Raw genomic sequence first — 71,838 nt, 5'->3', positions numbered from 1 at the left:
GAGCATGTACAATACTCAATACTTGGTTGGAGCTCCTTTTGCCTCAATTACTGCGTTAATGCGGCGTGGCATGGAGTGGATGAGTTTCTGGCACTGCTCAGGTGTTATGAGAGCCCAGGTTGCTCTGATAGTGGCCTTCAACTCTTCTGCGTTTTTGGGTCTGGCATTCTGCATCTTCCTTTTCACAATACCCCACAGATTTTCTATGGGGCTAAGGTCAGGGGAGTTGGCGGGCCAATTTAGAACAGAAATACCATGGTCCGTAAACCAGGCACGGGTAGATTTTGCGCTGTGTGCAGGCGCCAAGTCCTGTTGGAACTTGAAATCTCCATCTCCATAGAGCAGGTCAGCAGCAGGAAGCATGAAGTGCTCTAAAACTTGCTGGTAGACGGCTGCGTTGACCCTGGATCTCAGGAAACAGAGTGGACCGACACCAGCAGATGACATGGCACCCCAAACCATCACTGATGGTGGAAACTTTACACTAGACTTCAGACAACGTGGATCCTGTGCCTCTCCTGTCTTCCGCCAGACTCTGGGACCTCGATTTCCAAAGGAAATGCAAAATTTGCATGGTTGGGTGATGGTTTGGGGTGTCATGTCATCTGCTGGTGTCGGTCCACTCTGTTTCCTGAGATCCAGGGTCAACGCAGCCGTCTACCAGCAAGTTTTAGAGCACTTCATGCTTCCTGCTGCTGACCTGCTCTATGGAGATGGAGATTTCAAGTTCCAACAGGACTTGGCGCCTGCACACAGCGCAAAATCTACCCGTGCCTGGTTTACGGACCATGGTATTTCTGTTCTAAATTGGCCCGCCAACTCCCCTGACCTTAGCCCCATAGAAAATCTGTGGGGTATTGTGAAAAGGAAGATGCAGAATGCCAGACCCAAAAACGCAGAAGAGTTGAAGGCCACTATCAGAGCAACCTGGGCTCTCATAACACCTGAGCAGTGCCAGAAACTCATCGACTCCATGCCACGGCGCATTAACGCAGTAATTGAGGCAAAAGGAGCTCCAACCAAGTATTGAGTATTGTACATGCTCATATTTTTCATTTTCATACTTTTCAGTTGGCCAACATTTCTAAAAATCCCTTTTTTGTATTAGCCTTAAGTAATATTCTAATTTTGTGACACACGGAATTTTGGATTTTCATTTGTTGCCACTTCAAATCATCAAAATTAAATGAAATAAACATTTGAATGCATCAGTCTGTGTGCAATGAATAAATATAATGTACAAGTCACACCTTTTGAATGCAATTACTGAAATAAATCAAGTTTTTCCAAAATATTCTAATTTACTGGCTTTTACCTGTATATATATCCCCGCGACCCCGAAGGGAATAAGCGGTAGGAAATGGATGGATGGATGGATATATATATATATATATATATATATATATATATATATATATATATATATATATATATATATATATATAAATAAAAGAAATACTTGAATTTCAGTGTTCATTTATTTACACATATACACACACATAACACTCATCTACTCATTGTTGAGTTAAGGGTTGAATTGTCCATCCTTGTTCTATTCTCTGTCACTATCTTTCTAACCATGCTGAACACCCTCTCTGATGATGCATTGCTGTGTGGCACGCACAAAAGTGCTTTCATCAAATGCACTAGATGGCAGTATTGTCCTGTTTAAGAGTGTCACAACATTGCCGTTTACGGCAGACGGACTGCTTTACTGTAGACGTTCTTTATATTGTGGGAAAGCGGACTCGGGTCCGCATGGAGCTGGAGGGGGTGTCGCCTGAATTTCGGGAGATTTTCGGGAGAACATTTGTCCCGGGAGGTTTTCGGGAGAGGCGCTGAATTTCGGGAGTCTCCCGGAAAATCCGGGAGGGTTGGCAAGTATGCCAATATTACGTACAGGTAATATGTCATGAGACATGCAAATATACATTAAATACGCAGAGGACATAAGTAAAGCAAATTAAATGAACTCAAATATATCTACAAACAAGACATATTGATGCAATATGTACATAAAGCTAGCCTAAATAGCATGTCAGCATCGATTAGCTTGCAGTCGTGTATTGACCAAATATGCCTGATAAGCACTCCAGCAAATCAAAGCTCACCTGTGTGCGTTCACGCACAGCATAAAACGTTTGGTGGACAAAATGAGACAGAGGAGGAGTGGCATAAAACACGTCTTTCTGTGGCAGCGTCGGAGAAAGTCGTGCATGTAAACAAACTACGATGAGTTCAAGGATCGCTGAAATTAGTAGGACAAAACGGTGCTTGCCAAATACTCTCATCAGTGAAGCATGTTTAATATAAAGAGTGGGATTTCTAACAAGGTTTGTTTTCCTACAGAAAATATACTAAAACAAAAAATATTTTTTTTTCATTTTCACACATCTCTGAAAGAGGTCCAGGAGAGCCGCGGGTTGCTGACCCCCCGGACTAGCCCTAATTGAAGACATTCCAGATAAACTCTGTGCTTCACCTCCACTGGAAACGTTTGCAATTGATCCCACCTTTGTGTTGCAGATCAACCTGCTGCTGGTTCGAGTCCAGGACCACCAGAAGTAAAAGTCACAATCTTCGCTGCTTTCACGATTCCGACGTCTCATTTCCCTTCTTCTTTCAGCACCAAGGGCCGCGGCAAGGGAAAGATGGGAGCCCGGCTGAGGTAAAGTGGACCGCCTCCCAGGAGAAACCACGCCAATGTACCACCTGTAGGCGCCGCTGGCTGGCGAGTGGAGCGTCCATATTTCACATCAATAAACCACTCCACCAGCGGAATACAGCTTCCATTTTTCTTTCATCTGACATCGCATGGACAAAGATAAGACCTGCTGGAGGAAAGTTTTGTGGTCAAAATAGTCATCTCATGGAGATTCCTCAGCCATTTAGAGAGATCATGAACAGTAGGGACCGCAGATTCCTTCCCCATCAGCAACAATGCTAATCAAGCTTTGTAAGAGCCAACAATGATTACTTCGGGCAAAATTCTGATCCAGAACATTAAATTGTTGATCCTGGATATAAGGAAGGTGAGCTACAAGTTTTAGAAGCTTTGCTAAACAAATCCAGCCGTAGTGAAACACTATAGCATCACGTAGCAGTATTGCTAAGTGCTAAAACGAGAAATACAAACTACTAACATAATAAAATGATCACTTACTGTACAATGTCTGCTCCCACTTCCATGACGACTGATAGGATGTCCATATCTTCCCGTTGAGATGCACACGAAGGGTTTAACAAAGAAGTCTCCCTGCAGACAGTCTTCAGTTGTGTGTGTTTGTCTCTATCTCCGGTTATAAAATTGAATGTCACAGATGAACAACTTCTAGATTAAAGGCTAAATCCTCCAAGTATGCATATGAGGGGCGTGATTTATAATCTAGAATAACTTTGATTCGCCGAGATGCGATGATGTGAGCAGCAGGACATGGCTGCCCACTCTCAGGGCTACTTAGCTGTGTGTATCATTGCACTGCTAAGAAATAGTCTGTCTGCGTTAGCCATACTTGCCAACCTTGAGACCTCTGATTTCGGGAGGTGGGGGTCGGGGTGGGCGTGGTCGGGGTGGGACGGGGTCGTGGCTAAACGGGGAGGAGTATATTTACAGCTAGAATTCACCAAGTCAAGTATTTCCTATATATATATATATATATATATATATATATATATATATATATGTATGTGTGGGGAAAAAAATCACAAGGCTATTTCATCTCTACAGGCCTGTTTCATGAGGGGGGGGTACCCTCAATCATCAGGAGATTTTAATGGGAGCATTCGCATACCATGGTTTATATAGGGCACAGAGTGGGTGGGTACAGGCTGGCCTAGGGGCGTGGTGATTGGCTCATGTGTTACCTAGGAGGTGTTTCCGTCTATGGCGGCATGTTGTTACAATTTCGCTGCGCTTGTTGAGGGATGACAGGTCTGGACGGTAAATAATAAACAGTTTCTCTTTCAAGCATAGGTTGCATCTTTTGTTACCACTATTGTAAGGTGTGCTGGATGCAAGAATTTGCCATGTTATTGAATATTCAACATTATTGTCTTTGAGGTCCCAAATGTGTTTGCTGAGTTCTGTGGTATTTCGCAGGTTTTTGTTCCTGAAAGAAGCCTTGTGATTGTTCCATCTCAAACCACAACAAAACAATTGCAAATGAGCCGTCGACCCCCAGACAGAGCGACTCCAAAACCAACAAAGGATGTAACTGTCGAAAGAAACCTGATTGCCCTCTCAACGGGGGGTGCTTACAAACATCAGTTGTCTACCAATCTAAGGTAATACGCAAGGACATTAACACATCCGACACATATGTAGGATTAACCGAGGGAGAATTCAAAACCAGATGGAACAATCACAAGGCTTCTTTCAGGAACAAAAACCTGCGAAATACCACAGAACTCAGCAAACACATTTGGGACCTCAAAGACAATAATGTTGAATATTCAATAACATGGCAAATTCTTGCATCCAGCACACCTTACAATAGTGGTAATAAAAGATGCAACCTATGCTTGAAAGAGAAACTGTTTATTATTTACCGTCCAGACCTGTCATCCCTCAACAAGCGCAGCGAAATTGTAACAACATGCCGCCATAGACGGAAACACCTCCTAGGTAACACATGAGCCAATCACCACGCCCCTAGGCCAGCCTGTACCCACCCACTCTGTGCCCTACATAAACCATGGTATGCGAATGCTCCCATTAAAATCTCCTGATGATTGAGGGTACCCCCCCTCATGAAACAGGCCTGTAGAGATGAAATAGTCTTGTGATTTTTTTCCCAGACATACATATATATATATATATATATATATATATATATATATATATATATATATATATATATATATATATTTATGTCTTAATAAGGTTATCCAAAAAATAGTGCTCGATACCGTAGTAGAGCGCAATATATGTATGTGTGGGGAAAAAAATCACAAGACTATTTCATCTCTACGGGCCTGTTTCATGAGGGGGTTCCCTCAATCACTCCTGATGATTGAGGGAACCCCCTCATGAAACAGGCCCGTAGAGATGAAATAGTCTTGTGATTTTTTTCCCCACACATACATATATATATATATATATATATATATATATATATATATATATATACACACATTTATTATATATGTATATATATATATTTTTTTTTTTTTTAATTATATATATATATATATAAATAAAATAAATACTTGCATTTCAGTGTTCATTTATTTACACATATACACACACATAACACTCATCTACTCATTGTTGAGTTAAGGGTTGAATTGTCCATCCTTGTTCTATTCTCTGTCACTATTTTTCGAACCATGCTGAACACCCTCACTGATGATGCATTGCTGTGTGGCACGCCCAAAAGTGCTTTCATCAAATGCACTAGATGGCAGTATTGTCCTGTTTAAGAGTGTCACAACATTGCTGTTTACAGCAGACGAACTGCTTTACGGTATACAAAAAAGTGACTGCTGTTGTTGTGTGTTGTTGTCGCGCTGGGAGGACGTTAATGAAACTGCCTAACAATAAACCCACATAAGAAACCAAGAACTCGCCCTCCATCATTCTACAGTTATAACGTGATTGGGCAGGTACGCTTTTTTATATTGTGGAGGACCTGAGTCCGCCTGAATTTCGGGAGATTTTCGGGAGAAAATTTGTCCCGGGAGGTTTTCGGGAGAGGCGCTGAATTTCGGGAGTCTCCCTGAAAATCCGGGAGGGTTGGCAAGTATGGCGTTAGCACTCATAATAACAAAAAGGCTAATATTTGGTTAATATTCAGGTCAGGTTATGTATAAAGAGTATTGTTGGCGGGATTTGGATGGTTATTTAGAGTTTTGTGGGCAAAATAGAGAGCCCCCATTGACTACATTGTTAGCACAGGTTTCATGTATTTATTTACGACTTAAAATGCATAAAAAAGGAAAAACATACCGGTATGTGTTTATGTCTTATATAGAGATTGTGAACGATAAACAGCACGTCTCTGTCTAATGTTTGCGTATTTCCAGTATGACTGAACCATACTTGCCAACCCTCCCGGATTTTCCGGGAGACTCCCGAAATTCAGCGCCTCTCCCGAAAACCTCCCGGGACAAATTTTCTCCCGAAAATCTCCCGAAATTCAGGCGGAGCTGGAGGCCACGCCCCCTCCAGCTCCATGGGGACCTGAGTGACGTGTCGACAGCCTGTTCTCACGTCCGCTTTCCCACAATATAAACAGCGTGCCTGCCCAATCACGTTATAACTGTAGAATGATCGAGGGCGAGTTCTTGGTTTCTTATGTGGGTTTATTGTTAGGCAGTTTCATTAACGTCCTCCCAGCGCCGCAACAACACACAACAACAGCAGTCACGTTTTCGTCTACCGTAAAGCAGTTCGTCTGCCGTAAACAGCAATGTTGTGACACTTTTAAACAGGACAATACTGCCATCTAGTGTACATGCATATGTGACAATAAAATCTACGGCTTTTAGAGAATGCAGTGCACAACTGCTATACTATATATACATATATATATATATATATATATACAAATATATATATATAATAAAATAAATATATATATACATATATAGCTAGAATTCACTTAAAGTCAAGTATTTCATATATATATATATATATATATATATATATATATATATATATATATAAAAAATACTTGAGTATTTCGTATATATATATACAGGTAAAAGCCAGTAAATTAGAATATTTTGAAAAACTTGATTTATTTCAGTAATTGCATTCAAAAGGTGTAACTTGTACATTATATTTATTCATTGCACACAGACTGATGCATTCAAATGTTTATTTCATTTAATTTTGATGATTTGAAGTGGCAACAAATGAAAATCCAAAATTCCGTGTGTCACAAAATTAGAATATTACTTAAGGCTAATACAAAAAAGGGATTTTTAGAAATGTTGGCCAACTGAAAAGTATGAAAATGAAAAATATGAGCATGTACAATACTCAATACTTGGTTGGAGCTCCTTTTGCCTCAATTACTGCGTTAATGCGGCGTGGCATGGAGTCGATGAGTTTCTGGCACTGCTCAGGTGTTATGAGAGCCCAGGTTGCTCTGATAGTGGCCTTCAACTCTTCTGCGTTTTTGGGTCTGGCATTCTGCACCTTCCTTTTCACAATACCCCACAGATTTTCTATGGGGCTAAGGTCAGGGGAGTTGGCGGGCCAATTTAGAACAGAAATACCATGGTCCGTAAACCAGGCACGGGTAGATTTTGCGCTGTGTGCAGGCGCCAAGTCCTGTTGGAACTAGAAATCTCCATCTCCATAGAGCAGGTCAGCAGCAGGAAGCATGAAGTGCTCTAAAACTTGCTGGTAGACGGCTGCGTTGACCCTGGATCTCAGGAAACAGAGTGGACCGACACCAGCAGATGACATGGCACCCCAAACCATCACTGATGGTGGAAACTTTACACTAGACTTCAGGCAACGTGGATCCTGTGCCTCTCCTGTCTTCCTCCAGACTCTGGGACCTCGATTTCCAAAGGAAATGCAAAATTTGCATGGTTGGGTGATGGTTTGGGGTGCCATGTCATCTGCTGGTGTCGGTCCACTCTGTTTCCTGAGATCCACGGTCAACGCAGCCGTCTACCAGCAAGTTTTAGAGCACTTCATGCTTCCTGCTGCTGACCTGCTCTATGGAGATTTCAAGTTCCAACAGGACTTGGCGCCTGCACACAGCGCTACCCGTGCCTGGTTTACGGACCATGGTATTTCTGTTCTAAATTGGCCCGCCAACTCCCCTGACCTTAGCCCCATAGAAAATCTGTGGGGTATTGTGAAAAGGAAGATGCAGAATGCCAGACCCAAAAACGCAGAAGAGTTGAAGGCCACTATCAGAGCAACCTGGGCTCTCATAACACCTGAGCAGTGCCAGAAACTCATCGACTCCATGCCACGCCGCATTAACGCAGTAATTGAGGCAAAAGGAGCTCCAACCAAGTATTGAGTATTGTACATGCTCATATTTTTCATTTTCATACTTTTCAGTTGGCCAACATTTCTAAAAATCCCTTTTTTGTATTAGCCTTAAGTAATATTCTAATTTTGTGACACACGGAATTTTGGATTTTCATTTGTTGCCACTTCAAATCATCAAAATTAAATGAAATAAACATTTGAATGCATCAGTCTGTGTGCAATGAATAAATATAATGTACAAGTTACACCTTTTGAATGCAATTACTGAAATAAATCAAGTTTTTCAAAATATTCTAATTTACTGGCTTTTACCTGTATATATATATATATATATGAAATACTTGACTTGGTGAATTCTAGCTGTAATTGTGCAATTCTAGCTGTAATTGTGCAATTCTAGCTGTAAATTGTGCAATTCTAGCTGTAAATGTACTCCTCCCCTCTTAACCACGCCCCCCGCCCCGACCACGCCCCCTCCCCACTTCCCACATCCCGAAATCGGAGGTCTCAAGGTTGGCAAGTATGGACTGAACTGATAATATGGCCAGAGTGCAGAAGCCTCTCCACAACCCCCCGGAGATAGCCGAAAGGTTTTCGGAGCGAAATATTCAAAACGGCTGGCTGAATTTTTAGTATTTTGTGATGTTTAGACTGTGTTTTTACATACTTTGCAGATTGTAAAAACGATTGGATATGGTTTAATGCAGTGGTCCCCAACCTTTTTTGCACCACGGACCGGTTTAATGTAGGTATTATTTTTAGGGACCGGCTTCCCACTTGTGCCAGATAAATACAGCAAGAATAAGTGCATGAAAAATACAACTCACTATAACGCTGAATTAAGTGTTTCTTTGCGATGAGATGCAGATGGAAATCAGCCTTTGGCTCCAATCTTGTCACTTTTCTGTCTGATATGTTCATTAAAGTGCATTGTATCACGTCACAAACGTATAACCAATGGCGACTTCCTATGAGGAGTGTTATTGTACATTTATAAACAAGCTCATTGGTGTGTCTAGTGCACAGGTGTCCAACTCAAGGCCCGCGGGCCAAATCTGGCCCTCCACGTCATTTTATATGGCCCGCAAAAGCCTGGAAATAATATGTTTCAATAAAATACCTTAGATTGTCTTTCTTTACTTTCTTACTAAAGGTATTAGGTATTTTTTATTTTATTTTTTATCTAACTTTGTTGGTCAACATCCAAATAAATACTTAAATATCTGCTTAACTTATGATTTCAAAGCAAGTTATCCATCAAATTGTACACTATAAAGAATGACCAATAGATTTTACTGTAAAATTTAGAGAGTTTTCACAGCATGTTACTGTAAGTTGGAAGAAAAAAAAACCGACCAATGTGTGCTTTCCATCCATCCATCCATCTTCTTCCGCTTATCCGAGGTCGGGTCGCGGGGGCAGCAGCCTAAGCAGGGAAGCCCAGACTTCCCTCTCCCCAGCCACTTCGTCCAGCTCCTCCTGGGGGATCCCGAGGCGTTCCCAGGCCAGCCGGGAGACATAGTCTTCCCAACGTGTCCTGGGTCTTCCCCGTGGCCTCCTACCGGTCGGACGTGCCCTAAACACCTCCCGAGGGAGGCGATCGGGTGGCATCCTGACCAGATGCCCGAACCACCTCATCTGGCTCCTCTCCATGTGGAGGAGCAGCGGCTTTACTTTGAGCTCCTCCCGGATGACAGAGCTTCTCACCCTATCTCTAAGGGAGAGCCCCGCCACCCGGCGGAGGAAACTCATTTCGGCCGCTTGTACCCGTGATCTTGTCCTTTCGGTCATAACCCAAAGCTCATGACCATAGGTGAGGATGGGAACGTAGATCGACCGGTAAATTGAGAGCTTTGCCTTCCGGCTCAGCTCCTTCTTCACCACAATGGATCGATACAGCGTCCGCATTACTGAAGACGCCGCACCGATCCGCCTGTCGATCTCACGATCCACTCTTCCCTCACTCGTGAACAAGACTCCGAGGTACTTGAACTCCTCCACTTGGGGCAGGGTCTCCTCCCCAACCCGAAGATGGCATTCCACCCTTTTCCGGGCGAGAACCATGGACTCGGACTTGGAGGTGCTGATTCTCATCCCAGTCGCTTCACACTCGGCTGCGAACCGATCCAGCGAGAGCTGAAGATCCTGGCCAGTTGAAGCCATCAGGACCACATCATCTGCAAAAAGCAGAGACCTAATCCTGCAGCCACCAAACCAGATCCCCTCAACGCCTTGACTGCGCCTAGAAATTCTGTCCATAAAAGTTATGAACAGAATCGGTGACAAAGGGCAGCCTTGGCGGAGTCCAACCCTCACTGGAAACGTGTCCGACTTACTGCCGGCAATGCGGACCAAGCTCTGACACTGATCATACAGGGAGCGGACCGCCACAATCAGACAGTCCGATACCCCATACTCTCTGAGCACTCCCCACAGGACTTCCCGGGGTACACGGTCGAATGCCTTCTCCAAGTCCACAAAGCACATGTAGACTGGTTGGGAAAACTCCCATGCACCCTCAAGGACCCTGCCGAGAGTATAGAGCTGGTCCACAGTTCCACGACCAGGACGAAAACCACACTGTTCCTCCTGAATCCGAGGTTCGACTATCCCGGCGTAGCCTCCTCTCCAGTACACCTGAATAGACCTTACCGGGAAGGCTGAGGAGTGTGAATGTGTGCTTTTTTACAGTAAAATCAGTTTTTTGTTTTTTACTGTAAAATCCACGGTTGATGATTCTATGGTACCACATTTTATTATGGTAAAAAAAACTGGCAGCTAAGTTGCCAAAATAAAATTAAACAGTGGTACTGTATTTCTATTTACAATAACATCTTGTAAAAATAATAATAATAAAAATTAAAAAACACCATATATTTTACAGCAAGTCTGGCAACTTGTAAGAATTTAAAAAAATATATATTTAAACTCAATTATTTACTGTTACAAGCGGCCCTCTCATGGCAGCCGTGACCGCGGTGTGGCCCTCAATGAAAACAAGTTGACACCCCTGGTCTTAGTGGGACATGCCAAAGTTAAGTTGGAGAAAATGCAGTCTTTTATGCATTATTTAATGTTTCTCTGCAGCCCGGTAGCAAATGCGTCACGGACCGGTGCTTGGGGACCACTGGTTTCATGGACACAATGAAACACAATTAAGCATATAAAGCATACTTGCCAACCTTGAGACCTCCGATTTCGGGAGGTGGGGGGCGGGGGGCGTGGTCGGGGCGCGGTTAAGAGGGGAGGAGTATATTGACAGCTAGAATTCACCAAGTCAAGTATTTCATACATACATACATACAGGTAAAACCCAGTAAATTAGAATATTTTGAAAAACTTGATTTATTTCAGTAATTGCATTCAAAAGGTGTAACTTGTACATTATATTTATTCATTGCACACAGACTGATGCATTCAAATGTTTATTTCATTTAATTTTGATGATTTGAAGTGGCAACAAATGAAAATCCAAAATTCCATGTGTCACAAAATTAGAATATTACTTAAGGCTAATACAAAAAAGGGATTTTTAGAAATGTTGGCCAACTGAAAAGTATGAAAATGAAAAATATGAGCATGTACAATACTCAATACTTGGTTGGAGCTCCTTTTGCCTCAATTACTGCGTTAATGCGGCGTGGCATGGAGTCGATGAGTTTCTGGCACTGCTCAGGTGTTATGAGAGCCCAGGTTGCTCTGATAGTGGCCTTCAACTCTTCTGCGTTTTTGGGTCTGGCATTCTGCATCTTCCTTTTCACAATACCCCACAGATTTTCTATGGGGCTAAGGTCAGGGGAGTTGGCGGGCCAATTTAGAACAGAAATACCATGGTCCGTAAACCAGGCACGGGTAGATTTTGCGCTGTGTGCAGGCGCCAAGTCCTGTTGGAACTTGAAATCCCCATCTCCATAGAGCAGGTCAGCAGCAGGAAGCATGAAGTGCTCTAAAACTTGCTGGTAGACGGCTGCATTGACCCTGGATCTCAGGAAACAGAGTGGACCGACACCAGCAGATGACATGGCACCCCAAACCATCACCCAACCATGCAAATTTTGCATTTCCTTTGGAAATCGAGGTCCCAGAGTCTGGAGGAAGACAGGAGAGGCACAGGATCCACGTTGCCTGAAGTCTAGTGTAAAGTTTCCACCATCAGAGATGGTTTGGGGTGCCATGTCATCTGCTGGTGTCGGTCCACTCTGTTTCCTGAGATCCAGGGTCAACGCAGCCGTCTACCAGCAAGTTTTAGGGCACTTCATGCTTCCTGCTGCTGACCTGCTCTATGGAGATGGGGATTTCAAGTTCCAACAGGACTTGGCGCCTGCACACAGCGCAAAATCTACCCGTGCCTGGTTTACGGACCATGGTATTTCTGTTCTAAATTGGCCCGCCAACTCCCCTGACCTTAGCCCCATAGAAAATCTGTGGGGTATTGTGAAAAGGAAGATGCAGAATGCCAGACCCAAAAACGCAGAAGAGTTGAAGGCCACTATCAGAGCAACCTGGGCTCTCATAACACCTGAGCAGTGCCAGAAACTCATCGACTCCATGCCACGCCGCATTAACGCAGTAATTGAGGCAAAAGGAGCTCCAACCAAGTATTGAGTATTGTACATGCTCATATTTTTCATTTTCATACTTTTCAGTTGGCCAACATTTCTAAAAATCCCTTTTTTGTATTAGCCTTAAGTAATATTCTAATTTTGTGACACACGGAATTTTGGATTTTCATTTGTTGCCACTTCAAATCATCAAAATTAAATGAAATAAACATTTGAATGCATCAGTCTGTGTGCAATGAATAAATATAATGTACAAGTTACACCTTTTGAATGCAATTACTGAAATAAATCAAGTTTTTCAAAATATTCTAATTTACTGGCTTTTACCTGTATATATATATATATATATATATACACATACATACATACATATATATATATATATATATACATACATACATACCGTATTGTTAATACATTAAAGGTGTTTAATGATAATACAAGTATGTTTAATACATATACCGTATTTTCCGCACCATAAGGCGCCCTGGGTTATAAGCCGCGCCTTCAATGAACGGCATATTTCAAAACTTTGTCCACCTATAAGCCGCTCCGTGTTATAAGCCGCATCTAACTGCGCTAAAGGAATGTCAAAAAAACAGTCAGATAGGTCAGTCAAACTTTAATAATATATTAAAACCAGCGTGATGTGGGCGCGCATGGAGTCGTATATCAACATGGACAGAGCTGCGTGAAAAAAGCCACCCGGCCTCTTCGCGTAAACTTAAACTTACCTTAACCACTCGCTCATCTTTTCTTCATCCATCCCTTCGAGTTAGCTTTTTATGATGACGCCGGCTGGAAAGGTCTCTTTTGGCAAGGTCTTCCTTTTGAATATCACCATGGGTGGAAGTTTCTGGCCATTAGCATGGCAAGCTAGAACCACAGTGAAGGATGACTTCTCATTCCCTGTGGTGCGAATATTCACCGTACGTGCTCCCGTTGTATCCACAGTGCGGTTCACAGGAATATCAGTTGCTGTGAAATAGTAATCCGTGTGCGGATGGATGGAGAGATTGCGTCTTTTCATGAACCGGATCCCTGTCGCTTAGTAGGAGCCATTTTGTGGTCTTTACAGATGTAAACACACAAAGGAAATGAAACGTACGGTAATATCCGCGCGCTTTTTCTGCTTCTACGCGGGCGGGTGGTTGCTTACAGTAGAAGAAGAAGCGCTTCCTGTTCTATGGGGGCGGGTGCTTACCTTGGCGGTTGCTTGCGTAGAAGAAGAAGCGCTTCCTGTTCTACCGGGAAAAAAGATGGCGGCTGTTTGCCGAAGTTGCGAGACCGAAACTTTATGAAAATGAATCTTAATATTAATCCATATATAAAGCGCACCGGGTTATAAGGCGCACTGTCAGCTTTTGAGAAAATTTGTGGTTTTTAGGTGCGCCTTATAGTGCGGAAAATACGGTACATACATACATACATACATCCTGAAAATATGCAAACAAAACTGTGTTTAGATCATTGATACTTCAAACTTGCATAAATAAATATTAAGGAATATAACATAACTTGGCTTCTGAGAGTTTCAAAATGTAATGAATAAAATGCTAAAGTTGTTGATAAACAAGCAATTATATTAATAATTAAATATGGTCATTCTAAATGAATTATTATGATAATTTAAAATCAATTATTTCAAATATGTTTATTTTAATGTATAATTCTATGGCTGGATGTAATAAGGAGTCACGAAAAAATGCAAATAAAAATACAATTAATTTTGATGTTTTGGGCAAAATATAGTAAAAATGTATTTATTATTATTATTATTTTTAATTAATAAATATATTTATTTTTAGGTAAGATAAACATAATAATACAATTTATCTCTAGTCTGGATGATTTAGTTCTCGTCACCCTGTTGTCCTCCCATCATGAAAAAAGGCTGTCCTCACTCAGGTCCGCATGGAGCTGCAGGGGGCGTGGCTTCCAGCTCCGGCTGAAAATCGGGAGATTTTCGGGAGAATATTTGTCCCGGGAGGTTTTCGGGAGAGGCGCTGAATTCCGGGAGTCTCCCGGAAAAATTCGGGAGGGTTGGCAAGTATGATATAAAGTCAACTTGTTTTTCCACTCTACTGCTACTTTAAGGCTTGTGCTAATTTGCATAATGCTGGGGACAATACAGCAAGTGAGTTTGCTAATGATGGCTGGGATTATTAGTTGGTGTCTTTATTTCCGTATTCGTGACCTCCAACCTTTGTGTGTACATTGTGAGGGACTTTGATGTTCTTCACAGTGCTTCACTTTTTCCACAGGAACTTATGTGACAGCCCTTTTCCAAAATGGATTGAATTCATTTTTGTCCTCACAATTGATTAGAAATAATAACAGAGACATACTCAGTGTACCTAGTGGTTAGAGTGTCCGCTCTGAGATGGGTAGGTTGTGAGTTCAAACGCTGGCTGAGTCATACCAAAGACTATAAAAATGCATCAAGGCTTGGAATTGGGGGTTAAATCACCAAAATTGATTCCCGGGCGCGGCACCGCTGCTGCCCACTGCTCCCCTCACCTCCCAGGGGGTGAACAAGGGGATGGGTCAAATGCAGAGGACAAATTTTACCACACCTAATCTGTGTGTGTGTGACAATCATTGGTACTTTAACTTTAATACTGGATAAAAACCAACACTGCAAAGAGGAAGGAGAGAAAGTGCCCAAAGATAGCTTGTGGCATCATATTCAAAAAGACTTGAGGCGAATAATCTCCCTTTTATTTATTAGTATTATTTTATTCTATTTTTTATTTTATTATATATTATTATTATTATTATTATTAATTTTTATTTTATTTTATTATTATTATATATATATATTTTTTTATATATATCTGTCTGTCTCTGGCCTCGTGTGTGTGTGAGAATGTGTCTGTCTTTGTCATCTTACTTGTTACATAATTGTGCCATTTGTCCCTCGTTAGTGGGACCTGAGTGGGGTGGTTTGGGTTTTAAGGGAAAGGGTGTGAATCATTTACTGACTTTAAAATTGTACTGTTTTGACTTGCACTTTTTTCTGTCTATTTGAAAATGCCAATAAAAAAAGTTGGAAAAAAAAAAAAAAAAAAAAGACTTGAGGCTGCCAAAGTTGAAAAAAATAAAAACTTTTCACTTAGTCATTGTTGGCTTTTGTCTGTTGATTTTGGAGAGCAAAAAATAATTGATTTCATTTTGGAATAAGGGTGTAACATAACAAAATGTGGAAAAGGCGCTGTGAATACTTTACGGATGCACTTCCCACTTAGACTAAAATGAGACTTGCAAGGCGTAGTAGGAATGGAACTCTTTTGTAAGCCGAGGACCACGTCGACTCATTTATGCAGTTTTCAAATTCACTTCTGACACATCAAAGCTTCCACTAAGGTTCTATCTTTAATTGGATTCCACACATACGACATTCTTTAGCGAGGCTCCACATAGTGGTGATAGACGATACAATTTATACATCATCCCTATCATATTTGCTGTTTAGTACGTAAGAAAAATAGAATATTCCAGCTTTTTTTGGGGGGCGGGGGGGGAAGGGAGGTGAGTAATGGTGGACTTGATCCTGACTGTACATTCAAAACTATGAGTGATCATACACAAACACTGTTGTACTGTATGGTGAGAAGTGTGTTTGGGTCTCAGGGGGGTCCGTGTGGGCTGGATGAGGAGGAGGAGCCTGCTTCCCTCACTCACCATAAGTGTGTTTCTCTGATCTCTGCTATCACCTGGCTGGCTTTCTGCAGGGCCTGGACACACCAAGCAAAGTGTACATAAGTGAGCTTGTATTTATGCTGCCTGCTATGACCACAAAGAGATGATGGTTTGAACTAGGGGTGTAACGGTACGTGTATTTGTATTGAACCGTTTCGGTACGGAGTAGAGATGCGCGGTTTGCGGGCACAACCGCGGAGTCCGCGGATTATCCGCGGATCGGGCGGATGAAATTAAAAAAAATTAGATTTTATCCGCGGGTCGGGTCGGGCGGTTGAAATAAAACAAAATTAGATTTTAAATAGATTCAGGCGGGTGGCAGTTAAACCAATTGGGAAATATACATACATAGTTAAATGTTGTTACCCACATACGAAAAACGAGCAGGCACCTGCAGCATATGCCACAACAGAAGAAGAAAAAAAAAAGAGAAGGACACTTTTACGGAGCGGAGAAGGGACGCCTCGCCGGGGTCCGGGACCGAGGCCCCTTCCCCCGAGAGGGCCCCACCGGGAGCCGTAGCTGAGGCGATCCGCGAGAAGGGCCCGACGCAAGTCCAGGGTCACCACCGCGCCCACCGCACCGACACCCCGCCGCGGCCGGCGTCACGCGCAGCAGGTAAGCAGCTTACCTGCCCGCCACCCCCGTGGCCGGGGGCTCGTAACAGGGGTCACTCCGCGCGCTCCGCCCGCGCAGCTTACCTGCCCGCCACCCCTGTTGCCGGGGGCGCGTAACAGGGGTCACTCCGCGCGCAGTGCGCTCACGAAAGGGGTGGGGCTCACCCTGGTTGATATAGACAGCAGGACGGTGGCCATGGAAGTCGGAACCCGCTAAGGAGTGTGTAACAACCCACCTGCCGAATCAACTAGCCCTGTCGGACACGACAGAGAAAACAGTTTTCGTCATCATTGTTCAAATATTGTGACGTCTGTCGAGACGCTTATCTCCATTCGGTGCCACACGTCCACACCATCAAAATGCAGAGGCAAAAATTTCCACATCAACACCGTATGAAAAAATTAGTGATTTTTTTAGTTGTGATTTCCTTCTCTGCATGAAAGTTTAAAAGTAGCATATATTAATGCAGTATGAAGAAGAATGTTTTAATGTAGACATGCAAGCCTTGAAAGAACATTTTGAAAATCAAGACTACATTTCCTGCAAATGGGTGCATTTCTACCCTATATTTTAACTTTAGATTTATTCTCATATCAAACTCTTTTGGCTGTCTTTTTGACACTTACATCCGGCGCCCCCCTCCACACCCTGGATTATAAATAATGTAAATAATTCAATGTGATTATCTTGTGTGATGACTGTATTATGATGATAGTATATATCTGAAACATGAATCAATTTAAGTGGACCCCGACTTAAACAAGTTGAAAAACTTATTCGGGTGTTACCATTTAGTGGTCAATTGTACGGAATATGTACTTCACTGTGCAACCTACTAATAAAAGTCTCAATCAATCAATCAAAACACATAGAATCATCATACTGCTGTGATTATATGCATCAAGTGTTCATTCAAGGCTAAGGCAAAATATCAAGATATATATCGTGTATCGCAATATGGTCTTAAAATATCGCAATATTAAAAAAAGGCCATATCGCCCAGCCCTAGTTCAATGATGCCATTTCTGTTTGTCATTTATAATTTTGTCTATTTTGTGTTTATCCTTGAATAAACAGGTCAGTTTCTTGTTACCAACCATTGTGTATTATTCAAACTCACCTAATTCAGCTGGCTAGTTGTTATCAAGAGTACTAAAACCATTTTCAACATGATTCTGACAACTAAGTAGGCTAAATAACTTTAAACTTTAATACATGCTCGGATAGGCCAGTATCGGTATCGGATCGGAAATGCAAAAACAATATTGGTATCGGATCGGAAGTGCAAAAACCTGGATCGGGACATCCCTAATCAACAGTATCATCAACTTTACCATTGCACTCTTTCAAAAATCCTGATATGGTGGCCAAATGTTGACTAATATTAAAAACCCTAAGTTTTCCCCCAGTCTGTTTACCTGGAGCATGCCCGCCGCCTCGTTGCGTCGCTGCGCCATGTCTTCCGACTCTGTCAGCAGGTCGTCCAACAGCCCGGCTTTATACAGCTGGCCCACCAGCTCACTCTGCAGGCAGTCTTTCACGTGGTTGACCAGGAAGTGCATTACGGCCTTGGGCACGCTGAAGAGGAGGAATTAGAGACGAGACAGTGAAGCATGCGGTCGTTTGTGATGTAATGAAATTCTTATGATCAGGAGGCAAACACATGACTGGTACGGATCAGTGGATGATAACAAGGCTGCCTCCAGGTACCTGTCCTGGATGTTCTTCCGTACGATTAGGAAATAGGACTTGATGAGTCTCTCAATGACCTCACAGTCTCGCTGCTCCCGAGCGGACAACTTCCTGGATACTGGAACAGGCTGGATGAAAACACATTTTTAGTTTATTATTTCTTCGGTCAGTGGTCAACAAAATAAACAAACAGTTGTACATTCATAAATTGAAAATGTTGCAGACCGAAAGGGTTTAGGCTGAAGTTGAACACTTATTGCGCCTAACCCTATAAACAATGTCAAATACAAGACGAGCTTCCTAAAAATATGACATTTCCTTTGCACAACATATTATAACTACACCTTGTACACAACATAAATACTGTTCAATTATATACACAGTAAAGACATGTGAAATATCCTTGTACACGTAAACCTTTGTACCAATTATATACTATATACCAGGGGTGCTCATTACGTCGATCGCGAGATACCGGTCGATCTCGGAAGGTGTGTCAGTCGATCACCAGCCAGCCATTAAAAAAATAGTCCTAAAAATGAGCGATCATAAATCTTCACTATGACGTCACTTCCGTCACTTGATTGACATTCACGGCACCCGAGGGTCTTCTGAGATGACGCTGGCTGCTGCCAGCTCATTAAAATTACCGACAGGAAGGCGAGAAACACTTTATTTCAACAGACTCTGGCGCCGTACCTGTCGTCAAAACTCCAAAGACCGACTGCACAGTTGCACAATAAAAGCGCTGCTTCATCCTGCCTGCGCTACCAAAATAAGAGTCTCAGAAAGCTCGCGTGCACAAGCTAGCAAGCTACGGAGTTTGCCGACAATGTATTTCTTGTAAAGTGTATACAAAGGAGTATGGAAGCTGGATAAATAAGATGCCAAAAACCAACCACTTTCACGTGGTATTGGACAGAAAGGAGGACTTTTTTTCTCCTTCATTCGAAAATGCGGACCTTATCAGCACCACTGTCTGATTCCAATCAATGCAAGTCATCAGAATCAGGTAATACACCAACTTATATTCTTGTCTTCATGAAAGAAAGGAATCTATATGTGTTAAACATGCTTGCATTATCTTTAAACACCTTTAACTTATTAACAATATTAACTATATGTGTTAAACATGCTTGTATTATCATTAAACACCTTTAACTTGTTAACAATATTAACTATATGTATTAAACATAGTTGTATTTTCATTAAACACCTTTATCAACAATATTAACTATATGTGTTAAACATGCTTGTATTATCATTAAACACCTTTAACTTGTTAACAATATTAACTATATGTATTAAACATGCTTGTATTATCTCTAAACACTTTTAACTTATTAACAATATTAACTATATGTGTTAAACATGCTTGTATTATCTTTAAACACCTTTAACTTGTTAACAATATTAACTATGTGTTAAACATTCTTGTATTATCATTAAACACCTATAATGTATTAACAATATTAACTATATGTGTTAAACATGCTTGCATTATCACTAAACATCTTTAACTTGTTAACAATAGTAACTATATGTGTTAAACATGTTTGCATTATCTTTAAACACCTTTAACTTATTAACAATATTAACTATATGTGTTAAACATGCTTGTATTATCATTAAACACCTTTAACTTGTTAACAAGATTAACTATATGTATTAAACATACTTGTATTTTCATTAAACACCTTTAATTTATTAACAATATTAACTATATGTGTTAAACATGCTTGTATTATCATTAAACATCTTTAACTTGTTAACAATATTAACTATATGTATTAAACATACTTGTATTATCATTAAACACCTTTAATTTATTAACAATATTAACTATATGTGTTAAACATGCTTGTATTATCATTAAACACCTTTAACTTGTTAACAATATTAACTATATGTATTAAACATAGTTGTATTTTCATTAAACACCTTTAATTTATTAACAATATTAACTATATGTGTTAAACATGCTTGTATTATCATTAAACACCTTTAACTTGTTAACAATATTAACTATATGTATTAAACATACTTGTATTATCATTAAACACCTTTAATTTATTAACAATATTAACTATATGTGTTAAACATGCTTGCATTATCATTAAACACCTTTAACTTGTTAACAAAAACATATGTTTCATAAATAAGTAAATATAAATTATATATATGAATGAGGTAGATCCCCACGACTTCAATTGAAAAGTAGCTCGCCTGCAGAAAAAGTGTGAGCACCCCTGCTATATACAAACAATTATACTTCCATTATTATTTATATCCCACATTTAGTTTGTAATTACCATCGCTCATAGTATTAACTACTGTGTTGATTCAAGAGTGATATATTTTTCTGAGACATTCGTCTTAAAGTGTTTTTTAACCCTTGTGAAATGTTCATATTGTTGTTACTCAGCCAGCGTTTGTGGGTCTGATGGACCCGTTGCATTTTGTGGCTTTTAATGCCTCACAATCAAACACTTTTATGTTAAAATACTGAACAGATGTTTATTGGGATAAGGTAAACATCTGTTCAGTATTTTAACATAAAAGTGTTTGATTGTGAGGCATTAAAAGCCACAAAATGCAACGGGTCCATCAGACCCACAAACGCTGGCTGAGTAACAACAATATGAACGTTGCACGGAAAATTTCTCTGCCAGTTTGTGCATCCCACAGGGATTCTTCTTTTGTGTTTCTGCACCTGCGGTTCCCACACAAGGTTGCAACATTGTTTGTCAACACTGTCTGCTCTCATTTTCTCGCACATTTGACCCACTGATGTTCTACCTACACTCTGTCCTCCTCCTGTCTAGGCCTGGTGTGTGTGTGTGTGTGTGTGTATGTGTGTGTGTGTGTGTGTGTGTGTGTGTGTGTGTGTGTGTGTGTGTGTGTGTGTGTGTGTGTGTGTGTGTGTGTGTGTGTGTGGTACACAGAACATCAATTTCCACACTTCTATTAGCCCCGGGTTCAGTGGACATGGACATCTTATATGTAATATAAATGTGTATGGTGTGTGGTCATGAAATATGTATTCTGATATATGTTCTTCACAGAAAATGAGCCAAAGTCAGTGAGTCTCAATTTGAAAAATTAATTAATTGCATCATTTTTCTTTTCATAAAAAATGAAAACGGGTCCCACAGACCCGAACACCACACAAGGGTGTGTGAATGGAACTGGAACATTCGAAGGAATCATCCAAGCTGTTCCACAGATGAACCCCCCTGACAGAAACACATCTACTTTTTAAGCTCCTTCTTATGTTTGCTTTCTGAATGACAGCTGAACATCTGAGGTCATAGGGACTGTCCCTAGGTTTGAACCTCTCCTGTAGACACCCAGGCAGCATGTAGGTTATGAGCTTTATACGTCACAATAGCAGTGCTGAGGTCAACAAGATCGTGCAGTTTTAATGTTTTTAATTTAATAACGAAAAACATGCCTGAATGGCTTTTACATTATTCCATACCTGCCAACTTTTGAAATCAGAAAAACCTAGTAGCCAGGGTCAAGGGGCCGCAGGCCCCGGTAGGTCCAGGACAAAGTCCTGGTGGGGGGTTCAGGCTTCGCCCCCCGACGCAAAATGATTATTAGCATTCAGACAGGTTAAAATGTTGCTAAAACCATCACTTTTCTATCAGTCACAGTGACTTTTCAAAACAAAAATATTACAGCAAAAATCATATGGGTTGATTGACATGTTTATTCTGTAAGCTAACTTCAATAGTTTGAAATTATTTTGACAGTTAATGCCAGTTATCCTGTCAACCTTTCACAAGACTTCAATTTGTTAATTGAAAGTATAAACAGTATAAACAGTTTTTACAGTAAACAAATGGTAAAACAGTACTAAACAATTCCATTTAAAAAAAAATTGGTGTCATTATTAACTTTCTGTCCAAGCTTGTATAATCTACTGCCTTGTTCAATTGTAAAAAATATTCTGTGCCTAAAATTCACATTTCTATCACAATTATCATACTGTAAACATGGTAAGCTAACTTCATTAAAATGAATAGTCCTGTCAATAGCATGGAATTACAATTCAAATGTAGTTTTTTTGTAAGCCTTTCAAAAGAATTCAAAATATGAAAAATTAATGAAAATTAATTTAAGCCATCAGACACTTGAAAAGTGGCACATCACATCTCTAATGTAATCATTTGAACTTTTCAACAGAAATAGCACTGCAAAAATATTAAGGACATACCGTATTTTCCGCACTATAAGGCGCACCTAAAAACCACAATTTTTCTCAAAAGCTGACAGTGCGCCTAATAACCCGGTGCGCTTTATTACGATTCATTTTCATAAAGTTTCGGTCTCGCAACTTCGGTAAACAGCCGCCATCTTTTTTCCCGGTAGAACAGGAAGCGCTTCTTCTTCTACGCAAGCAACCGCCAAGGAAAGCACCCGCCCCCATAGAACAGGAAGCGCTTCACCCGCCCCCATAGAAAAGGAAGCGCTTCACCCGCCCCCGGAAGAAGAAGAAAAAACGCGCGGATATCACCGTACGTTTCATTTCCTGTTTACATCTGTAAAGACCACAAAATGGCTCCTAATAAGCGATCCGGTTCATAAAAAGACGCAATCTCTCCATCCGCACACGGATTACTACCGTATTTCACAGCAACTGATATTCCTGTGAACCGCACTGTGGAACGGGAGCACGTACGGTGAATATTCGCACCACAGGGAATGAAGTCATCCTTCACTGTGGTTCTAGCTTGCCATGCTAACTTCCACCCATGGTGATATTCAAAAGGAAGACCTTGCCAAAAGAGACCTTTCCAGCCGGCGTCATCATAAAAGCTAACTCGAAGGGATGGATGGATGAAGAAAAGATGAGCGAGTGGTTAAGGGAAGTTTACGCGAAGAGGCCGGGTGGCTTTTTTCACACAGCTCCGAAGGCGAACACACCTTCACTAAGACGGGCAGACAGCCTCGGACGACATACGCCAACATTTGCCAGTGGATCGTAAATGCCTGGGCAGATATTTCGGTCACAACTGTGGTCCGAGCTTTCCGGAAGGCAGGATTCACAGAACAACAGCGACACTGACTCCCGATGACTTCTACGAGACGGAACCGGCCATTTTGGATCCCGTATTCGCCCAACTTTTCAATTCGGACACCGAAGACGAAGAATTCGAAGGATTTACGAATGAAGAATAACTTCAGAAGGTGAGCGCTATGTTTATTTTGTGTGTTGTGACATTAACGTTAAAGCAACATTATGTTGCTATTGTTCTACACCATTTTGAATTTTACTATGTTTGTGATTGCACATTTGCGTACATTTTGGGACAGAGTTGTTAGAACGCTGGTTTTCAATATATTATTAAAGTTTGACTGAACTATCTGACTGTTTTTTTGACATTCACTTTAGCGCAGCGTTTTTTTGACATTCACTTTAGCGCAGCGTAGGCGCGGCTTTTAGTCCGGGGCGGCTTATTGGTGGACAAAATTATGAAATATGTAATTCATAGAAGGTGCGGCTAATAATCCGGTGCGCCTTATAGTGCGGAAAATACGGTACTTCTGTATTTTGGTAGTTATGCTGTCAACATTTAACAAGATTTCTTCAACTTGGACTTGAAAGCATAAATAGTATAAACACTTTTAACAGTATAACAGTACTAAACAATTCCAATAGATAACATTGGTGTCATTACCTTTTTGTGGCTAAAATCCGAAAAACGTTGAAAGTTTTCCACTTGTATCGTTAGCAACGGCATTAGACTTGTGTTTTTTTGTCCCAACGTGGTCTTTTACATCGCTAATTCCTCCGTGTCCGATCGAAAAATCTTGTCTGCACAAGGTGCAATTCGCGTAGTTTTCACCCTTTTTGGAACGGATAATTATTCCCGGATAGGCTTTTGAATATTCTTTACGGAATGACTGCAGTTTTCTTTTCGGTTTAAGACTCGTTTGCGATGTTTCTCCGGCTGATTCCATGATCGTTCGCTCGTTTGGAAACAATGGCAACAGGTGCCTCGTGCTTGGCAGCGGTGCTATAAATAGCCTTGCGCATTTTAAAAAAATATTTTTTTTAATTAATGAAAAACCGTATTTTTTAATCACTGCAACCGTAACCCGGAATAGGTTGATGAAAACCGTACTAATTACGGGAAAACCGGAGTAGTTGGCAGGTATGTTATTCTCCCCATCAATGCGTCCTTTGTTCTTTCCTCTATCTTCTCTTTAGTAATAACAGGATGTGATAACAACAACACAAATACAAGTCAGTCCTTACCACATCTAGCAAATTAACAGCATAGCCCTTTTGTGCGCTGCTCGGTAGGGGGTTCTGGGGGACCATACCGTCCTCTCCCTTTTTCAGCATTCCCCTCCAGTTCCCTGTCCCGCCATCGATCTGCTCGTTGGAAGAGGTGCCCTGAGCACCACCTGCTGCTGCCTGAAGGTCAGATGTTAGCTCCGTAAGAGAGAAACATATATAAAAGAGCTTTCTAATATATTGACACAGCTCTTGTATTTGTTCTTATTAGACTTGTCTAATAAAGTGTCCAGGAAGTACATATGATTCCTTGTACCTTGTCTCGGGGGACAGCAGAAGGCAGGTCCCTTATTCTGTTGCGTCTTTGCTCCTGTGGTAACACACAAACACCATTTTAGATTTCTGTTCAATGCCATTAACTTATCTCATTAGTGCGAGACTGGTACCTCTATATTATGGTTCATCAGGCCGCAGGCATCAGCAAAGTCTGGGTGTTTGGTGTTGATGTACGCCAGCTCGATAGCAACCAGGTTGTGCACCTTATTAGGAAAAAATACTAACTTAGCCCTCAATAAATGACCACAAAGTTCAAGTACCGTATTTTCCGCACTATTAGCCGCACCTAAAAACCACAAATTTACTCAAAAGCTGACAGTGCGGCTTTTAACCCGGTGCGCTTTATATATGGATTAATATTACGATTCATTTTCATAAAGTTTCGATCTCGCAACTTCGGTAAACAGCCGCCATTTTCCCGGTAGAACAGGAAGCGCTTCTTCTTCTACGCAAGCAACCGCCAAGGTAAGCACCCGCCCCCATAGAACAGGAAGCGCTTCTTCTTCTACTGTAAGCAACCACCCGCCCGCGTAGAAGAAGAAAAAGCGCGCGGATATACCGTACGTTTCATTTCCTTTGTGTGTTTACATCTGTAAAGACCACAAAATGGCTCCTACTAAGCGTCAGGGATCCGGTTCATGAAAAGACGCAATCTCTCCATCCGCACACGGATTACTATTTCACAGCAACTGATATTCCTGTGAACCGCACTGTGGATACAACGGGAGCACGTACGGTGAATATTCGCACCACAGGGAATGAGAAGTCATCCTTCACTGTGGTTCTAGCTTGCCATGCTAATGGCCAGAAACTTCCACCCATGGTGATATTCAAAAGGAAGACCTTGCCAAAAGAGACCTTTCCAGCCGGCGTCATCATAAAAGCTAACTCGAAGGGATGGATGAAGAAAAGATGAGCGAGTGGTTAAGGTAAGTTTAAGTTTACGCGAAGAGGCCGGGTGGCTTTTTTCACGCAGCTCTGTCCATGTTGATATACGTATGTTTGTGATTGCACATTTGCGTACATTTTGGGAGTGAACAGAGTTGTTAGAACGCTGGTTTTTAATATATTATTAAAGTTTGACTGACCTATCTGACTGTTTTTTTGACATTCCTTTAGCGCAGTTAGATGCGGCTTACAACACCGGGCGGCTTATAGGTGGACAAAGTTTTGAAATATGCCGTTCATTGAAGGCGCGGCTTATAACCCAGGGCGCCTTATGGTGCGGAAAATACGGTATACAAGTACCATTTCATTGGTGACTGGCAGTCTCTTCCTCAACAGGGAGGTGACCACTTCGACAATGGCATCATGGAGCTTTGGAAATCTCAGTAGCTCCTGCAAAAAAACCAAAAACATTTTGTTCACAACATTGTGTTTGCCAATGCAGAAACATTTTTAAAAACATCAGAAGGCCTTTGTCGATCTAATGCACGTACTAATGGCATTTTGTTCTACGGACCCAGGATGGAGCTTGAAAGAACTTCACTTCCTTAATCAAGATCTTGACTCTAGCTCAGGGGTGCTCATTACGTGGATGGCGAGCTAGCGGTGGATGGTGGAGGGTGTGTCAGTCCATCACCAGCCAGGCATTACAAAAATAGAGCTAAAAATGATGGATCATCAATCTTCACCAAGACGTGACTTTGGTCACTTGATTGACATTCACGCCACCCGAGGGTCCTGTGAGATGACGCTGGCTGGTGAAATTACCAACAGGAAGGCCAGAAACACTTTTTATTTCAACAGACACTCGCGCCGTACCTGCCGTCAAAACTCTAAGGACTGACTGCACAGTTCCTGTCTTCGCAATAAAAGCGCCGCTTCATCCTGCCTGCGCTAACAAAATAAGAGTCTCAGAAAGTTAGCAAGCTACGGAGTTTGCCGCCAATGTAGTTCTTGTAAAGTGTATAAAAAGGAGTATGGAAGCTGGACAAACAAAAAGCAAGCATTTTCATGTGGTATTGGACAGAAAGGAGGACTTGTTTCTCTCCTCCATTTGAAAACGTGGATGTTATCATCACTACTGTCTGATTCCAATCAATGCAAGTCATCACAATCAGGTAATACACCAACGTATATTCTTGTCTTCGTGAAAGAAAGGAATGTGTTAAACATGCTTGTATTATCATTAAACACTACGGGTGAAACGATACGTGTATTTGTATTGAACCGTTTCGGTACGAGGGTTCCGGTTCGGTTCGGAGGTGTACCACACGGACATATTAAGTAGCGTAACGCACGTTGTGTAAACAATGCACACCGAGGCACAACACACGGCATGCTTTTTTGATTGATTGATTAAAACTTTTATTAGTAGATTGCACAGTTCAGTACATACCGGTATTCCGTACAATTGACCACTTAATGCCTCAAATGTCTGGCATTTTGAGTTAGGGTTGCGTGTATTTTCAATGTACGTTCAGGGTTAAGAAGGGGTTAAAACAAAACAAATTGTGCACACAGCAGCATTGGTGAGGGAGGGGCAGAGACAGAGAGAGAGCGAGAGTTATGATAAACGCGCATGCGTCGCCAGGCTCTGCTTTTTATCCATAGATTTATCACATTAAATTTTTTATTATCTATAGTCAAAAGTGTTCCCCGGAGGCCATTTGCGGCCCACAGCTAATGTTTTAAAGGCCCACGGCACATTCTAAAAATACTATTAAAATAAACAAAAACATAACAAAAGTGAAATAAAAAAGCTTAAAGGTTAAATGTAATTTAGAAAAAGTTGCAATGTTGACTAATAAAACAAAGCTGTTTTATTTTCTTTCAAACTGTCATTGCTCAAAACATAATTATGAATCAAAATCAATGTTATTATGAATTATTGACCTATCCAAGGTTCCCATTACTTCACATCAAATATTCCACTAAGAAAAATATTTTTGGTGGAAGAGTTTGCAAATTTGGTAAATAAATAACCCAAAAATGTATATATTGTTGTTTTCTTATTGTACCGAAAATGAACCGAACCGAACTGTGACCTCTAAACCGAGGTACGTACCGAACCAAAATTTTTGTGTACCGTTACACCCCTACTACTGTCTGATTCCAATGAATCCAAGTCATCACAATCAGGTAATATACCAACTTATATTCTTGTCTTCTTGAATGAAAGGAATGTGTTAAACATGCTTGTATTATCATTAAACACTACGGGTGAAACGATACGTGTATTTGTATTGAACCGTTTCGGTACGAGGGTTCCGGTTCGGTTCGGAGGTGTACCACACGGACATATTAAGTAGCGTACCGCACGTTGTGTAAACAATGCACACCGAGGCACAACACACGGCATGCTTTTTTGATTGATTGATTAAAACTTTTATTAGTAGATTGCACAGTTCAGTACATATTCCGTACAATTGACCACTTAATGCCTCAAATGTCTGGCATTTTGAGTTAGGGTTGCGTGTATTTTCAATGTACGTTCAGGGTTAAGAAGGGGTTAAAAACAAAACAAATTGTGCGCACGCAGCAGCATTGGTGAGGGAGGGGCAGAGACAGAGAGAGAGAGAGAGAGAGTTATGATAAACGCGCATGCGTCGCCAGGCTCTGCTTTTTATCCATAGATCTATCACATTTAATTTTTTATTATCTATAGCAGGGGTGTCAAAAAAGTGCCCCGGAGGCCATTTGCGGCCCACGCACGGCACATTCTAAAAATACTATTAAAATAAACAAAAACATAACAAAAGTGAAATAAAAAAGCTTAAAGGTCAAATGTAATTTAGAAAAAGTTGCAATGTTGACTAATAAAACAAAGCTGTTTTTTCTTTCTTTCAAACTGTCATTGCTCAAAACAAATGTAGGAGCCTAAATGCTGTTTAAGTTAATTTACATTTTTATGGAAGGTGCTTTATGTTTATTCAGCCAAAATGGGACTATTTACTTTATTTGCATAATACGAAAATGTATATATTTGCATGCTTAGAATAATGATAAGGTACACTTTATTTGTAATTATTACATTTGTCTAAATTTGATGACGTAACTGTTTGATTGCATATATGGCGGAAGGATCTGTGTGGTTGGTTGGTTTTTGGACATAGTGCATTATGGGTAATGGCAGTCAGGTGCGGGGAATTGAGCCACACAGTTTTTTGACCTCACTCTTACTTTTTCTTAGTCTTGCTTTTTGTAACACCTACTGTAACAAACTCTTTTTATTTTGCCAATCATTTGTTCCCACATCGTTATTGTTTTACGTTTTTGAATTATTAAGTAAACAATACAAAACAAAGAGGAGCGTCTGGAGTTTGTTTGTTGTTGCCGCAGCAAGCGGAGCAGGAGAAAGTAGAGGAGCGTCAAGCTAAAGGCTTAATTAGGAATCTACACATAATATTGAATCAAAATCAATGTTATTATGAATTATTGACCTATCCAAGGTTCCCATTACTTCACATCAAATATTCCACTAAGAAAAATATTTTTGGTGGAAGATTTTGCAAATTTGGTAAATAAATAACCCAAAAATGTATATTTTGTTGTTTTCTTACTGTACCGAAAATGAACCGAACCGTGTCCTCTAAACCGAGGTACGTACCGAACCAACATTTTTGTGTACCGTTACACTCCTACTACTGTCTGATTCCAATGAATCCAAGTCATCACAATCAGGTAATATACCAACTTATATTCTTGTCTTCTTGAATGAAAGGAATGTGTTAAACATGCTTGTATTATCATTAAACACCTTTAACCTCTTAACATAAACCTCTCTTTCATAAATAAATCACAATAAATGATATATATATGAGTGAGGTAGATCCCCTCCACTTGGTCCATTGAAAAGTAGCTGGTCTTAGGGATGTCCCGATCCGATATTTGGATCGGATCGGCTGCCGATATTTGCCAAAAATTGCGTATCGGCAAGGCATGGGAAAATGCCGATCCAGATCCAGTTTAAAAAAAGACTCCGGTCCGTGTTTTCCAACGCACCGATTTAAATAATACATTCCACTTTTCTGCTGCTCCGTAATTTCCGTTCCGCATTTTCCAGCACACCTTCAACACATCAACAGGTCTGTGGATTCTCACGCAGTTGCTTTTAGCTGCTGGCATTACACGACAGGCTCTTCTCACTCTTTCCTGTGTCTCCCTCTCACAGACAGCAAGCGCACCTTCTTACACACGTCACATACTGTCACGTCATACGTCACATACTGTCACGTCATACGTCACATACGTATACGTCCTCCCCGAGCAGAGAGGTAGCAGCATGGCTAACGTTAGCTGTGATGCCAGCGCAGCCGTGTGACCAACGCTCCCTCTAAGGTGCTCGCCTGTGCAATTGCGCACTGTTTAAGCGTCCTCTGCGCATAGCAAATCTATGCCACGCACAAAATCAGATAAAAAAATAAGCGCATAACAATTTTCGACACACAAACACGACAGAGAAAGCCGTTTTCGTCATCATTGTTCAAATATTGTAACGTCTGTCGAGACGCTTATCTCCATTCGGTGCCACACGCCCACACCATCAAAATGCAGAGGCAAAAGTTTCCACATCAACACCGTATGAAAAAATTAGTGATTTTTTTAGTTGTGATTTCCTTCTCTGCATGAAAGTTTAAAAGTAGCATATATTAATGCAGTATGAAGAAGATTGTTTTAATGTAGACATGCAAGCCTTGAAAGAAAATTTTGAAAATCAAGACTACATTTCCTGCAAATGGGTGCATTTCTACCCTATATTTTAACTTTAGATTTATTCTTATATCAAACTCTTTTGGCTGTCTTTTTGACACTTACATCCGGCGCCCCCCTCCACACCCTGGATTATAAATAATGTAAATAATTCAATGTGATTATCTTGTGTGATGACTGTATTATGATGATAGTATATATCTGATAGTATATATCTGTATCATGAATCAATTTAAGTGGACCCCGACTTAAACAAGTTGAAAAACTTATTCGGGTGTTACCATTTAGTGGTCAATTGTACGGTTGTATTGTACCATATGTCCCGGCAAGAAATCTGCGTTCAAAGAACTCCGGCTTATTAGTGATTCCCAGAGCCCAAAAAAAGTCTGCGGGCTGTAGAGCGTTTTCTATTCGGGCTCCAGCACTATGGAATGCCCTCCCGGTAACAGTTAGAGATGCTACCTCAGTAGAAACATTTAAGTCCCATCTCAAAACTCATTTGTATACTCTAGCCTTTGAATAGCCCGCCTTTTTTGGACCAGTTGATCTGCCGTTTCTTTTCTTTTCTCCTCTGCTCCCCCCTATCCCTTGTGGAAGGGGAGACACACAGATCCGGTGGCTGTCCGGGGTCGGGACCCGGGGTGGACCGCTCGCCTGTATATCGGTTGGGAACATCTCTGCGCTGCTGACCCGTCTCCGCTCGGGATGGTTTCCTGCTGACCCCACTGTGGACTGGACTCTTACTGTTATGCTGGATCCACTATGGACTGGACTCCCACAATATTATGTTAGACCCACTCGACATCCATTGCATTCGGTCTCCCTAGAGGGGGGGGGGTTACCCACATATGCGGTCCTCTCCAAGGTTTCTCATAGTCATTCACATCGACGTCCCACTGGGGTGAGTTTTTCCTTGCCCTTATGTGGGCTATACCGAGGATGTCGTTGTGGCTTGTGCAGCCCTTTGAGACACTTGTGATTTAGGGCTATATAAATAAACATTGATTGATTGATTGATTGAATATGTACTTCACTGTGCAACCTACTAATAAAAGTCTCAATCAATCAATCAAAACACATAGAATCATCATACTGCTGTGATTATATGCATCAAGTGTTCATTCAAGGCTAAGGCAAAATATCGAGATATATATCGTGTATCGCAATATGGCCTTAAAATATCGCAATATTAAAAAAAGGCCATATCGCCCAGCCCTAGTTTCAATGATGCCATTTCTGTTTGTCGTGTATAATTTTGTCTATTTTGTGTTTATCCTTGAATAAACAGGTCAGTTTCTTGTTACCAAACATTGTGTATTATTCAAACTCCCCTAATTCAGCTGGCTAGTTGTTATCAAGAGTACTAAAACCCTTTTCAACATGATTCTGACAACTAAGTAGGCTATCCATCCATCCATCCATCTTCTTCCGCTTATCCGAGGTCGGGTCGCGGGGGCAGCAGCTTAAGCAGGGAAGCCCAGACTTCCCTCTCCCCAGCCACTTCGTCCAGCTCCTCCCGGGGGATCCCGAGGCGTTCCCAGGCCAGCCGGGAGAGATAGTCTTCCCAGCGTGTCCTGGGTCTTCCCCGTGGCCTCCTACCGGTCGGACGTGCCCGAAACACCTTCCTAGGGAGGCGTTCGGGTGGCATCCTGACCAGATGCCCGAACCACCTCATCTGGCTCCTCTCCATGTGGAGGAGCAGCGGCTTTACTTTGAGCTCCCCCCGAATGACAGAGCTTCTCACCCTATCTCTAAGGGAGAGCCCCGCCACTCGGCGGAGGAAACTCATTTCGGCCGCTTGTACCCGTGATCTTGTCCTTTCGGTCATGACCCAAAGCTCATGACCATAGGTGAGGATGGGAACGTAGATCGACCGGTAAATCGAGAGCTTTGCCCAGCTCCTTCTTCACCACAACGGATCGATACAGCGTCCGCATTACTGAAGACGCCGCACCGATCCGCCTGTCGATCTCACGATCCACTCTTCCCCCACTCGTGAACAAGACTCCGAGGTACTTCAACTCCTCCACTTGGGGCAAGATCTCCTCCCCAACCCGGAGATGGCACTCCACCCTTTTCCGGGAGAGAACCATGGACTTGGACTTGGAGGTGCTGATTCCCATCCCAGTCGCTTCACACTCGGCTGCGAACCGATCCAGTGAGAGCTGAAGATCTTGGCCGGAGGAAGCCATCAGGACCACATCATCTGCAAATAGCAGTGACCTAATCCTGCAGCCACCAAACCAGATCCCCTCAACGCCCTGACTGCGCCTAGAAATTCTGTCCATAAAAGTTATGAACAGAATGGGTGACAAAGGGCAGCCTTGGCGGAGTCCAACCCTCACTGGAAACGTGTCCGACTTACTGCCGGCAATGCGGACCAAGCTCTGACACTGATCATACAGGGAGCGAACTGCCACAATAAGACAGTCCGTTACCCCATACTCTCTGAGCACTCCCAACAGGACTTCCCGGGGTACACGGTCGAATGCCTTCTCCAAGTCCACAAAGCACATGTAGACTGGTTGGGCAAACTCCCATGCACCCTCAAGGACCCTGCCGAGAGTATATACTAAGTAGGCTAAATAACTAAACTTTAATACATGCTCGGATAGGCCAGTATCGGTCAGTATCGGTATCGGATCGGAAATGCAAAAACAATATCGGTATCGGATCGGAAGTGCAAAAACCTGGATCGGGACATCCCTAGCTGGTCTGCAGAAAAAGTGTGGGCCCTCCTGCTCCAGCTGTTGGCTGATTGATGTTGCAGGTGTATTGTTTTATATATGTGGCCACCTGTGTGCTGTAGTTGCTGCAGTGCTGGATGATCCTCTGCATCTCCTCGTGAACTAACTCCACACAGCGCAGACTCGGCTCCTCCAGACGCTTTACTTGCCTCTTGACCAGCAACTCAAAGGACACCTCGGGCACGAACAAAGCAGGCCTTGGGCCCTGGAGGGGGAAAAAAGGAAATACAAAAATGTTGCACTAATGAGCCTAAAAATGATTGTTGGAGTTGCATTTAAAAGATGTTGCGGAAACCCACCGTTGCATTTCTGATTGCCGTGAGTACGTCGATGGTGGTCAGGCCCCCCAGGGGATCGACAGACTCCAAGGTGCGCCCGAACGTCTCGTGAAATATGTAACAGATTCTGGCGCCGCCACAGCTGAAAGAGGGAGGACACAGAAAAATCAGTTGGTAGTGCTTTGCAGTGAGTGGCAAGGTGCTGGTGAGGACACTCACAGTTCAGCAGTCTCGATGTACTTGGCCGTGCCCTCGATGGTGTGGCAGTACTCTGCGGCAAACTTGGTGATGAGCTGCAACAACGTGGCGCTTTTGTCGTCCACCGGCTCTCCGTAGCTGTTGAGGAGCGACTGGTACTGGGCTGCCAGCACGTTGATCCTGGTTTTGAGCTCAGGGAGGCAGTCTCGGATGTGGTGCATGAGCAATCTAAAGTCATGTATTGTTTTTTACTGCACAATAACCAACATTTCAAAAAAAGAGGAATGTCCTCTCCTACCTATTCAGTGTCCTGGCGAGATATTTGGTACCACTTCTGTTCGCAAGGGAGGGGTACTTCTTCTGTAGAAAAGCGTATTCGTCACGTATAGAATCAGCCACGGATTTCCTCTGATTGATATCCAATTGGCTCCTGTGAGACGTCATGGGAACACACCGTGTTACCAGGAGCGCAACAACAGAGTTAGGCAAACCCACATGGCAAAGTCACCTGTTGACGAGTCCGATGATGCCTAGTTTCACAGGAATGACTCGGCCTGTCAGTATATCCATGGCGTCTGTTCCTGCGTCCATCAGATCCAGCTTGGTGACTACTGCTAGCGTCCTCCTGCCTGGACACACCAGTAGGAAAACAATTCAGAGATACACTAGCTCAGGGGTGCTCATTACGTCGATCGCGAGCTACCGGTCGATCTCGGAGGGTGTGTCAGTCGATCACCAGCCAGGCATTAAAAAAATAGTCCTAAAAATGAGCGATCATAAATCTTCACTATGACGTCACTTTCATGCCAGCTCATTAAAATTACCGAATGGAAGGCGAGAAACTCTTTATTTTAACAGACTCTGGCGCCGTACCTGTCGTCAAAACTCCAAAGACCGACTGCACAGTTGCACAGTTGCGCTAACAAAACAAGAGTCTCAGAAAGCTGGCGTGCACAAGCTAGCAAGCTACGGGGTTTGCCGACAATGTATTTCTTGTAAAGTGTATACAAAGGAGTACGGAAGCTGGACAAATAAAATGCCAAAAACCAACCACTTTCATGTGGTATTGGACAGAAAGGAGGACTTTTTTTCTCCTCCATTCGAAAATGCGGACGTTATCATCACCACTGTCTGATTCCAATCAATGCAAGTCCTCACAATCAGGTAATACACCAATTTATATTCTTGTCTTCGTGAAAGAAAGGAATCTATATGTGTTAAACATGCTTGTATTATCCTTAACCACCTTTAACTTGTTAACAATATTAACTATATGTGTTAAACATGCTTGTATTATCCTTAACCACCTTTAACTTGTTAACAATATTAACTATATGTGTTAAACATGCTTGTATTATCTTTAACCACCTTTAAGTTGTTAACAATATTAACTATATGTGTTAAACATGCTTGTATTATCTTTAACCACCTTTAAGTTGTTAACAATATTAACTATATGTGTTAAACATGCATGAAGTGCTCTAAAACTTGCTGGTAGACGGCTGCGTTGACCCTGGATCTCAGGAAACAGAGTGGACCGACACCAGCAGATGACATGGCACCCCAAACCATCACCCAACCATGCAAATTTTGCATTTCCTTTGGAAATCGAGGTCCCAGAGTCTGGAGGAAGACAGGAGAGGCACAGGATCCACGTTGCCTGAAGTCTAGTGTAAAGTTTCCACCATCAGTGATGGTTTGGGGTGCCATGTCATCTGCTGGTGTCGGTCCACTCTGTTTCCTGAGATCCAGGGTCAACGCAGCCGTCTACCAGCAAGTTTTAGAGCACTTCATGCTTCCTGCTGCTGACCTGCTCTATGGAGATGGAGATTTCAAGTTCCAACAGGACTTGGCGCCTGCACACAGCGCAAAATCTACCCGTGCCTGGTTTACGGACCATGGTATTTCTGTTCTAAATTGGCCCGCCAACTCCCCTGACCTTAGCCCCATAGAAAATCTGTGGGGTATTGTGAACAGGAAGATGCAGAATGCCAGACCCAAAAACGCAGAAGAGTTGAAGGCCACTATCAGAGCAACCTGGGCTCTCATAACACCTGAACAGTGCCAGAAACTCATCGACTCCATGCCACGCCGCATTAACGCAGTAATTGAGGCAAAAGGAGCTCCAACCAAGTATTGAGTATTGTACATGCTCATATTTTTCATTTTCATACTTTTCAGTTGGCCAACATTTCTAAAAATCCCTTTTTTGTATTAGCCTTAAGTAATATTCTAATTTTGTGACACACGGAATTTTGGATTTTCATTTGTTGCCACTTCAAATCATCAAAATTAAATGAAATAAACATTTGAATGCATCAGTCTGTGTGCAATGAATAAATATAATGTACAAGTTACACCTTTTGAATGCAATTACTGAAATAAATCAAGTTTTTCAAAATATTCTAATTTACTGGCTTTTACCTGTATATGTTTTTTTTTTTTATTGCTGCTTTTATTTATTTATCAGATGCCTTTTACTGAATAGGCACAAGCACTGTTATAATATTATGTTATGTGTAATGCCTTTTATACTGTATTTTGTATTGTTTGATGTACTGTATGTGATTGTATGTCTACTAGGACGTTGGATTCTGCAACAAAGCTTGATGAATGTTTTCCAGGTGATAATATCAGCAGGTGCTTTCCCTTGGCACGGCGCGCCTCGACGGAGGCGGTTTTGGTTTGGAACGCTCGAGACAAATGTGGCGCTTTATTAGCTCCACCACCGAAGTTATGTTTTGTCCAGGGTTTGTTTGTCTGTTGGTTAGGAACACAAGTCAAACAGTTATGGACAGATTTTGAAAAAACTATTCTCTTATCTACTACGATGTAGAGCAGACCTGGGCAAATTAAGGCCCAGGGGCCACATGCGGTCCATTAAGCTTTTCAGTCTGGCCCGCCGGACATTCCCAAATAATTTTTTTAGATCTTTAAGATGGAAAGTGTAGCTGCCATGATGATGTGCAGTGATGTTTTCTAATGACCGTAAGTCTTGAACTATACAAAGTATTTCAATGGTTGGAATCTGCGCTTATGGATGATATACCAGTTACTATGGTCATCTAATTAGTTACTATGGTAATCTACATCACAGCAGCTCAGACGAGGCACCAAGCAGTGTGGGCGGGAAGCTTTTCCACAGACGCGGAAGGAGCTTTTCACAACAAAGTTCTAAAGCTTAGTGATACGTCAGATTGTAGGTGGGTTTATTTTGTACCCTCCGCGTTCATATTTCACTGTTTGTTGCATTTTTGTTGCGTTTCACTTGATTGTAAAATATGTCGATCGAAAACGGGTGTGACATTCAGTAGAGTTTTAACTTGCACTTACAGATGTAGTGACCAACTGTAGTTACTGACAGTGGTTTTCTGAAGTGTTCCTGAGCCCATGTGGTGATATCCTTCACACACTGATGTCGCTTTTTGATGCGGTAACGCCTGAGGGATCCAAGGTCACGGCCTTGCCGCTTAAGTGCAGCGATTTCTCCAGATTCTCTGAACCTTTTGATGATATTACGGACCGTAGATGGTGAAATCCCTGAATTCCTTGCAATAGCTTGTTGAGAAATGTTGTTCTTAAACAATTTGCGCAGGCATTTGTTGACAAAGTGGTGACCCTCGCCCCATCCTTGTTTGTGAATGAGTGAGCATTTCATGGAAGCTGCTTTTATACCCAATCATGGCACCCACTTGTTCCCAATTAGCCTGTTCACCTGTGGGATGTTCCAAATAAGTCTTTGATGAACATTCCTCAACGTTCTCACTCTTTTTTGCCACTTGTGCCAGCTTTTTTGAAACATGTTGCAGGCATCAAATTCCAAATGAGCTAATATTTGCCAAAAATGTAGTTTTCCAGTTCGAACGTTAAGTATATTGTCTTTGCAGCCTATTCAATTGAATAGAAGTTGAAAAGGATTAGCAAATTATTGTATTCTCTTTTTATTTACCATTTACACAACATGACAACTTCACTGCTTTTGGGGTTTGTATATGCCAGGGGTCGGCAACCTTTACCAGTCAAAGAGCCATTTTTACCAGTTTCACAAATTATAGAAAACAATGGGAGCCGCAAAAAATTTTTGAAATTCTAAATGAAATAACACTGCATACGAAGTTTTTTTATTTTGCTTTGTGCTATGTATAACCAGGGGTCTCGGACACGCTGCCCACACCTTTATGTGGAATTTGAAAGCTGGTGCGGCACGCGGGTTTGTATTTAATGGCGCTTGTCAGCGTCATGCGTGCCGTGATGGTACAGCATATAGCACCCACTACAGTCAGCGTGCCTGATCAGCCACACGTTGTATGGGGCTTCCGCTTTGCTCACGTAGGTGACAGCATGGCACACTTAGTCAACAACCACACAGCTCACACTGACGGTGGCGGTATAAAAAAAACAAACTTTAACACTCTTACTAATAATGCACCACACTGTGAACCCACACCAAACAAGAATAACAAACACATTTCGGGAGAACATCTGCACCGTAACACAACATAAACACAACAGGACAAATACCCAGAATCCCATGCAGCCCTAACTCTTCCGGGCTACATTATACACCCACCGCTACCAAACCCCGCCCACCTCAACCGGGTTGATGTGTGAGGGAGAAGGGTTGGGGTGGGGGCGGGGTTTGGTGGTAGCAGGGGTGTATAATGTAGCCCGGAAGAGTCAGGGCTGCATGGGATTCTGGGTGTTTGTTCTGTTGTGTTTATGTTGTGTTACGGTGCAGATGTTCTCCCGAAATGTGTTTGTCATTCTTGTTTGGTTTTGGTTCAAAGTGTGGCGCATTATTAGTAAGAGTGTTAAAGTTGGTTTATATGACCACCGTCAGTGTAACCTGTGTGGCTATTGACCAAGTATGCCTTGCTGTCACGTACGTGTGCAAGCATAAGATGTATATTGTTTAACAAGTGTTGGGCTGGCACTCTGTCAATACAGATTGTAGAGGGCGCCAAATATTGTACCATCATGGCACGCCCTTATTACCGGTATAGCCGTAAGGGTGAAAATCGGTGAATATTAATCCCGGGAGTTTTCTGCGAGAGGCACTGAAATCCGGAAGTCTCACGGGAAAATTGGGGGGTTCAGCAAGTAAGCTGCTGAGCCGCATCAGAGTGATCAAAGAGCCGCATGCGGCTCGCCGACCCCTGGTATATGCCAATAGCTGAATGCCGTGATCACCCTGAAATTAATCACCATCATCGATCATAATCAAATAATCACTCAGCCTTAATTGGTGGTACTGGTAGCATCATGGTCTAAGGTTGCATGAGAGCTGCTGACAGTGGAGAGTTCATACCTCAACTCCAACATGTACTACACGTTAAATCCAAAGTTTCATTTCTATAGTACTGACCAGTAGCGGTTTTAGAAATTGGCCATATGGGCTCGTGCCCAGGAAAGCATTCTCTAGGGGGCACAAAAATCTTATTTACTTGTGCTCAGCGTCCGTCGCCCCATCCCTAGCAGACAAAAAGACATGGCATTTACCATCCGGGTCAACCTCCCTGGCCACCTTCAGGGCCTCTGACGTTGCCATGTCTGTGTTGGCAGCAGTCACAGCCAGGATGATGGAGTTGGGGTTGGAGATGTACTTGACAATCAGTTCTCGGATCTGGATCTCGATGTCTTTGGGCTGGTCTCCAACTGGCACCTGTGCCAAGAAACGCATACGGTCTACAACCATGTTCGGATTCTGTGAGGCATGCCTTTTATGTAGCTCACCTTTGTGATACCGGGCAGGTCCACCAGTGTGAGGTTGACAACATGAGGTGAGAAGACCTTCAGGTGAATGGGTTCATCACTGATACCCTAAGGATAACAAAGATACATACCTTTTAATATGATATTTATCAGCAAGCTTTTTTAAGTATTCAGTACAACATATTATATGTTTAATATATGTACAGTACTGTATATCATAATATATTCAATATAAAGTGTCATAAATACTATTAGAATACGGTTGTACAAATAAAGCCATTGTCTTTAACAAATAACTTACCTCCATTTAAAGGCTTGGTACTCAAGTTGATTCTATAAACGTGCACTGCAAATACTGAAATCTAAGTAAGATGAAATATCTCAAATAAGGGTGATATTTGCCAGATAATGTCTTCTAATAGGTTTCATTTAGGGGTCCTTCTACGCACACCATAATAAAACTCATATGTTGAAGCACAGTACGCCTGACTATGTAAGCCATAAACCATACACTGCAAAAACTGAAATCTAAGTAAGATGAAATATCTCAAATAAGGGTGATATTTGCTTATTTTCTGTCTGATAAGATAATTCTTCTCACTAAGCAGATTTTATGTTAGAGTGTTTTACTTGTTTTAAGTGTTTTGGTCCTAAATGATCTCAGTAAGATATTAAAGCTTGTTGCTGAGATTTGATGACCTATATTGAGTAAAACATGCTTAAAACTAGAATATCAACTGTTGCAAAGCTGTGTCATCAACACTCACAAGTATAAAACAACTTTTTCAAAGTAATCATTTCTTATTTCAAGCATGAAATAAAAAATTATGACTGTGTCTCATAATTAAAACAGATGACAGCCAAATGGACTTTGCTGTTTTATTTTCAAAGAAACAATAGAAAAGATGTACTTTTATAGTAGTACAGTTGCACACTACAGTAAACTGACAGTTAATATTTAAACATTTGACATTTCAAACAATTTTGAACAGAAATAGTTCATGCACATTCAGATAAATTCTTCAAAATTACAATTAAAAAAAAAATTTGGCCGGGGGCCGGGCTGTAAATAAATAAATAAATAAAAATAAAAAAATTTTTTTATATATATATATATATATATATATATATATATATATATATATATATATATATATATATATATATATATATATATATATATATATATATATATTAGAGATGCGCGGTTTGCGGACACAACCGCGGAGTCGGGCGGTTGAAATAAAAAAAAATTAGATTTTATACGCGGGTCGGGTGGTTGAAATAAAAAAAAATTAGATTTTAAATAGATTCAGGCGGGTGGCAGTTAAACCAATTCAGAAATATATATACATAGTTAAATGTTGTTACCCACATACGAAAAACGAGCAGGCACCTGCAGCATATGCCACAACAGAAGAAGAAAAAAAAAGAGATGGACACTTTTACGGAGCGGAGAAGGGACGCCTCGCCGGGGTCCGGGACCGAGGCCCCTTCCCCCCGAGAGGGCCCCACCGGGAGCCTTAGCTGAGGTGATCCGCGAGAAGGGCCCGACGCATGTCCAGGGTCACCACCGCGCCCACCGCACGACACCCCGCCTCGTTCCGCCTTCGCCGCGGCCGGCGTCACGCGCAGCAGGTAAGCAGCTTGCCTGCCCGCCACCCCCGTGGCCGGGGGCTCGTAACAGGGGTCACTCCGCGCGCTCCGCCCGCGCAGCTTACCTGCCCGCCACCCCCGTTGCCGGGGGCGCGTAACAGGGGTCACTCCGCGCGCAGTGCGCTCACGAAAGGGGTGGGGCTCACCCTGGTGAGCCGACTGGGCCACTTTTGGTAAGCAGAACTGGCGCTGCGGGATGAACCGAACGCCGGGTTAAGGCGCCCGATGCCGACGCTCATCAGACCCCAGAAAAGGTGTTGGTTGATATAGACAGCAGGACGGTGGCCATGGAAGTCGGAACCCGCTAAGGAGTGTGTAACAACCCACCTGCCGAATCAACTAGCCCTGAAAATGGATGGCGCTGGAGCGTCGGGCCCATACCCGGCCGTCGCCGGCAGCGAGAGCCGCGAGGGCTAGGCCGCGACGAGTAGGATGGCCGCCGCGGTGCGCGCTGAAGCCTCGGGACATCGCACCTCCACGTGCTTTGGGGTGCGCTCAGAGCGGGTCCCAGATGATTGCGCACTGGTGTGCGTCTGGGCCGTGACAGCGTGGCACGCATTGTCTCTGCTGCATTGGATCAGTCTCCTTTCTTTAACAGGCAAAAGCTTTATAACCTCACTAATGCCTTGCATTGTCTATATTAGATATATAACAACGGGCGGGTGCGGGCGGATGCGGTTTTGATTAAATGCTAGTTCGGGTGGATGCGGATGGTTGACGACTTTTGTGATGCGGTTGCGGATGAAATAATTGCCTATCCGCGCATCTCTAATATATATATATATTCCTTGCGCGAGAGTAACACGCGATTGCCTTTCCATTAAGAAAAATAAACTAGTTTTTAGTATAAGTTTGCTGGTTTCAAAAAATGTAATGCCGAGCGCTTATCTTAGCTTATGTCAAGATAATGGCACTAGCATTTACTTAATGTAAGAATATTTTTCAACATACTGAGAAAAAAGGTCTCATAGTTGTTTTTTCTATCAAGGAAAGTGCACTTGATATTAGTGAGAATATACTTATTTTAAGGTATTTTTGGGTTCATCGAGGTTAGCTAATTAGGGCCCGCAATGGCCCATTGCAAAAGGACTCCCACAGGGAGTCCTTATGCAATGGGACATAAGGACCTATTGTATTTGTAAGGTTTTATTATTCCTTTTTCTTTATTCTTCCGCCGCCTCTTTGAGCACTAATTTGACCCACTTAACATGCTTCAAAACTCACCATATTTGACCCACACATCAGGACCCGCGAAAATTGTCTTTTAATAAAAAAACCAAACTGCAAAAATCAAAATTGCGCTCTAGCGTCCCCTAGGGGGGAAAAAACTAGACTGCCTGTAACTCCCACTAGGAAGGTCAGAAAGACATGAAACAAAATCCTCTATGTAGGTCTGACTCAGACCTAACTTTCATAATGGTACATTCTCGGGCTAAAATCAACAGGAAGTTGGCAATTCCCCCTTCAAGACAAAAAAGTACTAAAAACAGTCACTTTTGCCTCTTTGAGCTGTAATTTGACCCCCTTAACATGCTTCAAAACTCACCAAACTGAACACACACATCAGGACTGGCTAAAACTGTGATCTAATGAAAAAACCTAACCCCAAATCTAAAATTTGTGCTCTACAGCAATTTTTTAATAAAACGCACAAAAAACTGCTCCTCGGATGAAAAATCTGACAAAACTGCCTGTAACTCCCACTGGGAAGGTCGGAAACGAAACGAAAACCTCTGCGTAGGTCTCACTTAGACCTACATTTCATAAATTGACAACCCCCAGCAAAAATATACAGGAAGTTTGCTATTCCCCCTTCAACACAACATTTTTGTAAAAACCCGTCACCTTTCTTCAAACATTATCTCCTCTGAGCGCGTTTGTTGTTTCGGCTTCAAACTAACACAGGAGAGAGATCGAACCCTTCTGATTAAAAGTTGGTGAAAGAGTTGTGATACCTGCTCCGGTTTTGATTTTATGACCCTTCAAAGACCCGCTGCACTGATGCTCCTGCGGTGCTGTTTTTTTAAGATGGCTGCTCAAAAGCAGGAAGCACCAACGTGCCCACACAATGCAGACAAGGTAGGTACACTAGACAAAAGTCTTGGGACACTTCAGACTAAAAGTAGACAAAAGTATTGGGACACTTAGGACTAGCACCTGCCAAATACGCGGGCCCGAACAACGCTGCTTGCAGCTTTAATTTGACTTGTTTTGGAAAGTCTTGACAAGCCAAATGTTCTTGTTCTATTGGCAGATAATTTTGCTTACTTCAAGTAAAATACCCCTCATTTTTGTATTTTTTTCCCTTGTTTTTGAACACTGACATTTTGCAGTGTGCCAACCATTATTTAAGTCAACACAGTACGGTAGACTGAAAACCAAACTGTCAGTACCTTGTTAATGCCAGATATTCTTTCGGTTTCTGCTTCGATTTCTTGGCGGATCTCCTCGAAATTTGTGTAAATCTAAAAACCACAAAATATGCAACATTTTAGCATCAGGGCTATAATATAGTGACTAATCTTTAATATGGCAAATCAAATATTAAAGTAGCTGAGGGCTCATTTGTTCACCGTCAATGAAATGTTACCTTGTTTTTGGTGTGCAAAAATTTGCCCCATTCCTCGCCATCGACGCCTGCAGACAATGAGGTGGACGGCATTACACAAACATGTGGCCAAAAGATCAGTTCTCTGTTTTCTATTCTCAAGAGAGGAATTCTCTGGTGGTGGCTAAAAATGGGACTGTTCCACAAAGTGGAAAAAATAATGACATTTTCCACTGTATGGAAGCACATTGAACCTTGAAGCATAAAGAAGGAAGCACAATAAAGCTAATTAAAACTGCCAGAACAACAAAACAAGTACAGGTAAAAGCCAGTAAATTAGAATATTTTGAAAAACTTGATTTATTTCAGTAATTGCATTCAAAAGGTGTAACTTGTACATTATATTTATTCATTGCACACAGACTGATGCATTCAAATGTTTATTTCATTTAATTTTGATGATTTGAAGTGGCAACAAATGAAAATCCAAAATTCCGTGTGTCACAAAATTAGAATATTACTTAAGGCTAATACAAAAAAGGGATTTTTAGAAATGTTGGCCAACTGAAAAGTATGAAAATGAAAAATATGAGCATGTACAATACTCAATACTTGGTTGGAGCTCCTTTTGCCTCAATTACTGCGTTAATGCGGCGTGGCATGGAGTCGATGAGTTTCTGGCACTGCTCAGGTGTTATGAGAGCCCAGGTTGCTCTGATAGTGGCCTTCAACTCTTCTGTGTTTTTGGGTCTGGCATTCTGCATCTTCCTTTTCACAATACCCCACAGATTTTCTATGGGGCTAAGGTCAGGGGAGTTAGCGGGCCAATTTAGAACAGAAATACCATGGTCCGTAAACCAGGCACGGGTAGATTTTGCGCTGTGTGCAGGCGCCAAGTCCTGTTGGAACTTGAAATCTCCATCTCCATAGAGCAGGTCAGCAGCAGGAAGCATGAAGTGCTCTAAAACTTGCTGGTAGATGGCTGCGTTGACCCTGGATCTCAGGAAACAGAGTGGACCGACACCAGCAGATGACATGGCACCCCAAACCATCACCCAACCATGCAAATTTTGCATTTCCTTTGGAAATCGAGGTCCCAGAGTCTGGAGGAAGACAGGAGAGGCACAGGATCCACGTTGCCTGAAGTCTAGTGTAAAGTTTCCACCATCAGTGATGGTTTGGGGTGCCATGTCATCTGCTGGTGTCGGTCCACTCTGTTTCCTGAGATCCAGGGTCAACGCAGCCGTCTACCAGCAAGTTTTAGAGCACTTCATGCTTCCTGCTGCTGACCTGCTCTATGGAGATGGAGATGTCAAGTTCCAACAGGACTTGGCGCCTGCACACAGCGCAAAATCTACCCGTGCCTGGTTTACGGACCATGGTATTTCTGTTCTAAATTGGCCCGCCAACTCCCCTGACCTTAGCCCCATAGAAAATCTGTGGGGTATTGTGAAAAGGAAGATGCAGAATGCCAGACCCAAAAACGCAGAAGAGTTGAAGGCCACTATCAAAGCAACCTGGGCTCTCATAACACCTGAGCAGTGCCAGAAACTCATCGACTCCATGCCACGCCGCATTAACGCAGTAATTGAGGCAAAAGGAGCTCCAACCAAGTATTGAGTATTGTACATGCTCATATTTTTCATTTTCATACTTTTCAGTTGGCCAACATTTCTAAAAATCCCTTTTTTGTATTAGCCTTAAGTAATATTCTAATTTTGTGACACACGGAATTTTGGATTTTCATTTGTTGCCACTTCAAATCATCAAAATTAAATGAAATAAACATTTGAATGCATCAGTCTGTGTGCAATGAATAAATATAATGTACAAGTTACACCTTTTGAATGCAATTACTGAAATAAATCAAGTTTTTCAAAATATTCTAATTTACTGGCTTTTACCTGTATAAAGACAGGGATTGTCAGTCAGCTCAGGGAAAGCTGGCAGTTTAGGACATCAAAGCTAAATTCAGGATGTTGGTACATTGAATGAATTCTTGTAATATAAATGCAAACCTAATTTGTACACGGAATTATCCAACAAGTGGAAATGAGGGCATGAGCTCTGGGTGGGTGAGGCGTCACAGGACACAAAAAGGACGGGCAGAATGATACAGACTGGGGGAGGGTTTGGGAATCAAGGAGGTTATGTAATGTATAAACACAGTAAGGCAAATAAGACAAGGAGACCTCTGTAAAAGCGGCCATTTTTCTTGAATTCTGTGGTTTGAGAGAGACAACAAGATGTCCGAGATGACGATCATGTAAGAAGTTCTAAAGTAAAAGAAAAAGGTTGGGATTCGGGAACATACAACAGTATATTACCATTCTCTTCGCTGGTCTTCCTGCGGTCTTCGGGGTCGATGTGAACCAGCTGAAAAATCAGGGGCCGGCGGGTTACGATGCCTGTGCCACGAGGTAGTACGTCCCGGCCAACAAGGCTCTCTAAAACAGAACTCTTGCCGCTGCTCTGTAAAAAAACAAACAGAATGTGACACGACAATCAGAATCAGCTTTATTGGCCAAGTATTTTTGCCACACAATGAATTTGACTTGGTACACTGAGGTCTCTTTGTTCCATGTAAACAACTAACAAGGAAAAGTTGAGTTGAGTTTGAGTTTATATGGAACATGCGAGCATACAACATGATACATCAAAATTTCCACTTTCTCTTTTCAACATGTTCGAAAAGGAGTAGGAAAAAGCAGAGCTTACATATCTAATCCTACCCCTTGTCTTTTACATAACAGTTGCTAAAACTTTTGTTCACTTCCTGTTTTCAATGTACCGGTATTCACAATATACTCCATAAATAATCACAATAAAAATAAATACATAAATAATACTCGGTGAAGTAAGTTACATTTCATATGGTGAGATGAGTAAGATTATTTTGAAAAAATGAATGGATGAATGATGTTTATCATGGTTCTTCTTCTTTGTACTTTGTAAACACTTTAAGTTTGAAGAGTTTCTTAAAGTGGATTATATTAGTACATTGTTTGATTGCTTTGCTTAATCCATTCCATCATTTAATTCCACATACTGATATACTGAAGGTTTTAAGTGTTGTACGTGCATACAAAATTACGTTTTTCTCTAAGATTATATTTCTCCTCTTTTTTTTGAGAAGAATTGTTGTATATTCTTGGCTAGCAGGTTATAGTTTGCTTTGTGTATAATTTTAGCTGTTTGCAAATTCACGATGTGGTGGAATTTCAGTATTTTTGATTCAATAAAAAAACGGTTTGTATGTTCTCTATATCCAACAGTATGTATTATTATAACTGATCTTTTTTGTAACGCCGTTAATGAATGAAGTGTACTTTTGTAATTATTTCCCCATATTTCTACACAATAACTCAGATACGAGTTATTGTAGAGAATATGAAGTGATTTTTGGTCGAGAACATGTTTTGCTTTATTCATTATTGACGTGTTTCTTGCTACTTTATGGTGTACATTTTGTGATCATTATATCTACAAACATAAGGACTTTGTTGATAGCATGTAGCTAGCCAAGGGGGGAAAAAACCTCCCGAGGTTTGTCCAACTCTTAACAGCGATGCTGACCAAAACGGCCGAGACAGCCACATCCGATTAGCTGGCCTATGAAAGTAAACCTGACACATTAAACCGATTAGCTGCCACAGAGTCTGTAGGCTGCTCCACGGGGCGGTATGGCTCGCTTGGTAGAGTGGCCGTGCCAGCAACTTGAGGGTTCCAAGTTCGATCCCCGCTTCTGCCATCTGACTCACTGCCTTTGTGTCCTTGGGCAAGACACTTTACCCACCTGCTCCCAGTGCCACCCACACTGGTTTAAAAATGTGACTTAGATACAGGTTTCACAATGTAAAGGGCTTTGAGTCACTAGAGAAAAGTGCTATATAAATATAATCCACATGGTCAATAGTAGGCTCCAGCGCCCCCCGCAACCCCGAAGGGAATAAGCGGTAGAAAATGGATGGATGGATGGATGGCCAATAGTGGTGTACTTTTACAGCAACATTAAGATACGCAAGTGTAGGGACTTGGGTTGCAAAATTCTGGGAATATTCAAAGTTGGAAACTTTCCATGGGAATTAATGGGAAATGAATGGGAATAAACATTGAATGCAACATGCTACATCTCGCAGCATGATTATTAGCTAAAACAACCTGATTTAATGCAAATTCAGTAGAATTTCAACCCTGCATTGTGCATTCCTCGAATGCAACATGCTAGATCTTGCAGCATGATTATTAGCTAAAACAACCTGATTTAATGCAAATTCAGTAGAATTTCAACCCTGCATTGTGCATTCCTCGAATGCAACATGCTAGATCTTGCAGCATGATTATTAGCTAAAACAACCTGATTTAATGCAAATTCAGTAGAATTTCAACCCTGCATTGTGCATTCCTCGAATGCAACATGCTAGATCTTGCAGCATGATTATTAGCTAAAACAACCTGATTTAATGCAAATTCAGTAGAATTTCAACCCTGCATTGTGCATTCCTCGAATGCAACATGCTAGATCTTGCAGCATGATTATTAGCTAAAACAACCTGATTTAATGCAAATTCAGTAGAATTTCAACCCTGCATTGTGCATTCCTCGAATGCAACATGCTAGATCTTGCAGCATGATTATTAGCTAAAACAACCTGATTTAATGCAAATTCAGTAGAATTTCAACCCTGCATTGTGCATTCCTCGAATGCAACATGCTAGATCTTGCAGCATGATTATTAGCTAAAACAACCTGATTTAATGCAAATTCAGTAGAATTTCAACCCTGCACTGTGCATTCCTCAAATGCAACATGCTAGATCTTGCAGCATGATTATTAGCTAAAACAACCTGATTTAATGCAAATTCAGTAGAATTTCAACCCTGCACTGTGCATTCCTCGAATGCAACATGCTAGATCTTGGAGCATGATTATTAGCTAAAACAACCTGATTTAATGCAAATTCAGTAGAATTTCAACCCTGCACTGTGCATTCCTCGAATGCAACATGCTAGATCTTGCAGCATGATTATTAGCTAAAACAACCTGATTTAATGCAAATTCAGTAGAATTTCAACCCTGCACTGTGCATTCCTCCATCACATGCACAGATAATTCCCAGCATGCTAAACACTACAGCAGGGCTATTGAGGCCACACTAGTGTTTGTGCCCAAGGACTTCATCCAGTCAGGTAAGTGTTGATGATATTACTGGGGTAAATATATTTGATCTATGGTATTTAAGTTTAATAGAGGTGGAATAAATGATAAATAAATGGGTTGTACTTGTATAGCGCTTTTCTACCTTCAAGGTACTCAAAGCGCTTTGACACTACTTCCACATTTACCCATTCACACACACATTCACACACTGATGGAGGGAGCTGCCATGCAAGGCGCTAACCAGCACCCATCAGGAGCAAGGGTGAAGTGTCTTGCTCAGGACACAACGGACATGACGAGGTTGGTACTAGGTGGGGATTGAACCAGGGACCCTCGGGTCGCGCACGGCCATTCTTCCACTGCGCCACGCCGTCCCTTGTTATAGCTTGTTATTGTATGACTGTAGACTACTCAAGCAGAATTCCACTCAAGCTAGCTAGCTAGCTGTTCCTGTACTTGTTAAATGATTTTGGAGCCAATATCTCTAGCTAGCTAGGTTTATGTACCACCACCAGTCTCATAATGAACCGAAAATATTTCTCCGTTAGCCGTGATGCTAATTTTCTCAAATTTGGTAAATAAATAACCCCAAAAATGTATATTTTGTTGTTTTCTTACTGTACCGAAAATGAACCGAACCGTGGCCGCTAAACCGAGGTACGTACCGAACCGAAATTTTTGTGTACCGTTACACCCCTAATGAATTGATTAACGTAGACCCCGACTTAAACAGGTTAAACAACTTATTCGGGTGTTACCATTTAGTGGTCAATTGTACGGTATATGTACTGTACTGTGCAATCTACTAATAAAAGTTTCAATCAATCAATCAAAACCTTAGATTTAAAAAAACAATGCAATGTATTTAAGTTCATTATAAGAAAGTAGGGGTGTAACAGTACGTGTATTTGTATTGAACTGTTTCGGTACGGGGGTTTCAGTTCGGTTCGGAGGTGTACCGAACGAGTTTTCACACCAACATATTAAGTAGCCGCCTTTGCTTCCTTCTGCCTCTGTCTCTGTCAGTCCTCTACACAGCACCCAGCATTGTCCCAGACACACAACCATCTGATTGGTTACACACAGAGCGGTAACAGCCAATCAGCAGTGCGTATTCAGAGCACATGTAGTCAGTGCTTAGCGTTTAGCAGGTAATCATCAGGCAGCGGACTCTCCCCAAATGATAATAAACACCTCCCAGTCAACTACTAGTAACATCACTATGAGCCCGTTGATGTTCTAGAAACCTAAACGGCAGCTCAGTTCGCTCGCAGTCCTGGCTTGAGGTGAAGGCTAATTCGCTTTTAGCATACCGTTAGCTCATTTTGCAGTGTGTGTGTGTCTATGTGTGTGTTACGGACAGCAAAGCCCTGTCTATCTATTATTTCACTTTAACTTTTTCTGTGTTGATTGAGCTGTGTTGAAGCAGGACATTATGTTAAATGAAGTGTTTCTGTCTCTGATAGTTGATATAATAATGTAAGTGCATCATTAAGCCTACATGAACTCCATGCTTCGGGGGCGGTACCTCTGGATTGGCAGACCGAGGTGGTGGTTCCTCTCTTTAAGAAGGGGAACCGGAGGGTGTGTTCTAACTATCATGGGATCACACTCCTCAGCCTTCCCGGTAAGGTCTATTCAGGTGTACTGGAGAGGAGGCTACGCCGGATAGTCGAACCTCGGATTCAGGAGGAACAGTGTGGTTTTCGTCCTGGTAGTGGAACTGTGGACCAGCTCTATACTCTCGGCAGGGTCCTTGAGGGTGCATGGGAGTTTGCCCAACCAGTCTACATGTGCTTTGTGGACTTGGAGAAGGCATTCGACCGTGTCCCTCGGGAAGTCCTGTGGGGGGTGCTCAGAGAGTATGGGGTATCGGACTGTCTGATTTTGGCGGTCCGCTCCCTGTATGATCAGTGTCAGAGCTTGGTCCGCATTGCCGGCAGTAAGTCGGACACGTTTCCAGTGAGGGTTGGACTCCGCCAAGGCTGCCCTTTGTCACCCATTCTGTTCATAACTTTTAGGGACAGAATTTCTAGGCGCAGTCAAGGCGTTGAGGGGATCCGGTTTGGTGGCTGCAGGATTAGGTCTCTGCTTTTTGCAGATGATGTGGTCCTGATGGCTTCATCTGGCCAGGATCTTCAGCTCTCGCTGGATCGGTTCGCAGCCGAGTGTGAAGCGACTGGGATGAGAATCAGCACCTCCAAGTCCGAGTCCATGGTTCTCGCCCGGAAAAGGGTGGAGTGCCATCTCCGGGTTGGGGAGGAGATCTTGCCCCAAGTGGAGGAGTTCAAGTACCTCGGAGTCTTGTTCACGAGTGAGGGAAGAGTGGATCGTGAGATCGACAGGCGGATCGGTGCGGCATCTTCAGTAATGCGGACGCTGTATCGATCCGTTGTGGTGAAGAAGGAGCTGAGCCGGAAGGCAAAGCTCTCAATCGATCTACTGATGGTTTGGGTTGGTTTGGTTTGCATTTCCTTTGGAAATCGAGGTCCCAGAGTCTGGAGGAAGACAGGAGAGGCACAGGATCCACGTTGCCTGAAGTCTAGTGTAAAGTTTCCACCATCAGTGATGGTTTGGGGTGCCATGTCATCTGCTGGTGTCGGTCCACTCTGTTTCCTGAGATCCAGGGTCAACGCAGCCGTCTACCAGCAAGTTTTAGAGCACTTCATGCTTCCTGCTGCTGACCTGCTCTATGGAGATGGAGATTTCAAGTTCCAACAGGACTTGGCGCCTGCACACAGCGCAAAATCTACCCGTGCCTGGTTTACGGACCATGGTATTTCTGTTCTAAATTGGCCCGCCAACTCCCCTGACCATAGCCCCATAGAAAATCTGTGAGGTATTGTGAAAAGGAAGATGCAGAATGCCAGACCCAAAATCGCAGAAGAGTTGAAGGCCACTATCAGAGCAACCTGGGCTCTCATAACACCTGAGCAGTGCCAGAAACTCATCGACTCCATGCCACGCCGCATTAACGCAGTAATTGAGGCAAAAGGAGCTCCAACCAAGTATTGAGTATTGTACATGCTCATATTTTTCATTTTCATACTTTTCAGTTGGCCAACATTTCTAAAAATCCCTTTTTTGTATTAGCCTTAAGTAATATTCTAATTTTGTGACACACGGAATTTTGGATTTTCATTTGTTGCCACTTCAAATCATCAAAATTAAATGAAATAAACATTTGAATGCATCAGTCTGTGTGCAATGAATAAATATAATGTACAAGTTACACCTTTTGAATGCAATTACTGAAATAAATCAAGTTTTTCAAAAATATTCTAATTTACTGGCTTTTACCTGTAGTTTGCAAGACGTCTAATATGTGGGCCGCTGAAGTACAAGTAACGGACCACTAAGGGCACCTGGACCAGACCTTGAACACACCTGAGCTACCCCAAGTAACTACGCTCTTTGTGATGACAATTGTCGCTACAAAGCTCCAACGGAACAGTTTGCGCGACCACTCGTGTGCTCGTTGTATTTGTATTTGACTCACAGTCAAAGAATGTCATGGAAATATCGTAGAGAAAGTCCAAAAGAAGTTGCTACTATATGAGAAGTTGGGAGCTAGCCGCGGTGACGTCACTTACCTGAGTACCTACAACTACTATCTGCGGCAGCTGAATGACGTCCGCGCCCACAGTGTTGAAAACATCTTGCAGTTTGTTTATGACAGGTATAAGGGCCTCCATGAGCTCCGAAACCGCTCCCGACCTGTCCAAAAAAAAGGGGGACCGAGTTCCTTGCGCTGCCTCGCACGGTCAACAAAGTCATTCAATGTCCCTCTCGGCTAATGCTAGCTCGCGTCGCCTCCACATCTCTTTGACTGGATAACGACTGCGCACAACAATTGCGCACCGTTGCATTGTGGGAAAGAGAGTGCGTCACACTTGACGTCCAATTGGATTCTCCGCGGAAACGTCTGGAAGCCCGAACTACATTTCCGGTAAATGACGTCACAACTCCTGAAACAAGAATTAAAAAAAAAAAAAGACGCATCAGTAACCAAGGTTGCAGGCAAAATATTTTTGTGTGTGGAGATTAAAAAATACAAAATGTATTTGCAAATACAAAATAACAATTTTAATGAATGTTTTTGTTTATTATTAGGGTATTGCTGTATATTTATTATTTTACTTATTTTTTTACCTGGTTTTGTATTTGTTTTGTATCATCCCGTGAGGTGTATATCAGTGACGTGCGGTCACATGGAAAGAAAAAAATGTAAAAAGAAAAAAAAAATATTAAATTGTTATATGTATCCAGTGATTATACTATAAAGTTATTTTCAGAGGTGGGACCAAGTCATTGTTTTGCAAGTCACAAGTAAGTCTCAAGTCTTTGCCCTCAAGTCCGAGTCAAGTCCCGAGTCAAGACAGGCAAGCCCCGAGTCAAGTCCAAAGTCAAGACTGGAAAGTCTCAAGTCAAGTCCTAAGTCCTGCATTTTGAGTTTCGAGTCCTTTCAAGTCCTTTTAACCACAGACTAATATATTAACACAGATTGTGTATGCTTTTCAAAAGCTGTATTTATTTATTAAAACAAGTGCATTTTAAATTGCAGGAAAGAAAATTGTGCTGACATTGCACTTTATAATAGCACTATTAACCAGTCATTTTAAACATTAACTCATTCCTTTACAGAACAAACACATTGAAAAATAAAGTGCAAATGTACTTATTTGTACAAAAGTGTTAACATTGAAAAAACATGACATATACGTGAACATAACAAAAAAGTTGTACTTTTTATATGTCAGGGCCCTATGCTGCATTGCATTTGCAAAAGACCAAATTAGCCAAGAGTCTGTCAGTCATTTGTGCACGATGGGGGCGTAGTATGATGCCACCATGGCTGAAAACTCGCTCCACTGGAGCACTGGAGGCAGGCACTGCCAAGACTCTCATGGCCACTCGGAACAGTGAAGGAAGAGTCTTCATGTTCAATGCCCAGAACAAAAGGGGGGAGAGAGTTGTTTTGGGTTGGTGCACTACTTGTAAGTGTATCTTGTGTTTTTTATGTTGATTTAATTAAAAAAAGAAAAAAAAAAAAAATATTTCTTGTGCGGCCCGATACCAATCGATCCACGGACCAGTACCGGGCCGCGGCCCGGTGGTTGGGGACCACTGAGGTAAACAACCAACAGTATGTCAGAAAGCTAGCTAAAACGGTACACATATTCATAATATAGTATACATTTTAACTGACCTTTATTTTACTATTTTTGTCTTTTTTTAGGTGGCTAAAATACGCGGTGCTGCTGACCGCCGTCTAACGTTACGTGTGATATATTGACTAACGTAACCCTGCTTGAAAAAAATCACTGAACAAAAAGTATGAATAAGGTAGTGAACTGCAACAGATTCCCGTGTTTGCAATAACGTTATAACGTTAGCAGTGAGTTTACAGCCTCACTGATTTAACTACACAGCAAATAAAAGTCACGTTACTTAGCCAATAAACGTTATCTTACATTCAAAACTTACCGTTCTTTGTGCAACTTCAAATGCCGGACGAAGTTGGAAGTTGTTGCCTCTCCATCAGTCATTTTCGAACCGCATGTGTTGCATACTGCAAACCGTTTTGTGTTGACCACCTCGTAATTTTTATACCCAAACAAAATTATTTTAGGTATCATTTTTTGTTCACTGGCGTGTGGTTTGGACATGTCTTCTTCGTTGGTTGTCCTGCAATTTGATTGGATGAATGCTGTGTGATGAAAACAAAGTAGATCTAATTTGATTGGCTGTTGTACTGACAGCACACCAGCTGACACACGCAACGCTGATAGACAAGTACACAATGAAATCCCGAATTACTTTTTCATCTTTGGGTTTTGGGGAAAGTAGCAAGTCATGTCAAGTCATGTCAATTCAAAAGGCTCAAGTCCAAGTGAAGTCACAAGTCATTGATGTTAAAGTCTAAGTCGAGTTGCAAGTCTTTTTACATTTTGTCAAGTCGAGTCTAAAGTCATCAAATTCATGACTCGAGTCTGACTCGAGTCCAAGTCATGTGACTCGAGTCCACACCTCTGGTTATTTTCCATTTAACTTCACCAGTTTTAGATTATTTTTATTCAAAATCGCTGAATTTTCACATTTGCCGTTCAAATACTGAGAAGAGACGGTGCGGTGAACAGCAGCCAATTGAGGCACGTCACTCAGTGCCTCAACATGGACGGACTCGGCTAACTGCTGGCCTGCTGTGCAGTGAGACCGTATTGCTATATGAACTATATTATACATTTCCATAGTTTAGTTAGCTGAGGTATATAATGTACAGTGTATTTTGTCAACAACTGTATGTGTGTAACGTATTTCTTGTGCTGAGCGATCATAAAACTGCTGCGAAGACGCACTGGCTGAGGCACGCATAACCACGCCTCCTGGTGCTTAAGACACGTTCGCCGCAGACTGCGCCCACCGACGGGAACGCCACACCAACCAAAGCCCACACCCAAACCCTCCACGTGCAAGACCGAATCCACCCAAAAAAAGTCACTTAACAAGAAGCCAAAAAGTGCAAAAACAACATTGCTCGCGCCGGAGGAGCCGTGAACGACTGCAAGGACACTACATTAGGTACACCTGCAGACTGCAGCACGGATTTCATATTTCATTCATTCACAACTCCTCCACACCGAACACCACTGCACCCGCACTTATAAGTAAAGGTAAGACCATAATAACGTTTTTTTTATTAAATGTGCTTTTTTGTGTGCTACAGTTTGTATGTGTAAAGTTAAAGTTAAGTTAAAGCAGGGGCGTCACTAGCTTTTAAGGACAGGGGGGGCTTTGCCCCCAGGAGATGCACAGGATGCGAGCGAATGTTACGCACGAGCACAAAACTTCACAAACGGCTAACAAAGACTTAGAAATTATTCATTGTTATTATTATTATTTAAAAAAAATGCACAGGACGAAATGAAATGCTCCACGGGACGATGGCTTTTAACCATATATGTTCTTTTTCTTTTTATGTATTTATTAATTTTACATTTTATATTAAATGTCTTGGTTTTTCCTCCCTCTGAAAATCCTATTAAATGTGTAACAAGCCATCCTATAATAATAAAACAGCTATTAATGTAACAATACAATAAAACAAATATATTTAATGATGTTTTTTTCATTATTTTAACAATAGGCTAATGTATATTACTTTATATAGATTCTACAAGAAACACAAAACTTAAAAAATAAATGATTTACAATTGCACACACAAGGTTTTGTGCAGTTTAACTCATTGTAAAGGAAGATAATGTGCTTCGTACACCTGCAGGACCGCAAGCAAGGTCGCAGAGAAAATGCGGGCTGGAATTTGAGTGATGTGGGCATTTTCTATATGAACAAGTGGAATGGATTGGATACCGATGCACGAAAGGGGCTCTCTACCTTACGCTACGAAGTGGGGGGAAGCTGAGTGAATAATAACAGGTTATATGATTATTTATTTAAACTCATATTTGGGCCACTTTATAATGAATATGTCGGCATTTATTTGTAAAAAACAAACAAAAAAAACACCAAATTATTTAGGGGGGCTTAAGAATATTTTAGGGGGGCTTGAGCCCCCCTAAAAATAAATAAATAAATCAAAAAATATATTTAAAAAAAAAAAAAAAATCATTTTTTTAAAAATGAGAATCGATTCTGAATCGCACAACGTGAGAATCGCGATTCGAAATCGAATCGATTTTTTTCCCACACCTCGAGTATATTACTTTTTTTTTTGTTCAGTTTGTACTTCATGAAGTTTTGCACTTGTTGTGTTTTTTTTGTGTGTTTTTTGTTTGTTTTCATTATATTTGGATGCAATTGTTGGTTTATATGATATCCATTAAGTAAAACTACGTATTATGTTGAAGGGGGCAGGAAAATATACGATTTTTCTTCATCCTGCTCCTTCAGGTGCATTAAAACCAAAACAAACAGGCTAAAGAACAGCTTCTTCCCCAGGGCCATAACCATCCTGAACAGACTGCCCCATTGTCCCTCATAACTGCCTTCTCTTCGGTGCAATAACCCATTCCACCAACCACCCTGTTTTTTGTTTTTTGTTTTTTCATGTATATATTCATTTCACACCATATTCATTGCACTTCTACATTTTTTATATTTTTATATATTTGCACATTGTTTTTCTAGCATGCACACATCGCACTGTATGGAATGGCCTCAATCTCGTTACCTTGCGTAATGACAATACGCAAGGTAACTGACACTTGATTTGATGCCCTAATACAGGGGTCACCAACCTTTTTGAAACCAAAAACTACTTCTTGGGTACTGATTAATGCGAAGGGCTACCAGTTTGATACACACTTAAATAAATAAATATATTGTCATTTGTAAGTTACACGTAAGTGTGATTTAAACAAGAATAGCTAAATAAATAAATGTATATATATAAAAAAATGGGTATTTCTGTCTGTCATTCCGTCGTACATTTTTTTTTCCTTTTACGGAAGGTTTTTTGTAGAGAATAAATGATGAAAAAAACACTTAATTGAACGGTTTAAAAGAGGAGAAAACACGAAAAAAAATAAAAATAAAAATGTGAAACATAGTTTATCTTCAATTTCGACTCTTTAAAATTCAAAATTCAACCGACAAAAAGAAGAGAAAAACTAGCTAATTTGAATCTTTTTGAAAAAAATTAAAAAAAGAATTTATGGAACATCATTAGTCATTTTTCCTGATTAAGATACATTTTAGAATTTTGATGACATGTTTTTAAATTGGTTAAAATCCAATCTGCACTTTGTTAGAATATTTAACAAATTGGACCAAGCTATATTTCTAACAAAGACAAATCAGTAATTCTTCTAGATTTTCCAGAACAAAATTTTTTAAAAGAAATTCAAAATACTTTGAAATAAGATTTAAATTTGATTCTACAGATTTTCTAGATTTGCCAGAATAATTTTTTTTGAATTTTAATCATAGTAAGTTTGAAGAAATATTTCACAAATATTCTTCGTCGAAAAACCAGAAGCTAAAATATTTATTATTCTTTACAATAAAAAAAAAATACTTGAACATTGATTTAAATTGTCAGGAAAGAAGAGGAAGACATTTAAAAGGTAAAAAGGTATATTTGTTTAAAAATCCTAAAATCATTTAAGGTTGTATTTTTTCTCTAAAATTGTATTTCTAAAAGTAATAAGAAGCAAAGTAAAAAATAAATGAATTTATTTAAACAAGTGAAGACCCATCCATCCATCCATTTTCTACCGCTTATTCCAAGTGAAGACCAAGTCTTTAAAATATTTTCTTGGATTTTCAAATTCTATTTGAGTTTTGTCTCTTTTAGAATTAAAAATGTCGATCAAAGCGAGACCAGCTTGCTAGTAAATAAATACAATTTAAAAAATAGAGGCAGCTCACTGGTAAGTGCTGCTCTTTGAGCTATTTTTAGAACAGGCCAGCGGGCGACTGATCTGGTCCTTACGGGCCACCTGGTGACCGCGGGCACCGCGTTGGTGACCCCTGCCCTAGTATATACAATAATATAAATATTTCATTTAGGATTATTTCATATCTTCATTTAAATAAAAATATATTTTTATCTTTTTTAGATACAGTCAATAAATAATGTGAACATGTATCATAACATGGACATTTAAGAGAACGTGTTGTGGATGATTGTGGACTGGGAATTTTTTTAATTTAATTTTTTTTACACATTTTTATAAATAAAAAAAAATAAATAAAAAAGTTTTTCCGACGTATTACATTTTAGACGATTTCTCTTAGTTTTTATTTCTCCGGCTGTAGAAAAGAGCCGCTCACAGGGCACAGAGGAGGCGTCAGTGCGACACAGTTGGCGTATCGGTCACGTGACCAAAACAGCTCATGATCGGCCACATGACTTTCTAAAAGCGGTACGCGCACCGACACAGGGTTTCGCTCTATGAGCTCGACGCATGCGCCGATGCATCGGTGTTGCCGGACCCATCACTAGATTTCACCATCTACGCTCCGTAATATCATCAAAAGGTTCAGAGAATCTGGAGAAATCACTGCACGTAAGCCATGATATTACGGACCTTCGATCCTTCAGGCGGTATAGCATCAAAAAGCGACGTCAGTGTGTAAAGGATATCACCACACAGGCTCAGGAACACTTCGGAAAACCACTGTCAGTGTATCTTCAATTTCGACTCTTTAAAATTCAAAATTCAACCGACAAAAAGAAGAAAAAAACTAGCTTATTTGAATCTTTTTGAAAAAATAAAAAAAATAATTTATGGACCATCATTAGTAATTTTTCCTGATTAAGATACATTTTAGAATTTTGATGACATGTTTTTAAATTGGTTAAAATCCAATCTGCACTTTGTTAGAATATTTAACAAATTGCCATCCATCCATCCATCTTCTTCCGCTTATCCGAGGTCGGGTCGCGGGGGCAGCAGCCTAAGCAGGGAAGCCCAGACTTCCCTCTCCCCAGCCACTTCGTCCAGCTCCTCCCGGGGGATCCCGAGGCGTTCCCAGGCCAGCCGGGAGACATAGTCTTCCCAACGTGTCCTGGGTCTTCCTCGTGGCCTCCTACCGGTCGGACGTGCCCTAAACACCTCCTTAGGGAGGCGCTCGGGTGGCATCCTGACCAGATGCCCGAACCACCTCATCTGGCTCCTCTCGATGTGGAGGAGCAGCGGCTTTACTTTGAGCTCCCCCCGGATGACAGAGCTTCTCACCCTATCTCTAAGGGAGAGCCCCGCCACCCGGCGGAGGAAACTCATTTCGGCCGCTTGTACCCGTGATCTTGTCCTTTCGGTCATAACCCAAAGCTCATGACCATAGGTGAGGATGGGAACGTAGATCGACCGGTAAATTGAGAGCTTTGCCTTCCGGCTCAGCTCCTTCTTCACCACAACGGATCGATACAGCGTCCGCATTACTGAAGACGCCGCACCGATCCGCCTGTCGATCTCACGATCCACTCTTCCCTCACTCGTGAACAAGACTCCGAGGTACTTGAACTCCTCCACTTGGGGCAAGATCTCCTCCCCAACCCGGAGATGGCACTCCACCCTTTTCCGGGCGAGAACCATGGACTCGGACTTGGAGGTGCTGATTCTCATCCCAGTCGCTTCACACTCAGCTGCGAACCGATCCAGTGAGAGCTGAAGATCCTGGCCAGATGAAGCCATCAGGACCACATCATCTGCAAAAAGCAGAGACCTAATCCTGCAGCCACCAAACCAGATCCCCTCAACGCCTTGACTGCGCCTAGAAATTCTGTCCATAAAAGTTATGAACAGAATCGGTGACAAAGGGCAGCCTTGGCGGAGTCCAACCCTCACCGGAAACGTGTCCGACTTACTACCGGCAATGCGGACCAAGCTCTGACACTGATCATACAGGGAGCGGACCGCCACAATCAGACAGTCCGAAACCCCATACTCTCTGAGCACTCCCCACAGGACTTCCCGAGGGACACGGTCGAATGCCTTCTCCAAGTCCACAAAGCACATGTAGACTGGTTGGGCAAACTCCCATGCACCCTCAAGGACCCTGCCGAGAGTATAGAGCTGGTCCACAGTTCCACGACCAGGACGAAAACCACACTGTTCCTCCTGAATCCGAGGTTCGACTATCCGGCGTAGCCTCCTCTCCAGTACACCTGAATAGACCTTACCGGGAAGGCTGAGGAGTGTGATCCCACGATAGTTAGAACACACCCTCCGGTTCCCCTTTTTAAAGAGAGGAACCACCACCCCGGTCTGCCAATCCAGAGGTACTGCCCCCGATGTCCACGCGATGCTGCAGAGTCTTGTCAACCAAGACAGCCCTACAGCATCCAGAGCCTTAAGGAACTCCGGGCGGATCTCATCCACCCCCGGGGCCTTGCCACCGAGGAGCTTTTTAACTACCTCAGCAACCTCAGCCCCAGAAATAGGAGAGCCCACCACAGATTCCTCAGGCACTGCTTCCTCATAGGAAGACGTGTTGGTGGGATTGAGGAGGTCTTCGAAGTATTCCCTCCACCGATCCACAACTTCCGCAGTCGAGGTCAGCAGAACACCATCCGCACCACACACGGTGTTGGTAGTGCACTGCTTCCCCTTCCTGAGGCGGTGGATGGTGGTCCAGAATCGCTTCGAAGCCGTCCGGAAGTCGTTTTCCATGGCTTCCCCGAACTCCTCCCATGTCCGAGTTTTTGCCTCCGCGACCGCTGAAGCCGCACACCGCTTGGCCTGTCGGTACCTGTCCGCTGCCTCAGGAGTCCCATGAGCCAAAAGAACCCGATAGGACTCCTTCTTCAGCTTGACGGCATCCCTCACCGCCGGTGTCCACCAACGGGTTCTAGGATTACCGCCACGACAAGCACCAACTACCTTGCGGCCACAGCTCCAATCAAACAAATAGGACCAAGCTATATTTCTAACAAAGACAAATCAGTATTTCTTCTAGATTTTCCAGAACAAAAATTTTAAAAGAAATTCAAAATACTTTGAAATAAGATTTCAATTTGATTCTACAGATTTTCTAGATTTGCCAGAATAATTTTTTTGAATTTTAATCATAGTAAGTTTGAAGAAATATTTCACAAATATTCTTCGTCGAAAAACCAGAAGCTAAAATATTTATTATTCTTTACAATAATAAATAAAAAAAAAAATTACTTGAACATTGATTTAAATTGTCAGGAAAGAAGAGGAAGACATTTAAAAGGTAAAAAGGTATATTTGTTTAAAAATCCTAAAATCATTTAAGGTTGTATTTTTTCTCTAAAATTGTATTTCTAAAAGTAATAAGAAGCAAAGTAAAAAATAAATGAATTTATTTAAACAAGTGAAGACCCATCCATCCATCCATTTTCTACCGCTTATTCCAAGTGAAGACCAAGTCTTTAAAATATTTTCTTGGATTTTCGTCTAAAATGTAATACGTCGGAAAAACTTTTTTTTATTTTATTTTTTTATAAAAATGTGTAAAAAAAATTAAATTAAAAAAATTCCCAGTCCACAATCATCCACAACACGTTCTCTTAGATTTCCATGTTATGATACATGTTCACATTATTTATTGACTGTATCTAAAAAAGATACAAATATATTTTTATTTAAATGAAGATATGAAATAATCCTAAATGAAATATTTATATTATTGTATATACTAGGGCAGGGGTCACCAACGCGGTGCCCGCGGTCACCAGGTAGCCCGTAAGGACCAGATCAGTCGCCCGCTGGCCTGTTCTAAAAATAGCTCAAAGAGCAGCACTTACCAGTGAGCTGCCTCTATTTTTTAAATTGTATTTATTTACTAGCAAGCTGGTCTCGCTTTGCTTGACATTTTTAATTCTAAAAGAGACAAAACTCAAATAGAATTTGAAAATCCAAGAAAATATTTGAAAGACTTGGTCTTCACTTGGAATAAGCGGTAGGAAATGGATGGATGGATGGGTCTTCACTTGTTTAAATAAATTCATTTATTTTTTACTTTGCTTCTTATTACTTTTAGAAATACAATTTTAGAGAAAAAATACAACCTTAAAAAATGATTTTTAGGGTTTTTAAACAAATATACCTTTTTACCTTTTAAATGTCTTCCTCTTCTTTCCTGACAATTTAAATCAATGTTCAAGTAAATGTATTTATTTTTTATTGTAAAGAATAATAAATCATTTAGCTTCTGGTTTTTCGACGAAGAATATTTGTGAAATATTTCTTCAAACTTACTATGATTAAAATTCAAAAAAATTATTCTGACAAATCTAGAAAATCTGTGGAATCAAATTTAAATCTTATTTCAAAGTATTTTGAATTTCTTTTAAAATTGTTGTTCTGGAAAATCTAGAAGAAATACTGATTTGTCTTTGTTAGAAATATAGCTTGGTCCAATTTGTTAAATATTCTAACAAAGTGCAGATTGGATTTTAACCAATTTAAAAACATGTCATCAAAATTCTAAAATGTATCTTAATCAGGAAAAATGACTAATGATGGTCCATAAATTCTTTTTTTAATTTTTTCAAAAAGATTCAAATTAGCTAGTTTTTCTCTTCTTTTTGTCGGTTGAATTTTGAATTTTAAAGAGTCGAAATTGAAGATAAACTATGTTTCAAAATTTTATTTTAATTTTTTTCGTGTTTTCTCCTCTTTTAAACCGTTCAATTAAGTGTTTTTTTCATCATTTATTCTCTACAAAAAACCTTCCGTAAAAGGGAAAAAAAATGTACGACGGAATGACGGACAGAAATACCCATTTTTTTATATATATAAATGTATTTATTTAGCTATTCTTGTTTAAATCACACTTACGTGTAACTTACAAATGACAATATATTTATTTATTTAAGTGTGTATCAAACTGGTAGCCCTTCGCATTAATCAGTACCCAAGAAGTAGTTTTTGGTTTCAAAAAGGTTGGTGACCCCTGTACTAGGGCATCAAATCAGTGTCAGTTGAGTCGGTCCATAGGTTGCCTGTAGGGATTTTTAATGTCCAGCAGATGTCAGTATTTAGTGACACAGTATCGACACAGTATCAATACAGTTTTGCAATGTGTCGAAACGCTTCATGACGCCTCATCAACCCATCACTAGTCCTGACCTTGAGCAACTCAAACCTAACATTGGAACAACATGCTTTTTGACGACATTGATTTGACCATTGAAATTTGGTCATTTTCCAACCAATATTCTACAACAGAAATACAACAGTGTTTTTTGACAACATTTATTCAATGTTGGGTTGTGACGTTGATTTAACATTGAAATTTGGTCATTTCCCAAACAACAACGTTGTGTCAATTTACAAACACAACTATTTTGCAACATTGTTTCAAAGTCAGTTTTAAAGGACATGTACGTATAATCAACATTACATCAATGTCTTGTGCCTGCTGGGTGTACGAAGGCATGCGAGTACGTATAAATCAGTGACGTTATTATGGTCTTACCTTTACTTAGAAATGAAGTCCATGCGCCGCAAATAAAGCCCTCACTTAAACTTTCCACGTGCAAGATTGAATCTATTTAAAAAAGTGTAACCGAGGGTTTATAAATGTCGCCTATACTGTATGAAACTACAAAATAACAAACACGGAGGCTCCAGTTTACACGAGGACCACTTTATTTACCTTCTTTCAAAAACCTCCGCAACGTGACATCACTTCCGCTCTTAGCGCCTTCAAAATAAGAGCTCAAGGCATATACTGTATAACAGCGCATAACAGGAACTTAACATCACAAAGAGGAAAGCCCATGAAAATAAGTTACAAAAGTTATTTAATAAGAAGCCAAAAAGTGCAAAAACAATAATGTTCGTGTTGGAGGAGTTGTGAATTAGATACACCTGCAGTCTGCAGGTGTACGTAATGTTGTGTCCCTGCAGTCATTCACAACTCCTCCAACACGAACATTATTGTTTTTGCACTTTTTGGCTTCTTATGAAATAATTTTTTTAAATAGATTCAATCTTGCACGTGGAAAGTTTAAGTGCGGGCTTTAGTTGATATAACAATTCTACGGCGGGGGTGCAGGAGGCGAGCCTCACACAGTGCGTCTTTTGCAGCCGTTTTATGATCGCTCAGCACAAGAAATACGTTACACACATACAGTTGTTGACAAAATACACTGTACATTATATACCTCAGCTAACTAAACTATGGAAATGTATAATATAATTCATATAGCAATACAGTCTCACTGCACAGCAGGCCAGCAGTTAGCCGAGTTCGGAATCCATGTTGAGGCACTGAGTGACGTGCCTCAACTGGCTGCTGTTCACCGCACCGTCTCTTCTCAGTATTTTTGAACGGCAAATGTGAAAATTCAGCAATTTTGAATAAAAATAATCTAAAACTGGTGAAGTTAAATGGAAAATAACTTTATAGTATAATCACTGAATACATATAACAATTTAATTTTTTTTCTTTCCATGATGGCAGGTGAGGCCCCGCCTCACCTGCCTCTAGTGACTGCACGTCACTGGTATAAATATGTACTCATCTAAGAGCGTGTGTACGTATGTTTGTCATGCGTAGGAGGCCAGAGACTATGCCCCGCCACCAGACAGCAGGTAGGGCCCCGCATGGGCCCCTTTTGGCATACATCCCCAGCCAGGGCCAACCAACCCCCTTTGCCAGCGAGACACCATACCACACGAGGGCTGACAGAAAATGTGAGGCCCCACCCCAGGTGGACAAAATCACCTCTCGTCCCAGGAAGAAGACAATCTTCTACAAAATAAAAGTGCTTCAATTTAATCGATTACATCAAATGACAAAACAATACAAATATTGCACACTGGATATTGAAACAGGGTCAGGAGCAAAGTAACATACATTATGTTAGAAAAACAGTGTGTCCATTTTGTAGTCAGTTTTTAGATTGAAGGCACATGTTTACAAAATACAAATATTTACAAAATAACTTTAAACAGGTTTGGCTACACAAAGTCAGTCAACATTCCTATTTTTTGGGGGTGTAACGGTACGTGTATTTGTATTGAACCGTTTCGGTACGGGGGTTTCGGTTCGGTTGTGTACCGAATGAGTTTCCACACCAACATATTAAGTAAGCTAAAGTCTTAACAAGCTGCTCCGCTTCCTTCTGCCTCTGTCAGTCCTCTACACAGCACCCAGCATTGTCCCACCCACACAACCATCTGATTGGTTACACACAGAGCGGTAACAGCCAATCAGCAGTGCGTATTCAGAGCGCATGTAGTCAGTGCTTAGCGTTTAGCAGGTAAGCATCAGGCAGCGGACTCTCCCCAAATGATAATAAACACCTCCCAGTCAACTACTAGTAACATCACTATGAGCCCGTTGACCTTCTAGAAATAATAAAGGCAGCTCAGCTCGCTCGCAGTCCTGGCTTGAGGTGAAGGCTAATTCGCTTTTAGCGTAACGTTAGCTCATTTTGCGGTGTCTGTGTGTGTGCGCGTGCGTGTGTTACGGACAGCAAAGCCCTGTCTGTCTGTTATTTCACTTTACCTTTTTCTGTGTTGATTGAGCTGTGTTGAAGCAGCAAAAAAGGACATTATGTTAAATCATACTTGCCAACCTTGAGACCTCCGATTTCGGGAGGTGGGGGTTGGGGGCGTGGTCGGGTGGAGCGGGGCGTGGTTAAGAGGGGAGGAGTATATTGACAGCTAGAATTCACAAAGTCAAGTATTTCATACATACATACATACATACATACATATATATATATATATATATATATATATATATATACATCCTGAAAATATGCAAACAAAACTGTGTTTAGATAATTGATACTTCAAACTTGCATAAATAAATATTAAGGAATATAACATAATTTGGCTTCTGAGAGTTTCAAAATGTAATAAATAAAATGCTAAAGTTGTTGATAAACAAGAAATTATTTTAATAATTAAATATGGTCATTTTAAATGAATTATTATGATCATTTAAAATCAATTATTTCAAATATGTTTGTTTTAATGTATAATTTTATGGCTGGATGTAATAAGGAGTCACGAAAAAATAAAAATAAAAATACAATTAATTTTGATGTTTTTAGCAAAATATAGTAAACATTTTTTTTTTTTTTTTAAATTAATATATTTATTTTTAGGTAAGATAAACATAATAATACAATTTATCTCGAATCTGGATGATTTAGTTCTTGTCACCCTGTTGTCCTCCCGTCATGAAAAAAGGCTGTCCTCACTCAGGTCCGCATGGAGCTGGAGGGGGCGTGGCCTCCAGCTCCGGCTGAAAATCGGGAGATTTTGGGGAGAATATTTGTCCCGGGAGGTTTTCGGGAGAGGCGCTGAATTTCGGGAGTCTCCCGGAAAATTCGGGAGGGTATGGCAATTATGTGTTAAATGAAGAGTTTCTGTCTCTGATATTTGATATAATAATGTAAGTGCATCATTAAGCCTACATGAACTCCATGGTGTTCAGGGATGAATAGTCTCTCCTATTGCTATTGTACTATTTTTTCAGCTATAGTTACATTAATCATTAGTAATGGAGCAGCCTAGTTTTGAATGGCAGGGTCCCTGCTATCACATGTTGATAACAATATAACATTTACATAATAAAAATCAACTACAGGCTTCCCAAATGCTGTAATAAATTAAGCATGATGAGTTGACTTGAAACTGTTTAATGTTGCACTTTTTATATGCAGAAGAAAAGTTGTGTCATTTTATTTAATCTCAGCAACTTGAGGCAGTTGAGTGTGTCTGTGTGTGTGTGTGTCTATGTGTGTGTTACGGACAGCAAAGCCCTGTCTGTCTGTTATTTCACTTTACCTTTTTCTGTGTTGATTGAGCTGTGTTGAAGCAGCAAAAAAGGACATTATGTTAAATGAAGAGTTTCTGTCTCTGATAGTTGATATAATAATGTAAGTGCATCATTAAGCCTACATGAACTCCATGGTGTTCAGGGATGAATAGTCTCGCCTATTGCTATTGTACTATTTTTTTCAGCTATAGTTACATTAATCATTAGTAATGGAGCAGCCTAGTTTTGAATGGCAGGGTCCCTGCTATCACATGTTGATAACAATATAACATTTACATAATAAAAATCAACTACAGGCTTCCCAAATGCTGTAATAAATTAAGCATGATGAGTTGACTTGAAACTGTTTAATGTTGCACTTTTTATACGTAGAAGAAAAGTTTTGTCATTTTATTTAATCTGAGCAACAACTTGAGGCAGTTTAATGTTGATTAACGTGGGCAGAATTATTATAGTGTTCCCAATGTTCAGGGGTCGGCAACCCGCGGCTCTTGGGCCGCATGCGGCTCTTTAGCGCCGCCCTAGTGGCTCTCTGGAGCTCTTTCAAAAATGTATGAAAAATGGAAAAAGATGAGGGGGGAAAAATATATATTTTTTGTTTTAATTTGGTTCCTGTGGGAGGACAAACATGACACAAACCTCCCTAATTGTTATAAAGCACACTTTGTATTAAACATGCTTCACTGATTCGAGTATTTGGCGAGCGCCGTTTTGTCCTACTAATTTTGCCGGTCCTTGAACTCACCGTAGTTTGTTTACATGTATAACTTTCTCCGACTTTCTAGGACGCGTTTTATGCCACTTCTTTTTCTGTCTCATTTTGTCCGCCAAACTTTTAAGGTTGTGCACGAAAGGTGAGTTTTGTTGATGTTATTGTCTTGTGTGGAGTGCTAATCAGACATATTTGGTCACTGCATGACTGCAAGCTAATCGATGCTAACATGCTATTTATGCTAGCTATATGTACATATTGCATCATTATGCCTCATTTGTAGCTATATTTGAGGTCATTTAGTTTCCTTTAAGTCCTCTTAATTCAATTTATATCTCATGACACACTATCTGTATTAGAGATGCGCGGTTTGCAGGCACAACCGCGGAGTCCGCGGATAGGGCGGATGAAATTTTAAAAAATTAGATTTTATCCGCGGGTCGGGTCGGGTGGTTGAAATAAAAAATTTTTTGATTTTAAATAGATTCAGGCGGGTGGCAGTTAAACCAATTCGGAAATATATATACATAGTTAAATGTTGTTACCCACATACGAAAAATGAGCAGGCACCTGCCCACCGCACCGACACCCCGCCTCGTCCGCCTTTGCCGCGGCCGGCGTCACGCGCAGCAGGTAAGCAGCTTACCTGCCCGCCACCCCTGTGGCCGGGGGCTCGTAACAGGGGTCACTCCGCGCGCTCCGCCCGCGCAGCTTACCTGCCCGCCACCCCTGTTGCCGGGGGCGCGTAACAGGGGTCACTCCGCGCGCAGTGCGCTCACGAAAGGGGTGGGGCTCACCCTGGTTGATATAGACAGCAGCTAGACGGTGGCCATGGAAGTCGGAACCCGCTAAGGAGTGTGTAACAACCCACCTGCCGAATCAACTAGCCCTGAAAATGGATGGCGCTGGAGCGTCAGGCCCATACCCGGCCGTCGCCGGCAGCGAGACGCGCTTGGAGGTGCGCTCAGCGCGGCTCCCATATGATTGCGCACTGGTGTGCGTCTGGGTCGTGACAGCGTGGCACGCGAATGTCTGTGCTGCATTGGATCAGTCTCCTTTCTTTAACAGGCAAAAGCTTTATAACCTCACTAATGCCTTGCATCGTCTATATTAGATATATAACAACGGGCGGGTGCGGGCGGGTGCGGTTCTGATCAAATGTTACATCGGGTGGATGGCTGATGGTTGACGACTTTCTGATGCGGTTGCGGATGAAATAATTGCCTATCCGCGCATCTCTAATCTGTATGTAACATGGCTTTTATTTTTTTGCGGCTCCAGACAGATTTGTTTTTGTGTTTTTGGTTCAATATGGCTCTTCCAACATTTTGGGTTGCCGACATCTGCCAATGTTAAAAGGATAAAGCCATTGTTTACAAATTTGGTAAATAAATAACCAAAAAATGTATATTTTGTTGTTTTCTTAATGTACCGAAAATGAACCGAACCGTGACTTCTAAACCGAGGTACGTACCAAACCGAAATGTTGGTGTACTGTTACACCCCTATTTTTGTTTTGGGCTATCAAGTAGTACACCATACCTGCCAACTTTTGAAATCAGAAAAACCTAGTAGCCAGGGTCCAGGGCCCGGTAGGTCCAGGACAAAGTCCTGGTGGGGGGTTCAGGTTCGCCCCCCGACGCAAAATGATTATTAGCATTCAGACAGGTTAAAATGTTGCTAAAACCATCACTTTTCTATCAGTCACAGTGACTTTTCAAAACAAAAATATTACAGCAAAAATCATATGGGTTGATTGACATGTTTATTCTGTAAGCTAACTTCAATAGTTTGAAATTATTTTGACAGTTAATGCCAGTTATCCTGTCAACCTTTCACAAGACTTCAATTTGTTCATTGAAAGTATAAACACTTTTTACAGTAAACAAATGGTAAAACAGTACTAAACAATTCCATTAAAAAAAAATTGGTGTCATTATTAACTTTCTGTCCAAGCTTGTATAATCTACTGCCTTGTTCAATTGTAAAAAATATTCTGTGCCTAAAATTCACATTTCTATCACAATTATCATACTGTAAACATGGTAAGCTAACTTCATTAAAATTAATAGTCCTGTCAATAGCATGGAATTACAATTCAAATGTAGTTTTTTTGTAAGCCTTTCAAAAGAATTCAAAATATGAAAAATTAATGAAAATTAATTTAAGCCATCAGACACTTGAAAAGTGGCACATCACATCTCTAATGTAATCATTTTAACTTTTCAACAGAAATAGCACTGCAAAAATATTAAGGACATACTTCTGTATTTTGGTAGTTATGCTGTCAACATTGAACAAGATTTCTTCAACTTGGACTTGAAAGCATAAATAGTATAAACACTTTTAACAGTATAACAGTACTAAACAATTCCAATAGATAACATTGGTGTCATTACCTTTTTGTGGCTAAAATCCGAAAAACGTTGAAAGTTTTCCACTTGTATCGCTAGCAACGGCATTAGACTTGTGTTTTTTTGTCCCAACGTGGTCTTTTACATCGCTAATTCCTCCGTGTCCGATCGAAAAATCTTGTCTGCGCAAGGTGCAATTCGCATAGTTTTCACCCTTTTTGGAACGGATAATTATTCCCGGATAGGCTTTTGAATATTCTTCACGGAATGACTGCCGTTTTCTTTTCGGTTTAAGACTCGTTTGCCATTTTTCTCCGGCTGATTCCATGATCGTTCGCTCGTTTGGAAACAATGGCAACTGGTGCCTCGTGCTTGGCAGCGGTGCTATAAATAGCCTCGCGCATGGCATTCGGAATGGCTCGATAGGAAGTTACGGGAAGCAGTGTCGATTGTCATTGTTGTTACGCGATTTCGTGAATAAAACTTTTAAAAAAATATGTTTTTTTAATGAATGAAAAACCGTATTTTTTATCACTGCAACCGTAACCCGGAATAGGTTGATGAAAACCGTACTAATTACGGGAAAACCCGAGTAGTTGGCAGGTATGGTACACTATATCCACCCCACTGTGTATAGTCTGGGGAATGGGTGTATTTTATCCCGTAATACCAGCACTTTCTGATTTATCATCACAACAAACATCATATTTAAATGTTGCATGTTAGGATTGTCACCGATTCTGTTCATAACTTTTATGGACAGAATTTCTAGGCGCAGTCAAGGCGTTGAGGGGATCTGGTTTGGTGGCTGCAGGATTAGGTCTCTGCTTTTTGCAGATGATGTGGTCCTGATGGCTTCATCTGGCCAGGATCTTCAGCTCTCACTGGATCGGTTTGCAGCCGAGTGGGAAGCGACTGGGATGGGAATCAGCACCTCCAAGTCCGAGACCATGGTTCTCGCCCGGAAAAGGGTGGAGTGCCATCTCCGGGTTGGGGAGGAGACCCTGCCCCAAGTGGAGGAGTTCAAGTACCTAGGAGTCTTGTTCACGAGTGAGGGAAAAGTGGATCGTGATATCGACAGGCGGATCGGTGCGGCGTCTTCAGTAATGCGGACGCTGTATCGATCCGTTGTGGTGAAGAAGGAGCTGAGCCGGAAGGCAAAGCTCTCAATTTACCGGTCGATCTACGTTCCCATCCTTACCTATGGTCATGAGCTTTGGGTTATGACCGAAAGGACAAGATCACGGGTACAAGCGGCCGAAATGAGTTTCCTCCGCCGGGTGGCGGGGCTCTCCCTTAGAGATAGGGTGAGAAGCTCTGTCATCCGGGGGGAGCTCAAAGTAAAGTCGCTGCTCCTCCACATCGAGAGGAGCCAGATGAGGTGGTTCGGGCATCTGGTCAGGATGCCACCCGAACGCCTCCCTCGGGAGGTGTTTAGGGCACGTCCATCCGGTAGGAAG

The 71,838-nt window shown here is 41.4% G+C and overlaps 2 protein-coding genes across 3 annotated transcripts in view; one reads left to right on the top strand and one right to left on the bottom strand.

Moving 5' to 3' along the window:
* LOC133612749 (troponin T, cardiac muscle-like) overlaps positions 1-3,520 on the top strand; it is a 23,837-nt gene extending 20,317 nt beyond the window's left edge. For both annotated transcript variants that reach the window (XM_061970421.2, XM_072913894.1), the window contains 2 exons: positions 2,527-2,564; positions 2,627-3,520. In XM_061970421.2, the coding sequence (XP_061826405.1) occupies positions 2,527-2,564; positions 2,627-2,672 (84 nt within the window). In that variant the 3' untranslated portion in view covers positions 2,673-3,520. The remainder of the gene's footprint in view (positions 1-2,526; positions 2,565-2,626) is intronic.
* Positions 3,521-15,590: 12,070 nt separating this feature from the next.
* dnm1l (dynamin 1-like) lies at positions 15,591-52,949 on the bottom strand. Its single transcript, XM_061970422.2, has 18 exons — positions 52,668-52,949; positions 46,242-46,386; positions 43,957-44,003; positions 43,760-43,831; positions 39,732-39,818; positions 39,498-39,660; positions 34,507-34,627; positions 34,297-34,428; positions 34,020-34,226; positions 33,822-33,942; positions 33,572-33,727; positions 26,369-26,458; positions 25,231-25,323; positions 25,101-25,154; positions 24,803-24,964; positions 18,553-18,662; positions 18,261-18,420; positions 15,591-16,259 (listed from the first exon to the last, which is right to left on the bottom strand). Exons 1-18 carry the CDS (start codon positions 52,767-52,769, stop codon positions 16,203-16,205), a joined length of 2,079 nt encoding a protein of 692 aa, XP_061826406.1. The 5' UTR covers positions 52,770-52,949; the 3' UTR covers positions 15,591-16,202.
* Between the last annotated feature and the right edge of the window lie 18,889 nt (positions 52,950-71,838).

Source organism: Nerophis lumbriciformis, linkage group LG10 (genome assembly GCF_033978685.3).
Source record: "Nerophis lumbriciformis linkage group LG10, RoL_Nlum_v2.1, whole genome shotgun sequence".
NCBI classification, from domain to species: domain Eukaryota; kingdom Metazoa; phylum Chordata; class Actinopteri; order Syngnathiformes; family Syngnathidae; genus Nerophis; species Nerophis lumbriciformis.
This window is presented reverse-complemented; position numbering and strand designations above follow the sequence as displayed.

What these genes read in the sequence shown, in the direction of transcription:
- dnm1l (XM_061970422.2), bottom strand. Translation starts at nt 52,769, where the DNA reads ATGGAGGCCCTTATACCTGTCATAAACAAACTGCAAGATGTTTTCAAC. An exon ending in TAGTAGTTGTAGGTACTCAG is followed by an intron (nt 46,387 to 52,667) that starts GTAAGTGACGTC and finishes GTTTTTTTACAG; the next exon opens with AGCAGCGGCAAGAGTTCTGT. An exon ending in GAATATCTGGCATTAACAAG is followed by an intron (nt 39,819 to 43,759) that starts GTACTGACAGTT and finishes TGTTATCCTTAG; the next exon opens with GGTATCAGTGATGAACCCAT.